This window comes from Thermobia domestica, chromosome 3 (genome assembly GCF_964235325.1).
Source record: "Thermobia domestica chromosome 3, izTheDome1.hap1.1, whole genome shotgun sequence".
Classification (NCBI taxonomy): domain Eukaryota; kingdom Metazoa; phylum Arthropoda; class Insecta; order Zygentoma; family Lepismatidae; genus Thermobia; species Thermobia domestica.
In genome coordinates, this window is record NC_137456.1 from 133652060 (window position 1) to 133724148 (window position 72089).

Consider the following 72089-nt stretch of genomic DNA (forward strand, 5'->3'; position numbering starts at 1 on the left):
GATACCACACGAGTGATCTTTTGAATATTTTCTATACATGTAGTAATACTTCACACTCCTTCAAAAGGTAATAGCACTTTAAACTCTTTTTCACTATTACAAAACCTTGAAACGGTTATCATTTCGTTGAAACTCACGGGTACTGTAGGAATTGCCCATTTTTATTCACTCATATTTTCCCATATACCCGGTTCCACCATAAGTGATACACCCGCTATTAATATTTCACTCTGAGTGACATCGAAGTCATCCAGAGGTGGCCAGTTGAAACCATAGTTCCAACATTCACCAGATATAGCGGTACTAAAAAGACAAAGCTGGTTGAATAAGAACCCAAAACTTTCTATATAATGACATCAGTACGGTACAGTGCAAACCACAATCACACTATTCTACTATGTACCAGTTCTTAGTTGCTCGTACGAGGGCAAGTCAAGAAAGACTTGGACTGATTTTTTTCCCGGCAGTTCTGTTAACGCTGGAGCTTCATAGTTTGGCATACAAGTAGGGTGGGTCTTGCTGTGCATATATATAAAACATTGTTAAGGAATCATTGCATGTTTGGTAACCACGACTTTTTATTGCAGGTGATGTTCTGCGCCGCCTCTAGAAGTCGCCTGTAGAAGAAATGGAGTCATTACGAGATGAACAATTTGCAGCTATACGGTTCTGCTATCGCCTGGGGAAAAGTGCAACAGAAACTCTAGGAATGTTGAGAGCAGCCTACAAAGATGACGCTCTGCCACGAAGTACCGTGTTCTGGTGGTTCAAAGAGTTTAAAGAGGGCCGAATGACAATCACGAAAGCTGGTGGACCAGGTGTATCAGCGTCAGCTGTTACTGAGGTGAACATTAACACGGCAGCAGTCATTGTTAGAGAAGATCGCCGCATCAGTATCGACGATCTGGCAGCCGCACTACGCATATCTCATGGCAGTGCCTTCAAAATTTTGCATGACCACCTCCACATGAACCGAGTGTGTGCGCGATGGATTCCGCGACTCCTGACACCAGAGCAGAAGGCCGTTCGAGTGGAGACTTGCAGGGAGCTGTTGCAAAGGTTTGAGGAGGGTGGAGACGCCTACCGCACCGTGCGACTTTTTTCTATTCCCTGCCCTAAAATCCAGACTGCGTGGACGCCGCTTCTCCGATAATTCCGAGGTTCTGAAGGCATCGGAGGCGGTTTTGAAGGACCTCTCAAAGAATGGCCTGCGACACGTGTTTGAGGACTGGAAGACTCGAATGAAAAAGTGCATTCAAATGGGCGGGGACTACTTTGAAAAGGATCATGTGCCTGTTGCTGAGTAATAATAAATTGCCTAGAAAAAAAAATCAGTCCAAGTCTTTCTTGACTAGCCCTCGTAGAATCAAGACACAACGACCAGTACAGCGCACACGCAATCAACCCTTTTACGGGGCACAAACGCAAGAGTAGAGCTGCCGCGCATAGTCTTCCGTAACAATGTGAGGAATGCTTTTTTCAAAATTCGATAGAGCGCAAATTTCGAGAAACGGAGGTGTATATATGGGATAGGTATGCTTTTTATGCTACCAATCGAGCTGTGAATTCTAATTGGCAAATCTCGATATGTGCCGTGTGTATATCACCAGCATACTAAACCATAAGCGCTTTGTCGTTTTGTGCTCTATCGAGTTTTGAAAAAACGCTCATATATTCAGTGAAATAAATACCGGGAATTGTTCAATAAAACACAAAATATTAGAGTAATCATCCTAATTAATTTTGTCACCTACAAAAAAAAAGTAAGATGTAAGGTTATACTGAACCTACGTTAATTTAAATTAAAATGCTTTTTGGGTAGTGTTATTCTCTAGTTATAAACACAATCATAGAAAAACGTACTGGTTGATTAACCTGTAATATAACGAAATTAAATAAGCTGTTGTTAGTTTAGTGCACTAAACTTTGTACCTAGATTTATAATCTTAAATGCTCGATGGAACAAATGATGCCTCCATGTTAACTGGGTCTGTAAATATTATCATATTGATACTATTTGTTATAATTTCAATTACTTCCACTGTCATTGCAACTAAGCATGTATTCTTGCAAATTGAGCGTGTTTGATTCTGACTATGATTACTTGAGTAAAGCGAAGAAATTTCGATGTTACAATCATATTTGTCTACACGGAATACATTTCTACATATATTTAATCAACTATTCTGTATAAAGTAGAATGAGAGAGATCATTAATGTACACTCATGTCCAAAATTATTGTCGCATGTCTATAAATATGTTGTTCTAGGAATATAATTTGGTAACGAATTCGCCGGTATTTCTTATAATGTTAGTATGTGTATAATCGGCAAAGAGATATATGTGGCAAATTTCATGTCAAAAGAGCAGTAAATAAGAACAATAAAACGAAAATAAACTTTTCTTGTCCATTTAGCAACATTTTATTTTGCTCGTTATAATTTTCGTATTTATAATCCTTTCCTATGAAATTTACCACAAATATACATTTCCCGATTATACACATAGTATCAGTAATAAAAGTACCCTGCAAAATCTTATCAAATTATATTCTTACAAGAAGACAGTTACAAATATACGACAATAATTTTGGACATGAGTGTACATATAATGTAAATTAACAGTTTAACAGAATATTGTGTGAAACGAATATGAACACTTCAAATGCGAATTAATTTGTATAGTAATACTATATATTAAATAAAACCCATTCGGAGCCCATATATCCACTATCACTAGATGTATTCTTGCATAATTTGCACAGGAAAAACATGCCTACATGACTGTGTCATGGTATTTGCAGAAGTCCTCGTAGGCATTCAGGCACTTGTTCCACTGTATCATCATCCGATGAATTATGTCCAGGTACAAATTAATCGGTTGTTGGGAGAACCACTTACTGACTGCTTCCTAAATCCCAGCGTCATTGTGGAACCGACAATCCTTTAGTGCCTTCTTCAAGTGGACCGAACACGCAAGACCCTTCAATGACTGGCCTAGATGTAAACGTTGTATGACTCTTGATTCAATAAGTGTGGAAAGAACCAAACTGGAGTATGAATGTGTATAAATTTTCCCGTCAGTTAAAAAAAAAAAAAAAAAAAAAAAAAAACCTAGTTATTGCCTTTAAAATGATCTCAAGAACATCGTTCTGGATATACTTTGATTGATATCAGGGTATACCACTCAAACTTCATTCATTTTATGATTGCAGAGCAGAAAATATAAATGGTAAAATCACAGAAAATGAAAACAAAAATCAGCATACAGTAATATACCTCAAGATCTGTATGTCTCTGGTGATAGGGCTACTGATTTGTAAATTGCATCTAAGTAAATAACTGAACTCAATTTATTACTAGCCCAAACGGAAGAGTAGTTGGTAAACGTGATTGTCACAAATTGGTTCACCACATTTAATACAAGAAATGGACTATCATATTGATAGATTACATTAGGTTACTTACGATCACATACTGTTCCAGCATATCAAGATACACTACTTTTTGTTAGTTGAAGTTTAATATCCCTTTTCACCAACGAGACTGGTATGAGACGTGGACCTACTGTTCAGGTTGAATCCGAGCCTCCGTAATGCGTTTAATGCTTTCCCACCAGGACCACGTGCCAGCCACTAGATCAGCAGAGAAGTTTATGAAGATACACAAAAAAATACTATAACCTCACCAAAGAAAAAATGCTGTCCTTCATTAGGCCGCATCAGATGTACAGTTTCTCTACAGTCATGTAGATTTTGCATCTCTCAAATCTTTACGTTATGACAAGTGGCAAATATTAAATGGATCAAAACATATGTCTTCAAAAACTGAGACTTAAAAGATTCCAATTCTCGAACAATTTATCCTTTTCCGCTGGTCTTGTGCCTAGCGCGCAGGCGAATTGGGTACATGGGAAGGCTAAATTGGATTCTCGATGGTAGGTCCAGGTCTTATATAGCCTCTGTGTTAAAAATTGCGCAAAATTCGAATCGAACAATTTGCACTTATCGATTACAGATGAAGCTGTTTATGCAAGAATCAATGCAACGTTGATCGCGAAAAGTTAAACTGCCTTGCTGCTTGGCAGATCATTTGCTAAAGTTTTTCTAAATCCCTGCTTAAATTTCTTCATTATTCTGATCCGGAACCGTTCGAAAAGCTTCATTCGACTGTTTTAGAACACTTATCGCTGGAGACTTTACAATTTCTTATGTTTTTCCTAACAACTCTATCACCATCACTCATCGGTATTTTTTTTTTCACTGCAACTATTAATCAATAGTTAATAGGTAGTTTCTGCCTACCACACTACAATTTACGCATGCTGCAATGCAATTCAATTTCAGCTATGAATAACAAGATTACTGAAACGAATCAATGACAAAATGATAGTAATTCAAACAATGCAAAATTAAATTGTGTAGTTGGACATAAAATTCTTTGTGTTATTCTTTCTTCTCGTGCTACATTACGCGTAAGTACCAAAGCTAATCGTAGAACATCTAACAAGACTAACGAACTCGAGAAGGTTTGAACGGTATAATTCAGTTATATTAACCTGAAAACTTTCAATTGGGTAGTGAACAGTCACCACATGAGCTCAGTGGGCCCGATTGCCACTCTTAAATCGAACTTTCAATTTATAGACCCTAAATTTAAATTTGAGTGTAGAGTCCTGTTCAGCAGCAAGGCTATACGAGACGTAGACCCACGGCTTAACAAGGATCTAAGCTTCTACCTGGGTAAGCTTCTACCGGGAATCGAACCCAGGTCTCCCACGCCAAAGGTGCGTACGGAATCCACACAGCCACGAGGGAGCTCAAGACCCTAAATGGTTATGCTGGTATGCTTATCATTAGAAACAATTGTTTCAGAGGGCCAGATGTTCATATACCTAGCTGTTGAAATTTAATCCAATTTAAGTATCGAATTTATGACATCGGAATATCGCTCAAAATACAAGTAAGCGCAGCTTTCAAGTGCGCTGCATTCCTTGTATTTGTATTTTTTTTTTCAAATGGAGTCAACGATTGAAACTGTGAATCAAGTGTAATAAAATTTTATTATTAAATTATTGGATCATGTATACTATATATATACAGATGGTGATCAGAAAAATGGAAACACCTGAACGAAATTGCAACTTACCAGATTAATATGGTGTCGGGCCACCTATCGCCTTCAGAACAGCCTTGATGAGACGTGGGATGGAGGCATAGAGGTCGTGAATGGTAGCAAGTGGAATTTTATAAGAATTCATCGTGCAGGGCATCGGCCAGTTCTGTGAGAGAGGATGGAGGTGGAAATCGTCGCCGGAGTCGTGTTTCCAAGACGGACCACAGATGTTCAATTATGTTGTGATCTGGGGATTGGGCGGGCCAGGGGAGGTGTTGAACTTCATCCCGATGTTCCTCAAACCACGCTGCAACAACGCCAGCTGTGTGAATGGGTGCATTATCATCCTGGAAGATAGCGTCATTGTCCGGGAACAACATCCGCACCATAGGATGCAAGTGGTCTCCTAAAATTGCGACATAATCGTTGGCAGTGATTCGTCCGCTAAGTGTGACCACAGGACCCAATGAAAATCATGATATGGCGGCCCACAGCATCACCGAGCCGCCGCCATGTTTCACATTTGGGCGGAGTCACTGCAGATCATAAGCTTCTTTGGGCGTTCTCCACGCATAAACACGGCCCGTGGTTGGGAATAGGGTGAAGGATGACGCATCCGACCATATCACACGTTTCCAGTCCTCAACGGTCCAAGTTGCATGGTCGCGGCACCATTTGCGGCGTGTGAAAGCGTTATGGTCCCTGATGAGCGGTTTGGCCCGTGCAACACGACCCCGTAAGTTCATGTCATGTAATTCGCGGCGGACTGTGATTGTCGAAACAGGGTGGGGGAGGTGCTGATTGAGTTCCTCCGTCATTTGCTCCGCAGTGGCACGACGGTTCTGCGTGACAATGCGCTTTAATACCCGGCGTGACCTGTCACTCATGATTTTCTTCCGCCCACTGTTCCGCTTCCCCGATGTGGTTTTCCCGTGTGTTGTGTAGTCCGTCATCACCTTCGACACTGTCCCACGAGACACCTAATACAGTAGCCACTGCCGTCACACTCACTCCACATAACCGCGCACCAACAATTTGCCCTCTTTGAAAATCTGAGGTGTCTCCCATTTTACACTACCTCCGTCTGCTGCAGCCACTGGACACTGCTGTTCCACTGCGCCTGACGTAGTATGGAGACCGACCTAACACACCACCACCAGCGGTCCGACGCTGCGGGCGCCAAGACACCACTGCCAACCCATACATCTGACGTGTTGCCAACTACAGGTGTTTCCATTTTTCTGATCACCATCTGTATATATCGTTTGCAGTTAAAATATACAAAAGGCAAAAGTCCCATGAGATCCCATTTTCAAACTTTTTTTTTCCGACTTTTAAAATCATGTTTCATTAATGTAAAGCAAAACGTAGGTACCCCACTTGCTCCGTTGTTTTATCTCCCCCCCCTTTTTTTTTTGATTCGACTTTAGGCGCTTTTAGTTTGATATAAAGTGAATAAAAACATTTAATAGAAAGTAAAACAAGTTATTTTTTTTCATTATATAATCAGCCATCAACTTTCCTTGAAATAGAATTGCTAATGTCATAATGAAGGGCTTCATGAGGCTATACTTCAGCACCAGTCTTATCTTTATAGGCTTCGTGGTTCTTATTCAGGGTCAAATTTTAAGTTTACAAAATAATTAGTTTCTCTCAAGTGTTCTCGAACACTACGTATGAGCTTTGACACTGACGGGTATCATTTTATTCTACTCAGTGAAATTATATCGATTGGCATGTGTGTCTCATATTTGGGCTTATTTTTCGGTAAGCATCAATATAGTAGAACTTTCTTTAACATGTCCATATTGGATCAGTCATTTTAGTTTTTCAAAAAATACGAAATCAGAGACCTTGGAATCACCTTGCTCCCAGCAATTACTTTTTTTTTTTTTTTTTTTGCAATAGAATTAATTTTCGTTTTAATTCCGCGGATTTTTTTAAAGCAAATAGTAATATCAAATTCGAAATCATCAATCTCAAAATCCCCTATGTACTGAGTTTTAGAACTTAACGTTACTGTTTTTTCCCAGTTGGAACCACTGTGCGTAGACTTTTCTGACTCCATAGGCTAAAGTTCGCCACATCTTAAAACTCAAGCTCTCCAGCTGTTTTACGATGCTGGGTTCACATCGAAAATACTGTGCCCTCACCAAGAATCAAATTCAGAACTACATGCACCAATAGCCAATGACTACATCGAGTCAATAGCCACGAGGGTGGTTGATATCGAAAAAAAAAATAATTTGACACTATTAATATAAAATAAAATTGACCAAAACACTAAATGTATACTAATAACACTTGTGTAACAATTTCGCCAATGTAACATGGCTTTAACAGACACGTCATGAAAGTTCAATCCACGAATAACAAACATACACAGAAAGTCAAAGGACACGCACGCTCTTTCCAGAGTCAATTAAATTTTCCTTTCACTTTTAACAAGTACGTAGTTAAAAAAAAAAAGTTTTGTACAGATGGATGTAAAAAGTTGATCTATGCCGCTCCAAACACATGTATGTTTCAAGAAAATACTTCCATTTCGCGTATATACAGGGTGTCTCAAAAGTCCCCTGACATAGGGTAAGTTATTAACAACAAAATTTATAAGGGGAAACTGTCTCCAAATAAGTTTTCAATCTAAAGTGAAGGTATTTTTTAAATCGAAAGAGCCATTTGTGCTGTATTCTTTATGCGCCCGATGTTAAAAAAATACGACGTTGTCATTTAGCTGAACCCACAATATAGGTGAATGAAGTTACTGTCTTTTATGCTAACGTGTCGATGACCAGCCCCCATTCACTTTGTTGTGGATCTAGGTAAATGACAACGTCGTATTTTCGTGTAACATTGGGCGCATAAAGAGTGTATAGTCCAAACGGCTCGTCCGATTAAAAAAAAAAAAAAAAAAATCCTTCACTTTAGATTGAAAACATATTTGGAGACGGTTTCCCCTCTTACATTTTGTTGTAACTCTCGGAGCTCAGTGGTAGAGCGTTCACCTCCGGTGCTTGGGGTTCTTGGTTCGATCCCAGCTCGCGCCGTGTGGACAAACACCGTGCTCGTGGGTTTTCTCGGGGTTCTCCTGTTTCCTCCCTTTCTTCAATCCACCATTTCATTCATTTCTCATCATCATCGTTTCCTTTAGCCTAACCGGCATAACCGTGGGATGTAAAACTTAAAGATTTCATTTTTCATTTTCTAATAATAACAGAGTTACACTGTCAGGGGATTTTGAGACACCCGGATGTGTTGAGCGGGTGTGCACGGAAATAGGTGGTGGGAAATAGCGTAAACTTCAAAACAAAGCAAAAAATAGCATATATACATAACATACACTAAAGATCCTATGCACAACAAAAGCCAATCACTCGGTAAATGTTAGTGTCCACCTCGAACCTTGTTCGTGTAGGTGTCAACACCGATCCCAGCGCTCACGGCGGCAGGACACAACTGACCAGGGCCTACACTAAGTGCTCCGAGTGGGTCCTGGACCTCAAACCGTTGCACTGAGGATCAGAACCATAGAAGTCAATTGTGGAAACTGAAATAACTAACTCCGCTTAGGATCAATAAGGAAATCAAAGTTTGCGCGATCGGAGAAAAGTGAATGGGTGTTGTAGTGTGCAGTGTGGTGATAGTGATATGTTCTTTTTATTACGGAAAAAGTTGTGTTTTCACATACAGGAGTGTGTAGTGCCTATTTAAGTGTGCAATAATGATGCTGAGTTCAGTGGTGCAAATATTAACATCCTCTATTAGAAGAATGTAGTAAAAATGTATTTAAAAAAAAAAAAAAATCACACAGGAGGAAACCTAATTTTAAAAATGTCAAAAAATAAAAAGAACAAAATAAAATAGGTGGAAAGCCTATCATAGAGGTGGAAGGCATCACAGGTGAAATCTAAATCTAATGATGATGATGATAATACAAAAAAAAGGTGGAAAGGATATTATATAGGTGGAAAGCCAATCATACAGGAGAAACCTAGACCAATGAAGATGATGATAAACATACGAGAAAGGCTAAACATGATAAAAGGAACGAGGATGAAACAATTGAAGACTAGAGTAAACTAAACTTGAGTCGAGAATAGAATAGAATAGGAAAATTAGATGAATTAATATTAGGTAGTTGAGTTTATATTTAAAAAATCTTTTCTTCTTTTTTTTTTCTTTCTTCTTTCTTTGTTGATTTTGTGTAAATTTATCTTTTGTTTCTTATGTTGTGGTTTCGTCCATTTTTCCTATCCCTTTTCCAAATGGAAAAACAAACGAATGATGAAAAATAAAGCAAAGAAGATTGCAATGATGATAGCCCTGTTTCGGTTAAACTTTCAGGTGCCGAAACTGAAAGACGCGATCTGAGGAAAAAAAAACTGTATATACGCAAAATAGAAGTATTTTCTTGAAACGTGCATGTGTTTGGAGTGGCATACATCAATTGTTTATTAACATAAAAGGATTATTTAGGTGTCAGATTATTGTTGAAGGATAAAGCTTTCACCTGGTATGAAGTTTATCATCATCGATCCCATTAGGGAGGTTGGGAATGATCATTGATTTCGGTCAAACACTGCGGAAATTATATGTTTTCAATTGCGCAATTTCCCCCATTCCCTGCCGCACTTTAACAATGGGCAACAAAATTATAGTTAGACCATTTGTGAGGCACACATGTCATAAGGTATTCGATTTACCGAAGGTGTCCTTGTTGTACAGTTAAAAAGTGGAAACTGATTGAGATTTTTATGTCGACTTTATACTGTAAATGTAGATCAAGGTCAGATGTGTTAATCGTGTAGTAAGCCCGTCAGTTTTTTTTTTTTTTTTTTTCGTTTAACGTGAAAAAACTAGCATAATGCCAAGAAAATGTTTGAATCATCCCTCGGACCATTTCTGCTACATTTGTGGTGAACTAACCTTTAAATCTTACGAGTGAAATTTTACGGCTCTCGTAAAAAAGTGTTACTAGCTTTACTTTGGCTCTAAAGCTGGTGATTTTGACAGTATGGGTTCCGAATATAGGTTGTGTGTCATGTATGTGACTTCTTACAGGATGGGGAAAAATGGCGCACACAATGCCTTTTGCAATTCCCATGATCTGGGGAGAACAAAAATACCATTCTAGTAATTGCTATTTTTGTTTAACAAACATACGGAAAAGGAATCACATCTAAAAGTAAACATATATATTCAAATTTGCCATCTGCAATGAAGCGTATATTGCATTGTGACGAGTGTCCTGTGTGAAAGTGTCCAGATTTCCTGACCTTGATTGATGACTTGACTCCCACCACGATTCATACTTTGGAAGAAAGACAAGAAAGGCAAGATAGATCCTACATTCGACGCTTCATCATCAGAACCCCACCTCACTCACTCAAGCAGATCTCCAATCTCTCGTTCGGGATTTACAGTTGTCTAAACAAGCCTGGTGATTTAAAGGGCATAAGCTTCACTGTTTGGCTGGATACGCCAATCTTGCTGTTCCTTATATAAATGGGGCAGTAGAAATAGAAGGCTCACTTCGTTAAGAAGCAATGGTCTAAACATGAAACACTTACTTCTGGGAGCAAAAATGTGTCACATTCCATTAGTAAATCTTAAACGAGTGTACTTACCATTCTGCGTATCAAATTGGGCCTTATAAAGAATTCTGTAAAAGCACTTGATTAAAAAAAAAAAAAAAAAAACCCTCTTGTAGTCATGCATTTGAAATCTAAATTTCCCAAAGTTAGCGATACAAAACTAAAGGAAGGGATATTTATTGGGCAACAAATCACATCATTATTGGATGATGATTATTTTCCAGAACTGTTGAAGACCTTGGAAGCAAAGCGTGCCAATCTTTCGTAGGTATCTGTCGTAGTTTTCTTGGGAAACAAAGCAGACAACTATCATGATACAGTGAGTCATCTGAATTCGTACCAAGCTACGGGATGCAGTATGTATGTCTTTAAAAATCCACTTCTTATACTCTCACATTTTTTACCAGAAAATTTTGGCTCGGTAAGCGATGAACATGGCGAGTTTCGATCAGCAAATTTCTACAATGGAAAAGAGGTACCTAGGCAAAAGAATTCCCAGAATGCTGGCCGACTACTGCTGGACATTGAAGAGAGACCCCAGAGGCTAAATACAGCTCAATCATCGTTTACAACCCCTTCGATATGTAGCGGTGGCTCAGTGATAGAGCGTTCATCTCTGGTGCATGGGGTCGTTGTTCGATCCCAGCTCGTGCCACGTGAACTTTGTGGTGGACAAACACTGTGTGCGTGGTTTTTCTCAGAGTTCTCCCGCTTTTATCATTCCACCATTTCATTTAGCCTTGCCAGCAAAACTGTGAAACGCAAAACTAAAATTTCATTTCATATTTTTAATTCGATACGTAATAATGACTTTTTTTGTCTTTACTGTACAACAAGGCACCTTCGGCAAATCGAATACCTATATGATATGAGTGTCTCATAAGCTATTTAACTTAATTTTGTCGCCCGTTGTTAAGGTGCAGTAAGGAGGGAGAAGGATTGTGCGATTGAAAATATATAGAATTTCCACAATATTTTACCGAAAGTCAATGGCCCTCTCCACCTCCCTATAGGATCCATGATGCCAAATTCGATACGAGGAAACTTCAATCTTCCACTATAATCTGGCACTTAAACAGTCCTTCTACGTTAATAAACAGCTGAGCTATGCCGCTCCGAACATGCATGTTTCAAGAGTAGATCCATTTTGCGTAAAAGGTTGAAAAAATAACTGTCACAATAAAATTGCTTGACTGGAAACTTCTGATTACAATTTTGAATTAAGAACGAAAAGGACATTTAGACTTAGTGGGCTTTATGCAGAGTCGTTCTGACGCGTGATTAGTGCCATTAGCCTAGCATCAAGAACACTCAATATGCAAGTTAGCTTTGAATTTGTACGTACCTGAGCCCTAATTTTTTTTCAATCGAAATATTACATGTAAGAATTCGTAGTGGCCATAGCGAAAATCACTCTACTTAATTAAGGATCTGTAATTTCACCTTACATATCACTGAGTAGAAGTTAGACCAATAAGTCTAGATTTATACTGCACATTTATTATTATTACTTTTATTTTGCAAGATTTTGTACATATATACATAAACAGGTAACATGTATTATGTACGGGTACTCAAAAATAAATCTTTTTTGTGTGAGGAATACAAATAGTAAAAATTAAACTAAGTTCTAAAGAAGAAGCATATGTAGTATACAAAAATTTTCTCACTAACAATAACAAATTACGTTTTACTAACAAAGAATACATGAACACAGTACAAAGTGAATGTACAAATGGGAAATTTTCACAACTAATAGAAAGGTCCATTCATATTTAGACTCGAATATATTGGTACCACAGATTAAGCTAAAACCTTTCTCAGTTGTGGAAATTCGGATTTCACATTTTGTAACTATATCTAGCAGAACATCTTCGCCGCCTGTTTCATCGAGAAATTAAGTGTGATACAAACACTTTTAATATAGCAAGGACACAACTGCCTGTCGTTACTGTCCACCTTCCGTTATGGCCGACTAGACGGCTTTTATTTGATAGTGTGTGATCAATGCTCCGTCGTTACTGTCCACCTTCCGTTATGGCCGACTAGACGGCTTTTATTTGATAGTGTGTGATCAATGCTCCCAGGTGCTCCTGGCTTTCCACACCCGATAAAAATTAGCATTACTCACACAAATATATATATCTACATACGTTTATTTTTTTCATTCTGCTATTAAATAATATAAAATAAAATAAAAACAATTTAATTAGCAATATCTCAAGATAGAAATGAATTGTAACAGAAAAAGATTACGACCAACCAATATACTCGAAATTCAACTTTTTTTTTTTTTTCCTGTTGAGAACAGTAAAACAAACAAAGCTTTGTACAAATTGTTGACCCTGACAGTCGCTTGACACTAGCAGTTATTCAGTTCTTAACTGACTACAGTAGCAGTAGCTGACTGATGAGCAATACGTTAATGTGGTCGTGACAATACATGATTCGTGAATAATAGGTTGGTTCGTGTGTAATACGCTGTAAGAAATGACTTTAAACCATAGGTCATTTGTAATTAAGTTTACAATGAATGCAAAGTTGTCAAAAGGATGAACGCGTGTTCGTACTTCGATTGTGCTAGTTACATGACCACAATTACCAAAATGTGATTGAATTATATGTACTGCGTTTCCTCTCAACAGTAAAGTTTTCTTATGGGGAAAAAAATCTAGAATGTATTACTTCTGAATGTGATACCTCATCACCTACCAAATTAATGATGTAATATGTTGTTCTGTGCTTACAAAGAAAGGCATTTTCCGCATTGAAAATTATGGAGGTCACATAATTTAACCTAACTTAATGTTTTGATAAGTAATTAATTTCAAATGTATTTCTGTCAGGTGACTTATAGTCCAACCCGTATACAATCAAGATCTCTGTCAGACCTAACAATTAATAGACATTGTTTTCCTATAAATTCTGGAAGAAATTTGAGTGGCAAGCTAATTTCGAAAATTATTACAGAGACAAGAGAATGGCTACTTCCTTTACGATTCGTACCTCGTACGATACATGTAGATTCAAGCCCGGAGCTTCACAAGGATAGTATTTGTAATTTTTCCAGGAAACTTGTACCCACTTTTCGCACACCCTTTATGGCTTTTTTTTTTTTTTTTTTCGTGGCTTTCGTATGGACACATATATTGGTATTTTGCTCTAATATGTTACGTGATAAGATATACCTGAAGTAAATGCATGAACTGAGAGGCATGATAGAGTCTGCTAAAGAACAAAGTGTTCTTCATTATTATATTTCCGCTACGATTTCTCGAAAGATTTCTGAAATTTTGAAGGAAACAATGTGCATTAATAGATTAATCATGTTATCAGATAGATATACTGTATAACTGTATTGATAATCTAAAACTTTGCAGAAAATTTTATTTGTTATCAATATGAATTATTGAACCTCGTGATAAAAAATACACTTTTCTGGAGCAGTTGTCTTTAACGTATTGCTACCTCTTAATAGCTACTGATAGAATACGTACATAAAATAACCATTATATGCTTTTGCTTCTCTTTCTTTCTAAAACTGACTGCTACGGAATATTTTCCCTTCATCCATTTATCTATTTAAGTATCATATGTATCTATAAAGTTTTATTTCTTCGAAGATTAACATAGCTTTTAACGCCTAGGTTATAAAAGACATGGACCTACAACTTAACAGGAGATGCGAACTACATGAACTCCCTTTGGGAATTAAACCCAGGTATACAGCTTCAAACCAGTTATTCATAATGAAGCCACATATATAGATTTTATTTCGAATTCCTTACAACAGATATATATATATATATATATGAATATATTCTCTTAGAGCTTTATAAAACTACATACTGCAACTTTATCCATACTGAAATTTAGAATCTGATTTGTTAACATTCTAGTTGTATATATAATGTTATAATCAATAAGTACATGAATAAAAGTTATTAAATATCAAAGTAATATACAAATAGATAAGTACTCTTTTCGCCCTGAAAACATCTTTCGCAAAATTGAACAGAAGCTTATAAATGATAATGTAATATTCTTTCAGATCTGGAAGACGTACTTTTGTACATAGAAAAAACATTAAAAATTGTAATGACTATTCAACTCCTCCAAATTTGTACTTAAAGTAAAAATTATAAATTATTATAAAAGGAAATGTGAATGGGAGAAAAAAAGTATAGCTGAAAATAATTTGCATCTCTAATTACAGGTCTGGAAATTCCACTGAAAAGTGAAGCATTGGGATATGTAACATCTACATACACTAAAAATGCTGTTTGAAAAATACCTAACACTGAAATTATAGGTTTAAAAAAAAAAGCTACAAATGTGTCTAGTATAAAATGCTTTCGTTCAAATGAATTGAATATTTATTCATTGCAATTTATAACACCTAACGGAAGGAAAGTGTAAAATATACATAAAATTTCTACCCAGCATGCTGTGTAGATTTTACGAACGTTATTACTCAGTGTATAATGATAAGTATGATTATATAGTAAGTATACTGTAACGAACAAACACCGTGAACAAAGGCGTCTCTGAAAACTGAATTGTATATAGTTACTGTAACTGTACAATAATTGATTAACATATAAATATACGCCTTATGAATGAAATCATGGACATTAAACATGAATAATTATTACTCATTAACCTGATATACATCCTTATTCTTCATTGCCTATTCGTTTAGAACACAACAATCACAACCATAGACAACTCTCATGATATTCACAGTTGTTTGTACTGCCAGTTCATTAATTTTATTCTCCACATACAACAGTTTCAAAGGTTACACAAAATTCCTAATACTGTAACAAATACACTGAAAACTATCTACAGCATCACCTTATATTTAATAACTATGAAGCGAAATTATAAATACGTAGTTCAAATTTAATCAGTCTTACTTCCTTATTAGTACTTGAACAACATGGAAATTTCTGTACTTTTATGAATTCCTTTTCGCATATTATTATTTTCATACACATTTCATATAAACAAACGTAATGCAGTATTGGTTGCATTGTTTCAATGTGCAATTAAGAATTCTAATACATGAATATAAGTAAGAGGTATCTTGCTTGGTTGTATTTAGCTCTTCAAGTTGAAGTTAATTGTAAATCCTGCAATAACTGTTCGACTGTTTCTAAACGTGTCTCAGCCTGCGTACTGTTGACTGGGGACTCTGTACTGCTAGCCTCATTTGTTTTAAGGGACAGTTGTTGCATTTGTAGTTGCAAGCCCTGAGCCTCATTTTGTTCATTTAGCTTCAACCTAACAACAACTTTCAACAACTGTGGGTCCTTTCGCAGTTGATCCAGTGCTTGAACCCGATCGGACGATGAGCCTTTCAGTGCGAAAATAATCTGGCGTGCCTGCGACTCCAACACATCGTCCCTTACTTCAGGTGCAGCTTGTATTGGTGAACTTTGTACTGGTTGCTGCTGTTTGGCAGAAACAATGTGGGCTAATTCCGCCTGTTTCACTTTGAACTGTAGTACAACATTCTTCTTTATCAACTGGAGAAGAGCGTTCTTCCCTTCCAACGAACCACCTGGGGACTTTGATAACTTCAGAAGATAACGAAATCTCACATAGTCTGTTTTGCCGAAATTTCCGATATACACATTACTCAACTTTCTCACTGATGAGGTACATGCTGATGTAAAACGTATTCCTGGTGCTGGAACATGACCAAAAGTTCCAGGAGACCTGAAAGCATGTTACATTATTATATCTCAGCATATAATTTACATGAGTAAAAGGTCAAATAAGCCGAAAAAGAAAATCAGTAATCAAAAGGTTGATTTAGGATACCGACATTAGAAAATATTTCGAAATAAACCTGGACATTAAGTAATGTGTTGTACAGTTAGACCATACGTTTATATATATATATATATATATATATATATATATATATATATATAGCTATTAAAATTATCCGAATATTCGAATTTTAACAGTTCGATGATGTACTAATGCAACACCAGTGTTGTGCAGAATAGAACCTACAATAATACTGAAGTAAAATCCCAACTGTGAACACACTCAACGAAAGCGAACATTTCAGCCATGAGGCTACGGAGGAACTCAAGTTAGAAGTTGTGCTACCGTAAAACATGTGATCACTGTATCAAACTACGTTCACTATTTCGGATTTTCTAGATCCGAGTTACTAATCCTTGACCCTCTAATTCAGGTAATCTCCAATTCCTCTCAGAGCACTGAATCAATGTCGACAGTTCTGTGAATCTACCGACAATCGAACGACACATTAACTTTTCGGATCATGAAGAACCATGAGAATCACGAACAAAGGTAAATTTGAAGATAAAGTACCTTCGTATCTTTGAGGGGAAAAGAAAAATGCTAACACAGTACACCTACCACTTTAAAGTGAGAACAAAACGGAACGTGTGCTAAATACATTTGAAACGCACTATTTTTGCAAACTACCGAATATATATGTAAACTACTATCATATTATTATATTCTCAAGAGTCGTCGCCTAGATTTATTCTTCCTTAGCAAACTTACCCCTTGGAAAATACTCTGCAGACTTCATGATTACATGTAGCTGCATTTATGATTAATGCAATATTTTTTTAAATATAAGGTCTTTCCATCATAGAGACTACATAAGACGAAGGCCTACGATAATAAAATTCTGATAAATATAGTTGGTTAAAGAAACCGACTGGTAAGTTCAGGTGAATGATGGTTTAAGATTTGATAGAATTAATATTATGGAAGGAAACGGGAATGCTTCGAGAAAATTACGGATCTTATCCACAAGATTAAATGTCTTATCCTTTCCCAGTAGAGATGAGGCCTAACATTGATCCGCTGAGTTCTCAGGGAGCTCAAAAACACTGAAGGGAATTGTCACTGAGGACCATACATCGAACACAGAAAAAAGTAACTGCGAAATTCAATCGGCACTGGAACAATCTATTGTGACAACCACAATCCAATACGAGTTCTATACTTTGAACATTCGCGATCAATTTGCAACTTTCTCCAAACCACGGCCAACGCAAAGAAAGCGGCACCAACAACATACAAAGTAAAAGCGCCGATGATTGAAAATTCAGAGAGGAGACCTCTTTCACCTTATTTTCAACAAAAGATCGTGTTTATGTATGGCGGATACCTACAGAAGCTTATGTTCTGAACCAGGGGTTTTCAAACTTTTTGCGGTTTAGGCTCTCAACAAATAAGATCTGAACGCACCTCCCCTGTCCAAAAACGAAATATGTCAACAACATAAATACATGTGTCCCTAAAAAAAAAAAAATACTATCACTGTGATAAACTATATTTCATTTATTAATCACTAATGAAAATATCTCATTAACACAAGTGATCTACGTTGTACACACTGACTACACCTTTTAATGTTATTAGCCTTTTAGTGTAATAATTATGAGTTGTGATAAGTCAAATATTTATGTTAAAATTGAAAAATACGAGCAGCGAAGGAATTTAAATAGTAAAAACCAGCACATTTAAATGTTGAGCTTCTTTTGATTCACACGATTTATTAAATCCCGGCACACGTTTTGAAATGGAAGTCGTATCTCTGTCCTGAGATTTATTTTTCACCTATATTTGGATTGGATCACCACCATGGCTGAAAATCCGGTTTCGCAGAGATAGGAAGTTGCAAAAGGAAGGATCACTCGCAAGGCCTTCTTACTTAATTCCGGATATTCATTCTTCACTGAACTCCAAAATTCAGTCAACGATGCAGAGGGTAACTTGGTCTTCAATGTGCTATCTGAAGAAAGATCAATAAACTGTTCTTTTCGGATGGTGAAATTTGGTGGATTTTCTGCGTTAAATGAATTGACGACCCGGTTGTGCTGTGTCCTCTGAAAAGTACTTCTCGAATTGGACATAAGGTTATATTAAGTGTTCCTTAAACATTGATTTGATTTCTTCATTTAGGTGGTCCCCGGTTTCTTCTAACAATTTGTTTAGTGTAGGAAAGCAGTCACTAATGTTCCCGTCTTCAATGCTTCTCTTCCAAAGCAGCAACTTCCTTTTGAAGCCTGACGCCTTGTCTCACAACTGCAAAATGTGTTTCATTCCCTTGTAAACACACACTCAAAACATTTAGTTTCTCAGAAATATCACAAAGGCATGCCAGCTTCTGAAGAAAGGCAGAATCGATTAAATTTTCAGCACTGGGATGATTTTCATCCACAAGATACGAGTACGGTTCCTGTTTCAGTTCAAAAACACGGAAAATTACATTGCCGAGGGACCACCAACCAGAAGTTGCAACAATACAGGAGAGAATGTGTGCTCAGTTCCCATATCAGCACATATTTATTTATTTATTATTATTTTTTTTTCTTTTGACGTAGTTCACAACTTCTGTTACTAATGACTGTGTGTCGTTTAAGTTACTACTGAGATTCTTGGAAGCAAGGGATTCCCTGTGTATAATGCAGAGAATCCAGTGTGTATTAGAGGCCTTCATACGTATGAGAGCTTGTAATCCTTGATAACGTCCTCACATGGAGCGAACACTATTTGTGCATATTCCTGTACATTTCCTCCAGTTCAGTTTGTTTCTTTCTATGAACTTGTCCACAATTTCTAACTACTTGTTCTTCTGTTGTTTCAAGTGCGATATTCTCACAAAACAAAAGATCTTAGAAGAATTTTATGAGATTCGGCTATGAATCTCACATAGCAGATCAAGTTCGCATCGCTGTTAATATCAGTTGCCTCATCGATTTGAATCGCGAATTCTTCCCCCTTAGTTGTTGGATTAATTATTGATTGATATCGTTGGCAAGGTCATTATTCGACGACTAACTGTGCTGTCAGACAAAGATACACTTTTCAGTTTTTTAACAGCAGATTCACCAACCATAATCGAGACCATATCAATTGCTGCCGGCAAAATCAGTTCCTCAGCTATAGTGTGGGATTTCTTGCATTGTGCCACACGATATGCTATTTTGTACGAAGCTAGAAGGGCTTTGCAGAGAAAATGGCCTTTCCTTTCGTTCCACTTCTGTTATTTTACGGGGAAAATATTCCCGGTTCTTACGTTGTAAATTGATGTACGCAGTTTCTAAATGCCGATTCAACTTATTGGGTACCATGCTATCTGCAGCCAACACTTTCAAACAAATCATGCACTGAGGCCTTCTTCATTACTAACAGTAGTATTGATAAAACTGAAGTTCAAATAACGTTCATCATATTTCCTAAAGACAAACTATGGCAACGAAAGGAGGAAGAACCAAGTCGAACTGAAACATCTGAAAAAATGAAAATAAAACAAATAACACTATTCGTGAATGGCGGTAGCACTTTAGAAAAGATTAAAACTCAAGTATCGTCTCAAAAATAATAACAGAAAATTAAGATAAAGAAAAATTCAGCTACCATGACGTCGCGCGTTATTCCAAAGATCTTTTAAGAAGACATACTATTCTACAGAGATAAAGTATACGATCGTTAGTTGTCATCTAACAAGCATTATACACGTTTAACCCAAAGGTGAGTCATCGCTGATCGTATGTGGAACAGAGGTGATACAATGGCTCAGTCCACTATGTATTACTAAGGAAAAAGGGTGCAGAATTAAGTATGCGTGTTGCATTATAAATATGTTCCTTTGTAGGATTCTTTTAGGTCATCGCGCCTCCCCATGGTGACGTGCCGCAAGTTTGAAAACTACTGTTTTGAACTGTTTTCTCCTTACCGTGAAACATGGCGGTGATTTTGTGATGCTAGGGGGGGGGGGGGATTTCCTGGTATTCTGAGGGTCCTATGATTAAGTTCACAGAGCGCATTAGTCAGTGATTAAGTGACCACATGCATTTTATGGTTCACTGGGCTCACTGGAGCTGTCGAGGTGTGGTTCGATAAATATAGGGATCAAATACAACACCTTCCCTGGTCCGTAAAATCCTCACACATCAACAGTATAGAGTACCTGAAGTCAATTCTGGAGCTCGGAATCCAAAGCAGATATATTTATTCATTCCTGCCTCACTCACACACACATTCTTTATTTTATATATATTATATATATATATAATATATATATATATACGTTTATATATATAAGTATATATACACGACGAATCAGAGCACCTGATATCCTACGCCGTATTAATCAGATAAGTTACTTTTTTGGTATTTTCAATATTTTGATCAATATCTGTGCATTATTTTTGTATTACTTGAGAAGTTTATTCTGTATAAATACCATAAACGACATATTCATTATAAATTTTGTGCTCAAAGTGCTGCGAATTGGTAAGAAAACCGAATTTATGTAATGCACAATCAGAAGGATTTATTTAACCAGCTATTTTATTGAGATACCATTAGAAGTAAACCTGTGAATATGGTACCCACAAACAGAGTTTAAGAGGAAACATTTCCTCTTAACTACGGATATATAACTATAATTTCCACTGAATTTAGATGTATCTAAAAATTTAGTAGGGAACCATATAACCATATTTTAAAGTTATTAAAAACACACACACACACACACAAAAAAAAAGCAATATTGTTTGTCCATTACAGTATGGAAATAGAATTTTACAATATCATTATACACTGAGTGCTCATTGAGTTGCGACCACCTATATAATACTTTGAAGCTCCACCTTTCGCTTAGGAGACGGCCTGGACACGACGTGGCATAGCTTCTGGTAGTTCCTGATATGTTTCCATGGGGATTTGACACCATATATTCCTGTTGGCAGCCCACAATGAGCTCAAAGATGTTGGTGCAGGAGTCATGGTGCGAAGAACTCGTTCCACAACATCCCATAAATGTTCCACAACATAGGATTAAGATCCGGTGAGTTATGGGGTCAATTCATATGCTACAGTTCCGTGAAATATTTCTTACCCCAAGCAAGTACAGTCCTGGTTTGGTGGCACCGTGCACTGTCATCCTGGAAAATATACCGTTTTCATGTGAGTAGAAACGTTGCATTGTAGGGTTTACGTGATCTTGTAACTCATGCAGGTACACAGCGGATGTCTCGCTGTGATCCATGCACACCAACGGTCCCAGTCTTTATCAATAGAAGCATTCCCAAACCATACAGCCGCCCCCATCTGCCTGTACAGTACGCACCATGCACGAGGGGTCCATAGCTTCGTGCTGTTGGCATCACACATGCACACGCCTGTCCAAGAGGAGTAGCACAAACCGTGATTTATCGGAACACACTCTTTTCCAATCATCTGCGGTCTAATTAGCATGTTCTGTGCCCAAGCGCTACGAAGTCGGCGGTTATGAGTCATAAGGAGTGGGTAGTTTGTTGTGAATGTCATGCGTGCCAGTATATGCTGTATAGTTGCATGGAATATGGGTGTTGTGCATCCACCGTTGTATTGGTCACGTAATTCCCGGCCAGTGATAGTTCGTTTTGCTGTCACGAGTTGTTTGACGCTACACTCACCCCACGTTTTGAACTTCCGTACCCCCTGCAGTTCTATCTCTTGGAGACCGTTACCCCATTTTCTTTCCATTCCTTGTACACCTTCACTACACAGGAACGGGCGCATACGACAAGTATTGCTGTGTGGGTTATTGACGCACCTATTGCTCGGGTACCCCAATCATGCCCTATTGCAATGCAGATAAATCCTGTCCACCTCCTATTATAACAGTGTGCTGTCTGCCAGCATGTAGCCTCAAGTGTGTTCTTTCTCTGTAATACTACCAGTCAGGTGATTATGTAATCAGCTCGGCTGCTGGCCACACTTCCTTATATGGTGGGGTGATCGCAATTCAGTATGCACTCAGTATACAAACATCTCTGAAGTAAAGCATTTCCTCACTTTAACCAACATGTTGTAAATCCAAAGTTGCCCAAGAAATTCCTTAAAGAGCAATCGAACAATACACTCTACAAAAAGTGACGAACAAACGAGTGAATTTAGAAGCTTACACAATGAGGACGTCACAACAATGCAGATCAACCAATATCTCACTGATAATACACGAGATGTTTAAGATGGAAGGAACATATTGCGAGCAACGGAAATACACGTATAATGTGCAGAATTGTAATGAAAGTCTGAGGAGTAGACCAAAAAGTTAGGAGAATAACACTGTACAGAAGATGTGAGAGGTGTGTAGTAATCCAAAGTGATTTTTGTTTGTACAAATGATAGCATCCAATGGAGAGATTCTCTCTCTCTTACGATAAGGCTTGAAGCTCCTTACGCTATAAAGGTAGTTCGTTACTTATTAAAAGAAAGGAACGATACTGTATTTCACCAAGTATTATGAATTGTTCCATATACTGACACAAATGTGGCCTAGAACCCACAGAGAACACAAAGCACGATATAAAATATGCAGTATTTTATAAATGTTGTTGTATATAACATTGATATAATACTGTAGTGGTGAATTATTTTGTTACATAACTCATGTTGCGCAAAATACTTTGAGTACTTTTCTGAGTCTACAAGATGAGCATCTTTCTTTATTGCTTTCTGTTCAAGGTTATGCATTACAACAATGTACCTGCCTTTCTCTCTTAGTGATCTTGTGTCCCTACAGGCCGAAATCATGTATCACTTAATATGTGTAACTTCTTTTCTGTCAATTCTTATGACCGTTCCCTACATGTCAATCACATATTTCTTTGGTGGCAACTACTAGATGGTCTACTGTTGTATCTATGTATGTTACTTTCTGTAACAGTGTGTAGGGAACATGCATTTCCGTGTGTGCAGACCTGTGAGAATTGGGAAGGAAAAAGGCTTACATTTTCACAATTAACAACCTGGCAACCACAAGAAACAATACAGGAAAGTGGCATCAACTTCACAGAGGGAACACACAAATTTGTGCACATTGGATTTGAATACTATCAGGGGAAAGGAACTCGTTTTTTAACCTCTTGTTTAAATTAGCAATTTAATCTGGGAATGTAACATACAACTTCCAGCTACTAATTAATTCAAAACATAAAAATGTTATGAAGTATTTTAACTTTTCAAATCACTTAAAACTTATTTTCTGCGCGATACTTACTCCAGAGTATTAGCATGAAATGGGTCGAAAAACTACACACAAAGAGTGAATTAAGAATGTCATGTATTTTATCTTGTCTACACATGAACAGGCCTGCAGTCAGGCACGAAAGTTTGAAGGAGTACTCAGACAATGTGGTAACCACAATTCTCATTATATATCTTTACTCTAGCTCTCTATTCTAATAATAGTACTAATATATAAAAATATTATTAACCCATATTACATATAAAATGTACAAAAACTAACACTCCTATTGGATGCTTGAGAGGCTTCCTATAATGAAATTCTATTAATTGAACTTTGTTTTCAGTAGTTCGTAATGTAATGGAATGGAACTATTAATTTTCTTTGAAAACCTTTTACCTTTGCCACAGTTTCTTTCGCACCAAATATTAAACTGTCTTATCCTTAACTTGAGCAAAGTAAGAGTGGGAAATTCTTTATACTATTCTTACTATTTAGTGATTGTATGTACAATGAAGAAAGATTAGATTAGAATAAGTATGCATGATACTCTTTACTATTTAATAATAATAATATCCAAGAAATCTATTACAATGTATATTTAAAAATTTATAAAATAAAATATACGGATCACCGCATCAAACTTTTTCGCTCCCATTTATTAATTTAAGTCATACTGTAGTTATTACCAACACATTCTATTTATTTACGAAATATACAATAAACTTATTCGCAGAACTTCGACGAATGCTTTTGTTACAGATTGTTTTTAAGTAACTTCTATTCCAGTGAATGTATTCAATAACATGTTTTCTCCTTACCTAATTCCCTGACGAAAAAGAACGAAGAAAATGTAACATTTTGTTTATAAATTCGAAAGATTATTTATACACGTAATAGTCATAATTTATAATATTATTATCTGAAATATTTAGTTATTCAAAATTGTTAAATACTCTCAATATCGTCAAATTTAAGTATAAAATAAATTTATTGTCGTATTTCTGTCAAAACCGCGATAATGCTAACCAAATTTATATTAATTTCGAACTGATCATAAACTATAAAATAATCTAAAGCAAATACATTTAATGAAACTTTTTTTTAACTAGAAGAAGAGGAAGAACTTGTTCATGCTCTGCACTTCTGTCGTGTAATGTTCTTTTTATCAGTAATACAATTAATCAACGATTAGTATTTTTGGATTTTATGAGCGAAAAAATAATAATTACGCTTCGAAATATAAATTAAACTGGACTGTTGTTTTACTGCGTTTTGATATTTCCAATTCTATCATTTTCACTGTCCCATACTTACTCGAAAGTAAAAATACACAGAAAAAGAACAGCATATCAAAGGATATCGGATGTACAAAGGATGTGTAAAAACTCCACTGCTATTCACTTTACAAAAAACTATGGGAAACATAATATTGCATTGATTAAGTAGCAAATTTCTTCCAAAATTTTGCATATTTGTGGGCATGTGTTCGACGACAGTAGCGATTAAATTTAAAATTCAACTATATCCATTCTTTTTATTCTCTGCTCTAACAAATTACAAAATAAGAAAACTTACTCCAATCTGCCTTGGGGAAAAAAAAATCTTCCCTGTCGGTTCTCATTTTCACTTGCTAGTCAATGGATGTCTCCCAGACACACACAAAACGTCCCAACTTTAGTGAGAATTCGCGAGTTTTTCCACTTCTTTTGTATCCTTCCTAACTTCAACCTTTTCTAAATCCGTATGTTTCGCGCCATTCCGCTTACTACGATTATCGTCATTCAACTCCACTCGTTAATTTTATCCATGAAGTTGCTGAGGCATTACCAGCAAATTTGTTTATAAAATAAATAAATAAATAAATAAATAAAAACTTAAATAGACTGTATTCTTCCTATCCATCACTGTTTTCTACACTTAATCACGTGTATTTTTAAACAGCTTGAAATAAATTTAAAATGAAGCATCTCTTACATATACCTAAACGATATTTTAAAATTAATATAGCACATCATGACGCACTGCAGTCTGGGGTAAAGGGCAAGGAAAATTTAAGAGGAAGCTAGCCCTCCTCAAGGCCCGGTGTTGCGGGCCTGGTCATGAAACTTCAGATACTGGAGTACGCAAGTGTCTCTGAACATGACTATATACAAATGTCGCGGCAACCATTTACAAAATATTTAGTAATTGACATGATAGTGTTTTAAAATGAATTCGTTCTTTAAAAAATAAAATAAAAATTAGGACAATTAAAACTATTATGAAATTTTAGTTTTGTTACATCAGAAATTCAAAAAGATATTCCACGCGGCATCCACACACATGAATCTTCTATAAAATCTTTTAGGAGATGCCTAATAAACAAGATGATGCTACGGAAGTAATTGATACAGGATTTAACGAACATTAGCTTACAAATTATCAAACCAGCTACAATGTTGTAAGTAATATGCTTCTGCGTATTTCGTGGAAAGACAAGAATATATTTGCTCAATATTCCCCAAAAAATGGGTTTCCAATACATGAAATGTTAGGTCAATTCCATACCTATTTTAAATTATACGTTACAATACATGTAATACTTTTATTATACAAGCTTGTGTGACGAGTCATGACAAATCCTGAAAGACACCCTAATTAGTTAATACTGTAGAATGGATCAGTAACACCGAGGATTTCGAGAAGAAATATTGTAAAATGAAATAAACACACATCAAATTCATGTTCATTACTTTTTTCAAAATTCTAAACAGTGATGTACTATTACTCATACCTTGGTCTGAATTGATAAGCTCCAGGAAATGAAGGACACATTACTGCATTGGGTGCTGTATTTGAAAAGAATACTCTTCCATGTGGTTGGAAATTGTTCAGCATCATAGCGCCATTACTTTGATTCTGAAGCAAGAAAAAGAAATTAATAAAATTAATTTCATTTCAGCCTTTGGGGAAGTGCTTCTTCACAGGCTCGGACATTGGATCCTGGTAAACTTTCTCCTTACTTTCTTTGTGAGCGAATGTTACCCGATGCTAAACAAACCAGTAATAATCCATTAATTTTTATTATTTCACCGGCGTTACTTTCCTGCATGTTAAAATATAAACTTGTTATAATTACTATTAACTTCATATTTTGGTATTTAAAGAAATAAGTTTTATTTATTTGAATCTGAAGCTAAATTAAAGTTTTTAGACACTTATTAACACGTATTTCAAAGCTTATTACCATGGATGTATCACTCACTTCAAATGCATCAAGCAACAAAATATTTTATATTTTTAATTCCAAGAAAGATTTGTTCATTTTCACATACACTTACCACTACCTTTTTTTATTTTATTTTATATAAAGATCAATAGAATTGTAAAATTGCATTGACTATTAACATGTATTAACAATGTAATTGTATGATATTGTTACATATTACAAATTTAAAAATTTTATATATATATATATATATATATATATATATATATATATATATATTTTTTTTTTTTTTTTTTTTTTTTTGCATATGTAAAGTACATATTACTTGCTGGTTGCTACATATACTTTACAAAATAAATAATAAGGATAATGACAGTAACAATGATGGAAAATGCAACTAGTACTTTGTGTGTGTGTGTGTATAGAACAAATTAACTTCATAACTAAAAATAGCGAATAAGTCCATCCTCCACATGTTTGGAAGTAACAGGAGAAAATATCACGGAGTTGACAAAATTTAGTTTATAAACTTTTCAGTCAAAAGTGTTCATAAATTCAGGTTCATCTCAAATAAAAAACTTCTTCCATTTTTGAAGAAGGGAAGGAACTTAAAATGCTGACCGCATTACCTCTCTGTATTGCTAAACTAATTCGCTGAAGTAAAAATTGTGCACTTCTCGTATCTCCCGTCTTGAGGTTTAAGTTCGACCCAATTTCCTTTAGGAACTCCCTAGCTTCCCGGCTAAAAACTCCCATAGTTTCTGTAGCAAAGGCGATGAACATATGATCTTTTAATTTTGAATATTTGGTGTGTTTTCGTTTACAGGCTGTCTCAGCAGCATTTCCTGCCTCTTTACATGTTGAAGGTAAATGGGAAGGTGCAAAAGTGTCAACACATGTAACGTCCCATACCAGTCATTGCCCCATTTTCCAAGGGGTTAATGTTACTCCATCTGGTCGTTTCCCATCATCTCGAGACATTCCAGATGGTTCTAAAATACTTGGGACATCAATGCTGGCAAGAGCTCGTCTTATTATATTATTCAGTTCTCCATGACGAGAAATTCGACCTCCACTCCTAGAACAGCTTAACGCATGTAAACCTTTTTCATCAACCTGTTCTTGACATGTACATTTGAAACTATGGCAGATATTTAAACCGAGACGTAGAGCGACACAAATTTGAAACGTGCTGTTGTCCAAGAAAGTTCCAATATTTTTTGACGGTGTTGCCTGTAGCCATGCACCAGATTCTTTTCTTTGTAAGGATTTAAAACGGGCTATATCATATGTATTTTCAGGGACCAATTCTTTATCAATTATTGCTGTTAATATAATTTTATCCCAATTCTGTTGTGAGTCCAACACGGCAGGAGTCTCATTATTGTATATACCATTCTATATCTCCAATCCCTCCGTCAGGTGATGAATTTCCACTTTGTCAACTGGTATATTTAGTATGTTGGAGACAAGTGGCTTCGCTCCAAAAGATGAGGACAGGAAAGCTGGAAGGCTTAAATCAGAGACTTTTCTTACGCTTAAACCTCCTCAGCGAATTGGTAAGCTTGCTTGAGTCCATTGATTTTCATTCAAAGAATAATTGATGATAGACTGAAGTGCATATTTCAGGCAATTATCAAGCTGAAGTACTTTGGAAGGCATGGACCATGTGGGAGTGGTGCGTAAAAAGTAGATAAGTTTCGGTATTCCCAGGCAATTCTTAAGTAGAAAAAAGGCAATATGCGCTGGTAAAGTCTTCAGACGCTGAGCTATTGTTTTTAATCTATTTAAATGCTCATCAAAATTTTCCTCATATCCATCATCAAGGAGAGGTGATCCCAAGAGAGTTAATTCACTTTTGAGTACCGTCCGTATCCCAGGTAGCAATTCTTGAAACTGGGATTCGACTTCTTTGTCTGGATTCCCAGATGTGAAAAAAAGTTCGCATTTAGACGGGTTAACTTCAAGACCAAGTTTCTTTGATTCTTCTATCACAGTCTTCATGTCTTGGTAAACTGACTGTGGAGAACCACCTAAGCTACCGTCATCCAAGTAGAAGATATTTAGTTCAGACGATAAAGTGCGAACTATTGGGTGGATGGCCAGACTAAAAAGCACTGGACCAGCTGGATCACCTTGTTGACAGCCAACTTGTGATAAAATTGTTCGTTCACCAAAAAATAGGATTGAAGGTTGAGCATAACTTTGCCAAAAAAATGAAAATTGTACTTACCACTACCTATTTAAATTTGAAGAAAATATATAAATAAATATGTGAAGCGTACATGTACATGTAAGTACAATTGTCATCAAGACTGTGTTGGTACAGTAATGTACGAAATACATAACCCAGAAAATACATAAACTAAAAGCAAAGAAAAGTAAAATTACTCTCATCTCTAATGCTTTCCACTCCAGCTACTAACAAAACACACTCAGGGAATATATTTTGTGTAAACATTATTCATCATCAAAGATTAAAATTTAACAAGAAAATAGTTCAAGACGTACAAGTAATCTTTATATATATATATATATATATATATATACAGAGTGAGTCAAAGTTTTTGGAAACCCCTTATATTGAAACCAGAGAAGCCGCAACTTATAGGGTACACGACGACTAGGACGCCATCTTGAATGCAAGTTCGAAATTTCAAACGAGAAGGGGGAGGCGGACACTGAATACCTAGTAATACCGGCGTGAGCTCAGGAATCCAAAAGTGTTCCTTCCATATCTTGTGTAGTTGGCACGTTACGAATACTGAAAATTCGAAAAGTCTCAATGTTATTGACAGAATCTCATTGCTGCAGGTGATCTAAGATGCCTCTAACAAAGACATAGAAGATAGAAATCATCCTAGTATCTGGTGAACGCACTTCCAGACATTGAAAAGAACTACAATAGATGCCACCCAGACATTCGGTATCGCACACGGTCACGTACGTGATTCTCAAATTCCGATATATTGGCACTGTGGAAGGTAGGGCATGTAGTAGGCGACCTAAGAACGCCACCAATGAGGACATGGCAACAACGGTTCTAGCATCGTTTGTGAAAAATCCCAAACGCAGTACTCGTCGTGCCTCACTTGAAAGTGTATCAACCAGTCCTCCATTGTCCGGATATTTCATACCAATGCTGGCATCCTTGTAAGTTGAATATGCAACGTAATTTATTGAGGATGACAACGGGTAGTTCTGCACGTAGCCTTTAAAAATAATAATAATAATAAAATGAATTGGATTACTCTGTTTACACCTGGCACACTGTTCAACGACGAGAGCTATTTCTGTTTGAATCAGGGAAGTCTATCGGCATTATTGTTAGTACTAGTGTGACAGTAATTCGAACTAGATTGATCAGCGTGAGGGACAATGTCCTACAAAACTAATGGTGTGGCATATAATGCACCTGCATCATTGGTACATTTTCCATAGACACAACATCACCTTAGTGGCACAACAGCATCTGACTTCCCTACAGGAACATGTGTTTCTTTCCTTCTGAGCTCAGACGCCAACTTACTTTCTTATTTTCAACATGAGATTCCTCCCATTATGTAGTTGTTGTGATCCCGCGGAATGGACACCCTGTTACCCTTTGAATTTTACCTACGGGGTCCATCTGAAGCAGACCATGTATGCTGAGAAACCCCGTAGATTTAGGATTTAGATTTTTGGGCTTTTGGCATCTATGACCATGTTAGCCCGTCATATTTGAGCGATGACGTCCCTCGGAGAGCACACTATCCGGGAAAAGGGAAGGAAGAAAGGAAGCGGCCTGGGACCTATGCTAGGTAACACCCCACCATTTGCCTGACGTGAATAAGGAAAACCCAAGAAAACCACTCAAGATGGGTGGCCTGAAAAAAACTTTTTACACATTTGCGACCAAGTGCCCCCACCGGGAATCGAACCCAGAAATGAGAAACTAAATGATATAAGGCATCTACAAGAACGCATTCAGCACATGTGTGACCACAGTTCACCGAACATTTTCCTACATGTACACAGTAAATACAGCGACTACGGTTTTGCATTAGACGACATGAAAACTACATACAGCATATGCTGTAGAGTGTCGCTGTAGGTGATTTTCAACATTTCAGTATTCATAACACAAACCATACAAGATATGAAAGAAACAATTACACTTTTAGAGTCCTGAGCTCACGTCGATGGTACTTGCTAACGACATGCCTCCCTTTCCCATTTGAAATTTCAAACTTACACTTAAGATTGCGGCCAATCATTAAGTACCCTACAAATTGCGGCCCCTTCTCTACTACCATCTCCCATTAATAGATTTCACATTTTCCAGTCAGGTTTCAAAATAAAAGTGTATCCAAAGATTTTTGACTCACCCTATATATACTTATCTGTAACTAGTTTTCCTGTACTTAAATCACATACATACATACATACATACATACATATATATATATATATATATATATATATATATATATATATATATATATATATATATATATATATATATATATATATATATATATATATATATATATATATATATGTAATATTGTATAATAAAAAAAACTCTCCGAAAGCAACTGTCAGTGGCGCTCGCAATTCCGAACAACTCCAAGAGGAGACCTAATAACGATGTAACTATGTAGTTCAACTCGCTGCGTAACAATAATAACGCGCCGAATATGTTTTGTTCACTAGTCTACACTTACCAGCCGTGCGAAGAAGGTCTTTTGATTTTTACACTCTAGGTTCTCTAAGTTGTGAGGATGGATATAAAAAGGCTGTGCGATTCGATTGCGTTCGAAGCAGTTTATCGGCCTCAGTGACTGAAGAAGAGATTAAAGAGTGCTGAAGTTCAAGTTGCGGTGCAGTCTTTCTTCAAAATGTTCCCGAAGAATAATTTAGGAATACTATTCATACCAAATAGCAAGAAATGATCCGCTTGTGTGTCAAGAATGCAGGCCATTACTTCGAGAATATGCAGATATATGACAACGATAGAGAATAACAGAGGTAAACTTATTTAAAAAAAAAAAAAGTGCTGCAGAAATTTAACCGTACGTACTTATTCATAAAATAAAGTACGTACGGTTAAATTTCTGCAGCACTTTTTTTTTTTCTTTTTTTTTAAACCTAACCTACTCTAAACTATCTTGTAGCCCGCTTTACTACTAGCTATTGAGCTGAACTACATGTCTACATGGTTGTGAGGTCGTTTCGTGGAGTTACGGAAACAAGCGCCACTGACAGTAGTTTTAGGACAGTCTTCATACATACTTGGTCCAAACACAAAAGAACAGCAAATAAACAAGTCTTTGGAAATATTTACTTCTCATTTAGACATTTAATTATTTCCAGAATTTAATTACAGATTTTAACTTTTCGTTACACGTTTATAAATACTGAAGAAACCAATCAATTAATCAGAATTTTACGATTTAACCTTCCTAAACTTACAAATAACTATTACATAACACGTACCTGATTTTCCACTCTGGGCCTTGCAGATTCGTTTCCCGCTTGCGCTGTAGGGGAAACATACATTTTCGAAGAAGAGCGTCGTAGCATCCGTTGTTTTATTTTATTCTTAATTCTCGAGCACAGTGGGACAGGACATTTTACTTCCTGTAAAAGATCAATAACCATAACTGACTCAACTACCAAGTAAGAGGGTCACTATATTTAAAGTTCCTGTTGCTTGAAAGTTGCTATGATTATTGAAGCACCATTGAAGGATGTATATTGGTTTAAAGGTTACAAAAAGTACTGTAAAACAAAAGAAAACCGCTCAACCGTAAATCAGAAGATTAAATGCTTGGTAATATATATAGTTGCTACTTAAAAATGTAGACATTAGTCTTTTCTTATTATTTGTTACCAGAACTTGTAATCAAACTACTACTACTACTTCTTCTAAACCTTTTTCTCAGGTAAACTTTCTTCTAAACCTTTTAGTTGGGGTCGGCTTTTCGGATCGCTGTCCCCCATCTGTTTCTATCCTGTGTCATATTCACTGTGATACCACACTGCACCATATCGTTCTTTACACAATCTCCCCACTTCTTTTTTGGTCGGTCTCGCACGCGTTTCCCATTCAGTTCTATAGCATCCATTCTGTGAACTATGTGTTTCGAAGGACTTCTTCTTACATGTCCAAACCCTCTTTCTTTAGCTTTTCTACTACCAGTTCCATCTTTACTCTTTCTCGGATCACCACTTCTTACTTTTATCCTTCCGCGTACCTTCACACATCCACCGCAGCATCTTCATCTCCGCAACCTCTGTTCCTCTCTCTTCTTTGTCGTCCATTGGGGGCGCGGTGGCTCAGTGGTAGAGCGTTTACCTCCGGTGCTTGGAGTCCCTGGTTCGATTCCAGCTCGCGCCGTGTGGACTTTGTGGTGGACAAACACCGTGCTCGTGGGTTTTCTCGGGGTTCTACCGTTTCCTCCCTTTCTTCATTCCATCATTTCATTTATTTCTCATCATCACCGTCTCTTTTAGCCTAACCGGCATAACCGTGGGACGTAAAACTAAATATTTCATTTCATTTTCTTTGTTGTCCATCATTCTGCTCCGTATGATGAGTCTCTCTACTGTTTTCTAAACTTTTACTTTACGGTGTAGTGGTACTACGCTTACACAATACTCCTGCCGCTTCTCTCCATTTTGTCCAACTGCTTCTAATTCTGCTGTTTAGATCTGCTTCTATTCCTGCATTTTCTTGCAGTATTAATCCCAAGTACATAGGTTTCTTCATTACCATCTCTTCTTCATCCACTCGTATTTTTGTATTTTCGATTACATTCTTACTGAATGGGCAAAGTACATATTATGTCTTGGTTTCACTAATTCTAAGCCCTTTGCTCTCCAATGATCCTCTCCAGGTATCTAGTTTTTCTTGCAGTGCTGCCTTGTTTCACTTACCAGCAGGATATCATCCGTAAATAGTATATTCCAAGGTGCTCTCTTGGATATCCTTTGTAAGACCGTCTATCACTACTGCAAAAACGTATAGCCTCAGATTAGATCCTTTATGAAGTCCCCCTTTCACTTATAACTTCTGTTATTCCACACGCGCTTCTCACTCCTGTCCTGCATCCATCATATATATTCTGAATTATACAGATGTATGTGTTGGGAACACATTTTTCTTCAGTGTTCACCAAAAAAGATCTCGTGGCACACTATCATACGGTTTCTCTACGTCAATGAAAATCATCTGTAGGTCTTTCTGGTATTCTCTGTAGTTTTCTATTAGGATCGTAAGTACAAATATTGCATTCGTTGTCAACCGCCCTGGCACGAAACGGAATTCGTTCTACGTTATTTCGATCTCTTCCCTGAATCTTGCTCCTATCTAAATAGGCTTATGTTAATTACTGTACAGCACATTTTATCACTCTACTGTAAGTTGAAAAGTAAAAAAGCACAGAAAATTTAAAAAGTAAAAAAAACTCATGGTTTACTTTTCAAAATTACTTCATAAAATAGTCTTGTCGTTTCGTCTGCTTGACGAAACTCGCTCGCTTCTTTACCGCAATTTCAAGCAATTGTCGCGGAATTGTACAAGAACCCGAGAAGGTATAACCAGATTTTCCGAATACGACAGCGTGCAGCGGCTCGATAGCCGTGCCTGTCAAAGCTTTATGCTAGTAATCCCGGGGTCGGGCGTTGCAATCTTCTCGATTACTTTTGATTTTTTCTCCTTTTTTAAAATATATATATCAATTGCCGCGCTGCCTCGGCTTCTGCTCGTACACTACACTACATCGCGCGCCTATTCAGAACGCGAGCCGTTCGCCACAGCATTTTTCTTACGATCACCTCGGTTAACCCGGAACTCGGTTAATCAGGAGTCGAATAATCGTGGCTCTACCATATCTTTAGCTAAGTTAACACAGTTCAAATCTGTGTGCTGGCTGATTGATATAGTTTTCCTGTAGCTTGCTAAAGCGTAAAAGAAAGCAAGTCGGAATTATAATGAAAAAGTGCGCAGGAGATATTGCAAAGGCTTCTAGCAACACAAATATAGCATATCATTTTGAATCTATATCGCTTTTTCGTTAGACTATAAAGAGAAAGTTAAAAATGGGTGACCAATTGAGAAAAAGAAGTTAACAAAATCGATGTGCAGTTCCTTCTCTTTGTGTTTTGATGAAAGCACAGATCAATCAGATATGCGAGCAGAATTTGTTTTCAACGTTGGTAAGCCACGAAACAAGCACGTAAAATGAAACGAGGATAATATAAAATTGTCCAATGGACATCGCTCATCCCCAACATCGATACGCAGACTCTCTCATTCAACCACTGTGGAGCAGAGACTGACCTTGTCATGTGACGATGAATTGCTATATTATGCCCTTCAGTCTGAACAAAAACCATTATATCACTCGGGCGCTTCGATTCCACTCGATATGTTTTCACGCTCGCTACTCCACAATGATCGAATGGTAGAGTCTATCTATTGGTGTGGGGAATGAGTATCGTCCAATGAGCAACTCTTATTCCCATTTCATCATCTCACGTGATTCTCCTCTGGAACTTAACTGAGGATAAAAAACATCCTCGTAAGTCAGCTTCCGATATTTATATGAACGACGCAGAAAAGAAGGCCTATTCAACGTATGTCCTTTTCACAGTACCACGATACAAGAAGCATTTATGAAGTAGTGAAAATTGATAAATTTCAAGGTTTTCAGAAATGTTTATCAATTGTATTAGATGTGCACCGGCGATGGTACAAGAGAAGTCTAGACTAATAAGTCTTTTGGAAAAAAAAATCGTATAAATTGCCCTGCATTTCGCTCTTTGTGGTAAATCATTAAAGCAGGATCAAACCTCAAAAAGACTGTCAAAACTATCAACATAAGGTGTGACAATACAGCTCTTTTACATCGCTAATTTCATGGATTTTCAGAGCACACGAGATCAGGCGTCTTCAGATATTTTATTGAGAAAAGGAATCTCTGATTTTATTTATAAATTTGTTCCATCAAACACTACATGCCTAGAAGAGGAGGTTCAAAGTACTGATTTTCTTCCACATTTAGCATTTCTGACAGATATTACAGGGTATCTAAATGAGCACAACATAAAAAATACAGGGAGGAGGCTAATTAGTTTCCGGTCTTATTGGACATGTCACGGATTCCTCAATGGATTCCGAAGCAAACGGAAGCTTTTCCATTCTATTCTAGGGAAAAATAATTTAGCACACTTTTGAACATTGTAGTCGTCTGACATTAGACTTTGAAGAAAAAACATTGGACTTTTCTGATTTCTGTATACATACAGGGATTTTAATGAATGAATTTAGTTCAAGATTCTCAGGCTTCGATAAGTAAAAAGTATTGCAATCTTCACACAAAATAAATAAATAAATAAAATAAAATAAAATAAAAAATAAAAACTGACAACCACTTAAGAATTAACATATTTTCTAACTCGAACTGTGACCTTCATGCTAACCTATTCTTTCTGACGAGGATGGAGAAAGACGCACATTTCTTCAGGCTAATTTCTAACCAACGTTGCCCTCACTTCTGTTATTTTGGTGGGGAATAATGACAATCTTTGAATCTTTGGTAGTACCTATTTGTGTGAAAGTGAATTTTCCAGTATAGGATTGTTAACAACGTACAAAAGATACATGGAGATTCTTCTTTTTTTCATCTGCAACTTGCAACAACAGAAATTGATGTGGATATCCCAGATCCTGTAACTTTTGCTGGTCATCCTGAAACTGAATAGTTATGTCATTTTTCAAACATGTTTTATGTACATTGCTTTAAAGGGACAAGTTTTGCCGATAGATGCCACTGCACTCTTCGTATCTCTCTCATGTATTTTTTGCCGTTTACGAAAATTCACGATTTCTCTTTCAAATTTCAACCTAGAGACTTCAAATTTTTAGAGAAGGAACTTCATAACATATCGAAGGCAACAATCCGTGCCGATTTTTTATTTAGAATTTTCTTCATTGTTGAAATGGCTTGATTGTTGAAATGAATATTCAAACCTTTAACAATACAACGGTTTCAACAATGGAGAAAATTCTAAATAAAAAATCGGCATGGATTGTTGCCTTCGATATGTTATGAAGTTCCTTCTCTAAAAATATGAAGTCTCTAGGCTGAAATTTGTAAGAAAAGTCGTGAATTTACGTGAAAGGTAAAAAAATACATAAGAGAGATACGAAGACTGTAGTGACATCTATCGGCAAAGCTTGTTCCTTTACACCAACCTTAAAGCTTTATATGATCTAAATTCTAAAACCAGCATTGATACCACCTAAGAACGCAGAAAAGTTAATAACAGGCATTAAAGATTATTTAAATACAAATAAACGTTACCAAGAGTATAAAGCATCGTGTATATGAAGTCGTCACATATACAGGAACTAGGAGAAACCACTGGCGCCTGACGGTTTCTTGTCCCCGTGTGTTATCAGTATGGACAAGTACCTGGAATCCCACTGCCGAGTTGTCGCTCTCTTGGACGGTTCGCATTAGTACTAACTATTTAAGTTAAGGAACGTGATATATCAGGTCTTTCAAAACAGTACACATAATCAAAGATGAGAAAGTGAGACTGTCACTGAATTTCAAATAGAATGGAATTCTTATGGATCATTTCTAAACACTACAAAATAATAAACTGAATAAAGATGAAGGTAACCTAAGCAAATCACGAGAGAGAGGGAGATAAAGGAAACATCAATAATATTACTTACTATAGAGGAGCCAGCAAAAGAAGGTCTCTGATAGCTCACAGTGGCGTTGCCACTACTCGCATGTCAAGGCTTTTTTCGGTGCATCTATAATGGCATATTAATTAATGATGTGGGACAGATTGGCCGCGGTTGGTATCACTAGCACCAACGTAGGAGCTGCATTTTCCCTCCACATGTGGTAAGAAATGTCAGAGGCCATCTCTTGTTGGCCCTGCTATAGTTACCAATAATCTTTATCACAAACGCAAGAAAATGTTTATACAAACATAAAGCAGATGCCAATAAAAACGGCAAAAATAAACTGTACCAAAAACGCTGTCCTCATTAAGTGTTCCTTTTCAACTATATTTCGTTCCTCACTGTGACCTTGATCTCGCGCATATGCGATCAGTAATTTTAATTTTTGTCCCTTTTTCCTGTAAAAGCAAAAATCCACCAAGTATTCCAGAAACACAGGTATGAAGCGTGATCCGGCTTTTTCAAGCACAAGGAAAGTGTCCATCGGAGATCCAACGACAAATAGTGTCTATCTATGGGAATGTAACGGATAGGCGAAGTGGTGCTGTGCCTTCGCAGAAGATCAGTGTAATATTCCCGATGAAGAGAGGAGCAGGAGCTAGTACATGATAACTGACGACTTTCGCAATCGCGTTGATGCAGAGATGCGTGCGAATAGGCGGGTAACAATTAGAGAATTGTACGTAATGTTTCATGAATACAACCTGTTCCTGTATCTAAAGAAATATCTTCGTGGAAACACTTTGGCGACGGCGATGAGGTCAGGGAACAAGTCACAACGTGATTCCAGATACAGGCGCAGAATTTTTACGATTCTCGGATACAAAGACACTTGTTCTGCTTTTGAACAAACGTGACATTTCTGTGGGGAAACTGCCTCTATACCAGTGTATCAAGTGTAGCTTTCTTTGCATCCAATACATTTCTTACAATCTCACTTTTCGTCTGTATCTTTAATATACTGAAAAGGTTCGTATTTACTTGTAGCAGAAAAAAAAAATACTGCATCCATAAGCCTACCAGTTCAATAACTTCTTCGTTTATTTTAAATACTCAAAGAGTAGACATTTAAAACCTTCAGAAGGTTTTTAAAGTCCCACACTTGAGAAGCCAGTCAACTTGTTCAAACAGATGGGGATACAAAAATTTCGAAAGTAGGTGTTTACTGACCTTAAAAGAACAAGTAAATAAAATGAATTAAAAAATAAAACCATGAGAAAAATAACTTACCTGGCAAACACGTGCGTGAAGCAATAACAAACCGGCCAGCTGTTTTTTTGATGATCCACTTCCTCCAGGAGTTACATTATTGTATAACTTTAAAAGCTGCAATGTACGCTTCATTGGTTGGCATTCACTTTGTTTACACATAGCATCATGACATTTACTCGACTCATGTGTAGATAAGCAGTGAAATTTTTCTGCAAGAGGCTGGATAATGAAACAATATATTTATTTCAAAATATCAGCACGCAAAGATAAATGCTTTATGATGTAACAATTTTAATATAATACGAACGGAAACATGTAACACTCTTAATTTTAAATTACAAAATCACTAGAATTATAGATACATATCTAAAATTCAACTTGTGTTCACAGACTACATACAAGTACCAGTACTATAAACCAGGGTTTGCTAAGTGGGTTACGTAAAGACCCACCTGGATTTTTGAGTGTTTTCTTCATGTATTATTGATACATTCATGGAATTAACTGGCTTACCTCCCTGATGAGTGCCTTGATGAAAAATGAAATGAATCTTTCAGTATAACGTCCCACGATTATATCCCTTAGACTATGGTTGGCTGGTGATTACGCCAAGTAAATGATGATGGAATGGGAATGGAAACAGGCGTAAACCCACGGACACGATGGTGTCCACCACAAACTTACATGGCCGGGGATCGAACCAGAGACCCACACACCAGAAGTAAGCAATCTACCACTGAGCCCCATGACCCCAGAGCGTCTTGAGACTGCAACATTGTACCTGCTAAGTTTGGCAAAAGTGTACCAGGTCTTGGTATCCTGATATAATTAACCCTGCAATAGGCACGTGCATTTCTGTGACATGGATAGTCGCGCGGGCTACCACTGTAGCCCACTTGTTTTTATTTTATTATATTGGCTAGTTTGCTGATATTTTTATCTTTCTTGTAGAGAAATGTATTTATAAACTGTTTTAAGGGTCTTATACACAATTTGAGAAATATGTTTATTTTGACAGCTATGCATACACAAAGAAGATCAACGTCATTCATTTTTCAAAAGTAATACACGAATAGGATTGTAAAAGTTATTTGTATTTAATAATAAATGCACCAATCTGGCGCATCTCAAACTTTTTTCATGGTAAATATATATGTCGGAATTCTTTAAAAAATACGCATTCTTTTACAAACATTTTACAAACAAATCTTAAAGATAAATGTATTATCGACAACAGCGAAATATTTTTTATGATTTCTTGCTATCAAAAGTTTGATTACGATTTTGCATAATTATACATATGCTATTTACTCTCATATATATATTTCTTTTTCTGTTTTCCTATTCAAGTTCCTCGAAGCATGTTCTGGACACAAGTAATTGAGTGGTCAATACACACTTTCCTTCAAGCACTGACCACTCATCAAAAGCATCAAAATGCCAAGAAGGGCACGTATTTCAGTCTCGTCTGTAAGTTTTGCATCACGGTCGGGTACAAATCTCTTTCTAACACTGTCAATGTAAATATTGCTACAATCAACTATAAGTCTGAAAATGTTTGCATCTAAAAGCAGTTCTAGACATTCAAATTACGACAACGCAGACCTGGGCTCACCTTTAAGTCCAGGAAAACGAAGCAAAATATTATGAACACGAGTACAAATATTACGAGTAGGAGTTTTTATTTTTATTTTTATTTTTTTTTTTTTTCCATCTGAAATTGTCTTTTGCTACATAATACTTTACAACTGTTTTACTATCACTATCATCAACAGGTATCAGTGATTCCTGCTACACGGAATTCTCAGTAACATCTTTGAAATTTTCACTATTTCTGTGTCCGAAAAATGCAGTTCTTCAGTCTCAAAATATTCTTCACCATCACTATCGCAATCTAGAAAACATTCCTCATCAGAACTGGCATTTTGCAAACTCATTGATCATCTGATCAACACTCGAACTATGATGAAAAAACTTTCGACGGTTTGGAACACCTATGACAGCAATAGTCGCGCGGGCTACAGATTTAGCTCATGAAACTTTCAATCAGAATAACAATGGGATCGTTTCGATATTACATTCGACCACACATAAAACACGCAGAATGATAGCAGATAGAACGGTACACAGACACCCCTTGTGTTAGCATCTCAAACTACTTTGCGGTAAGGAAAACAAAAACGCTGGGCTACAATAGTAGCCCGCGCGCTTATTGCAGGGTTAATGCATGTAACGAAGGATATACGTCTCATTTGGGTTTATTCTTAAATATGTTGGTGATATAGTTATTGTACCGGTATTGATATTTATAAGTTCACTTACTAAGTGGCAAATCCCGACCACAAAAGGTGATAAGAAAATTGGGGTAGAAGTTCTACCACAACCATAAAACTGAAACTGACACTAGCTTGCTTGAGAACCCGCAATGATACAATATATGCCTCCGTACCATAGTGATTTAAGTGTCGGATCTGTAATACACACTTCGTGTTCGATTCCAAGCCGTGTTACTTTCTAACCACTTGGAGAAAGCTGGCTAAAAAACAAGCTCGACGTTTAAGGTCATATGATCTGACTCAAAAATATTTACTCGAATCGAATTTCTATCTGTGAATCTCTACTAAAGCATAGCGAATTCGAACTTTTTCTGAAGCGGTTGATCACGAGTAATGAGAAGTGGTTGGAACGAATGAGATCGTAATCGAAACGAGAAGCAGCTCCACAGTCTGTGGCAAAGCCTACACTGACGACCAGGCACTGAATATCACAAGCTGCTGTCGCCGGACAAAAGGATAGACTGTTGACAATTAGCGCGAATGCACCTAGCAATTCAAAAGAGACGGTCGGAACTGAACAACAGGAATGCTGTCGTATTCAATGCTGACCACGCCAGACCACAAACATCATTAACGACCCGTAGAAATTAACAGAACTTGGCTGGGAGGTTCCAATGCACCCACCGTATAGTCTGGACCTTGCATCATTAGACTATCATTTGTTCTGATCTCTGCAGAGCTCTGTGAATGGTGTTAAGGCCTGTGAAAACCATGTGTCACAATTTTTTTTTACCAGAATCTACAGAAGTTACACGGCGACGGAATTATGAAGTTGCCGGACAAATGGCAAAGTATAACTTACAGTATAATTAAAACAAAACAGACCAAAGCATCAAATATACATTAATAATACTTTGTAATAGTTTCGGCAATGTATCATTCCCTTCATCAGACACGTTATCACGTCCACCTTCCTTTTTAGGATTGGAGGTATTTCAACTTGTATTTTGTTTTGTTCATTGTGGCTTTGGAAATATTCTACAATATTACGAGGGTAGTTCCAAAAGTACCCGATCTAAGAAAGAAAACAAGAAAAAAATTGGGGAAAATATCTGTTTCTCAACATAGTCTACTTTTAGCTCGATACAATTTTTCCAGCGATGTTCAATAGCTTCAATATCTGTTTATAGTGAAACCATCAAGCTCCTCTAAGCAGCCATTAACTGCAGACTCCAAATTCCATCTCTTCATTATTGGCAAATTTTTTTACCACCGAGCCATTTTTTTCAAGTTTGAAAAGAGAAAATATAACGGATGTGTGAACTGGTAAATAGTCTTCATACAACATTTTTTTTTTTCGTCAAACGCGGTTGCTTTTTGATTTCATCATTCAAACGTTGCAGTAAGTTTGCATAATACTCGCCGTTGACTGTTTTTCCTTTTTAAAGATAATCAATTAAAATTATCCCACGCTCATCCCAAAAAACTGACGCCATGACCTTGCCCGCAGATAGAATTGTCTTCGCCTTCTTTGGAGACCATTCTCCCCTTTCAGGTCATTCTTTTCATTTTTCCTTCGTCTCAGGTGTGAAATGATGAATCCATGTTTCATCCATGGTAATGAATCGACGCAAAAACTCCTCTTTATTGCTATGAAACATCGCCAAACACTCGACTGAAACTTCCTCACGACGTTGTTTTTGTTCCATTGTGAGCGAACTCTGCATCCATCTCACGCACAGCTTTCTCATGTCCAAATTTTCAGACAATATGCGATGTACAGCTTTTTAATTGCTTACCATATTTCCTAGTTCGTGCACTTTTAGTTGACGGTCATCCAATACCATTTCTTGGAATTTCTACACCATATTTGGCGTAGTCACCTGCTTTGGTTGAACACTGCGATGTTAGTCTTCGCAGCTCGTACAGCCTCGTTTAAACTCTGCCACCAAATATTTCACTGTTGCAAACGAAGGAGCAGACACTCCCAGAGTAGAATCTAGCAGTGGCTAAGGGAAGGGGTGGGCCCAGAAGCCCCCCTCCCCTCCAACGGGTTTCGACAATGTACTTTGATGATCGTAACTTTTTCTCGGAAGAAACAATTGCCTTTCATGTACTCTATTTGAAAACAAAATATGTTATTAAACAGTTCCTACCTAGACAAGCACTGTTCACCAACGTCGTCTTTATTTTTTAAATTGTTTGCGTTTTGGGGATATGGAAATCGAGTTTTCCAAGAATCCTTGCTGTTTAGAGGGAAGAAAGGAAAGAGAATGAGGGCCTACATGCATATGATGACCATGAAATTATTGTTCTACTGTTTGACATAGCAATGAGCACATTTTCACGTGTCTTCTTTGACTTTTTAGCTTTTGCAGACTGAGCCAGACAATACTGAAAAGAATCAGTTCCTTTCTGATCATAAAACAGGTTCCGAAAAAACCTTAGCAGAAGTGTTAAGAGGGAATGGACATATTTGAACCCAAGAAATCATTGACCTCGACAAAAAAGACATATCATCACCTATTTTGAATAATTCACCGCCGTTCCCAATACGATTAACTACAAGAAACCTCGGTTGAATACCATTCACTTCTAGCCGCAATTGACATCAAAGAAAGTAAGTATCAAAGTAAGCATCAAATAAGTTACGTTTCGATTTTTCTCCGCTGCAGCGCTACGATCGCAGTTCCGCTCATGCGCACTAGTTACTCTGATCCAAGCAGAACGAAATGACGCCATTTTGAGATCGCTCTGTGTTGTGTCGTTCGTAGTGATTGTTTATAATGGCAGCGTTGATCAAAAATCCCGCCGCTTGTGAAATTAGATCTGTGATTCGTTTTCTGAATGCGAAGAACGTAAAGCCAAGTGAAATTCATCGATAAATCTGTGAGGTTTACGGAGGAAATGCAATGAGTGATTCAATGGTAAGAAGATGGGTCCGACAATTTAAGGAAGGGCGTGATCAAGTGCACGACGAAGAAAGGATTAAGAACAACTGTAGGTTTACGATTAATGCTCTTAGTCTTGAATTTCCACAAATTTCACGGACACTACTTTACGAGATTGTTACTGACAACCTGGGTTTTCGTAAACTTTGCGCACGTTGGGTGCCTAAACTTCTTACTGAGGAAGACAAAAAACAACAGGTGGGCAGCGCACTTTATTTTCTAACACGTTATCATGATGATGGCGAGAACTTCTTATCGTAGTCACGGGGGATGAAACTTGGGTTGCTTATGACACCCCTGATGCGAAACGGCAATCCATGGAATGGAGGCACACTTCGTCCCCAACAAAGGTTAAGCCAAAGCAATTCTTGAGACCTCGAAAAGTCACATGCACAGTGTTTTGGGACAGACAATGACTGAATTTTTACCACGACGTGCAACAATCAATAAAGATGTTTAAATTGCGAGACGCTCAAGAAAAGCTGCGCCGTGCAGTACAGAACAAGCGCAGAGGACTGCTCTCGAAAGGTGTCATTTTCATTCACAAAAACGCCCGACCACACACTGTGAATGTGACCAAACAACTCCTTGAAAGCTTTGGCTGGGATGTTTCTGGCCATCCTCCGTAGTCTCCACCTCGCTCCTAGGGACTTCCATCTCTTTCTGAATCTCAAGTCTTTCCTTGGTGGTAAGTGCTTCAACAACGATGAAAGTTAAAAGAACATGTTACCACATGGTTGAAAACACAGGCATCAACATTTTATGACCCAAGAACACAAACTTATACCATGCTATGAAAAATGCCTGGAAAATTACGGGAGCTATGTGGAAAAGTAGTATAAGTAATGGCGTATTTAGGGGGGTGGCTTCCGAGCTTAAGCCCCCCCCCCTTCCGAAATCTTACTTAGTATAGTAAAGTAAATGAAATACATTGCAGAATTTTCACATTTCTAGGCAAAGTCCCCCCCCGAAAGTTAGCAAAGCCCCTCCCGAAACAAAATCGTAAATACGCCACTGAGTATAAGTATTATTGATTTTTGTACAACACATTGCTTTCTTTATCTGTACTCGACTTCTTTTTTATTACCAAACGGAACTTACTTTCCGAAAGAACTTCGTAGTTTCCTTAATCTACAAGAAAAGAAAGAAAGAAAGAAAGAAAAAAATGAAATGAAATCTTTAGTTTTACGTCCCACGGTTATGCCGGTTAGGCTAAAGAAGACGGTGATTGTAAGAAATGAATGAAACGGTGGAATGAAGAAAGTGGGAAGAAACGGGAGAACCCCGAGAAAACCCACGAGCACGGTGTTTGTCCACCACAAAGTCCACACGGCGCGAGCTGGGATCGAACCAGGGACCCCAAGCACCGGAGGTGAACGCTCTACCACTGAGCCACGCTCTACCACTCTCCCAAAGGATCAATGAAAACATGATAATTAGCACAGGTCCAAGGAGAGAATGTCTTGAGTCAAGTAATTCGTCAGTTCCAGTAGAGTGGTCTAAGGCATTAGGGTGACAATGTCTAGACCTCCGCTCGTATCAAGCGACCAGCGGTCTAGAAATGATCAGGATAGTGGACTTGATGATTTAGAACCACCGGTTGCTTTCATTCTTTCGGGTTGAACGAAATCTAATAACCACGTGTTCTGCTTCCCGACTATATGCAGCAATTCATTGTCTCGTGTAGCATTTACGCAACGATGGATAATAATAATAATAATAAATTTAATGTATCATATTAAATTTGTTATTATTAATCGGGAGTGCCATTCCGGCTGATATTTAGTATCCCCCCCAATCTTGCACCTGTAAGATTTACAGTGTTACTTACTTTACAAAATATAGCTGAGCTAGAGACAGCTAACGAAGGGAGTTAGAAGCCCCCAGGGCCCTTGTACTTCTACCTTTATCACAATTTAGACAAAAACAAGGTACTCGGTTCCGGAACCGTGAACCGATTTGGGGGAGATACTACATGCCATCCTGCCATTCCATTTTATAAGAGCATAAATTTGTAAAATCCACTTAAGAAAATCGTTATTTGATTTCATAATAGGATTATACAAGTAGTAACCAAAACATATCGGGATTTTACTTCTTACATGTATAATATGAAATACCAAATGGAAAATGCGTTCTTTACCACGAAATACTCCAGAAGAAAGACATGATGAAGTGAAGTGCCACGTGAAGGCAGTGTACAAAGTGATTACAGAAATGTCGCAAAGCAGTGACATACACAAGGTTTTCCTATTATCCTCATTTACGCGTATACTCACTGTCATTGATGAGCCTCCTCCCTACGGACACATCTCCTCACTTCCCCTTGCGCCCATCCAGCTAAGCTCCTGCCTGACTCTGTCAGACAGCATTCGTGCTTTTTAGTGGCCACCTAGCACAAGTTGGTTTGTGTTCTTAAGTTGATTTGTTTCATGCGCTGTAGTTTTTAAGTCTTATGTGCACACACAGTAACTATATTCAGCCGTCTTAAAGTCAATTTGTACTCACTAATGCAACTTTTCCCTTAAGAAACGGTTTCTAAGGCAGTAAGAGTGCATTTCCTGCTAAGAAAATTTCAAATTTCATGAATATAAGTATCCCCTTGTGTGGCAACGGAGTACAGGAAAGGATTTTTGTATTACTTTTGTAATATTTGATGTCCCAGGCACAGGCATTTGATAGGGATCACCGCAGTGGCGTAACTAATGGGTCCGCAGGGTTTGCAGTGCGGGGGGCCCACCGCGAAGAAAATTCCAAAAACTATATGCTAGAATGGGAAGTGAATGTACATGGGAAGGGCCCAAAAGTAATCCTGCGGGAGGACCCGACATTTTTAAGTTACGCTACTGGATCACCGCAACTAACCTTCCCTCTAAAAGCTTATTTACATAATACTGTAGTGGAGTGTTGTTTATACTGGTTGTTGGAAACGTGGAAAGGTAAGGATTCATTGTTTTCGTAATTTCTGAATAGTACACACGTAACAGTTTGAAGGTATTAATTTTTCGCAGTTATACAATTTAGGTCATTACGTATGTACTGAAAAGCAAAGAAAGAATGAAAATAAGAAATATTTGTGATTAACAGTTAGAAGAACGGAAATGAAAGAGGGCTAATTCTAGGTAAAGTATAATAAAATAACAACTAAATATCAATACAACGTTGAAAACAAGTTTGTGTGTATATAATTTGGGGACGTCATCTGCGGAACATTAGCCAATTTTATTAGTATTATTTGAACCTTATGTGCGCCTAAACGGAATCAGGTCACTGTGACCATTTCTTTCTAAACATTGCAAAATGTTGCGTAACCACGCTACTTTTATAGCATTATAAAAAAAATGTCACCGAATTCACTCAGTAAAAATACTTACACTGATTCCTACACCTTTCTCATCACCAGATTACTTTTTAAGATCCAATTTTACTGCATAACAATGTCATCTATTCCTGAATTCACAGAACAATAGTTTAAATGCGCATTAAATTGCACGATTTACTAGTAAAAAGGCCGTATTTTACAAGAAAAGGATAAAAGCTCATTTCATGTAAATGAACTGACAACTATACCATATTCTATGACTACCCTTGACTAAATAATCCTTAATACTTATTTACTAATTGCATTTCAACATAAAAAGTAAACTAGGTTACGAACGTCAAACCATTCTGTTATGATACCTGTAGCGGCAATAGATTACTCTTGAAAGGAATTACAATTCAACATGACTCAGTTACATATTATGAAGTACTTACGACTATACTGCACAGAATACCTTTCAACTAAAATCATAGTGAACTGTCACAAATAATTATAACTTTATATTCACATTACCTCTGTATCCTCCATTATCACCAAGTATACAATACCACGACGACAATGTAGAGATGGGCAGAATCGAGTCCAAGAATCGATTTTACTCGATTCCTTAATGTACTCGATTCTCTGTGCTCGGTTTCTTTGGAATCGATTCTGAATTCGGTTTTATTATTCTCACTCAGTGGCTTGCGTTGATGATCCTACGTTCACAACTTCATGTATGCGCTTTCTGAATTCGATTCTGGATCGGTTCTGTATTCGGCTTTATTATGCTCAATCACTGGCTCACTTCCCTGGCAGTGCATTCTTCTTCAGAAACAGATGAAATGAGATGAATCTTTAGAGATGCTTATAAGATGCTAAATAACGTAGATCTTTGTAAATAAAGATAATAGGCAGTAAGAACAGGTGAGGATAAGGTGAAAATTAACGAATCTACATTAAATGGACCAGAACCGTAAACTTTATGAAGAATAGAGAGAAATGGCTGGCGATATTGTTGGTAGAGAGGACAAGAGAAAATGAGGTGATCGATGGAGCCTGTATGGAGACCACAGTTACAAAGTGGAGTAGTGCGGTTTCGGAGAAGATATAAGCGTTGGGGAGTATAGAGAATGTGAAGTCTGTTACGGAGCAGAATATGGAGGTAGGAGGGAGAGAAAGGATGTTGAATAAACCAAGATGGACAGCGGAGAGAACAAGGATAGTGCCAGTACCAACGTGTCTTTGTACATGAGGCATTATAAGCAGTCCAGCGTTAATAATGAAGTGTAATAAGTCGTGGGAAAAGGTCAATAGGCGAGACTGAAAGATCTATGGGAGTGTCATGCAGGGCTCCGAAACGGGCTGCGGCATCAGTTAGAGAGTTCCCGAGGATGCCTACATGAGCTTTGGACCAAATTAAGCAAGTAGAATAGTTGAGAGAAGTCCGACGGTATAGAAGAAGACGAATTTCATAAATAATCCAGGAGGATTTCGAAGTCCAGGGGGAAAATTGTAGAGATTGTAGGAGAGATTTAGAATCAGTGGCGATACAGATAGATGTATACTGATACTGAAGAAAATGAAGAAGAGTCGCAAACAAGGCATAACCTTCAGTGAAAAAGGTAGAGACATAATGAGGCAGTTTAAAGCTGAAACATTGCTGAAGAGAGGAATCGTAAAAGGCTGGTCCCAAATGCAAGCCCTGGCCAGAACCGTCGCAGTACAAATGCACAGTGTGCTGAGGGAGAGGAGGAATGGATGAGGAGAAACAATGTTGGTAAGAGACGGGAGTGAAAAGGTGGGCGGGAGGGTATCGGGGAAAAATGATAGAAAAGGATTGGGGAAAAAACTGGATAGTCATGCAAGTAGCAAGGGAGTGTGTACGTGCGCTGGATGTGTAACAGATGTGCTACAGCATCTAGGTAGCTGGTGTATATGAAAGGGAGAGATGCGAGATATGGAGAACGTTTGCGGCCTGTATCAAGGTGTCGGAGCAGAGTGAGTTTAGGGAGGAGAGAGGATCACCGAGTATATTGGAAACGTTGAAGACAGAATTTGTCTGAAAGGTGTTTCAACTGAATTGCTAAAGGTGGAACTCTGGTCTCAGAATAAAGCGCAGTAGCAGCAGTGATGAAAGGAAGGCTAAGAGTACGGCAGAGAGTAGTATATTGAAGCGATTGGAATTTTTGAAAGACCCTAGAAGGAAAAGGAGATAGAAAAAAACGATCATACGTTAAAGGAGCAGTTCGAGTTAAAAACAAGTTTGGTGCAATAGAAAGAGTAACAAAAAATCTTAGCCGTAGAGAGACCCGTATTTTTTATATCTTAATAGGCCGTCTCGTTCAGCTTCTACAGGCATTTGTTTTTGATGAATCGTAAATGCTGACGTCACCGAGAAACTCAATGTGAGTCAGCAACCACTCCCTTGTACGCAGCTGATAAACCTTTAATAGTGCACTGGATTTAATAGATTGTGTTTTGGATTTGTTAGCAGTCTTGCTCTGTGTTGAATTCTTGAGGGACGTTTTTGTTAGTTGTTTTTTCCTACAGCATTAGTATAAAAAAGAGTAGAGAGAGAACAGTAATTACGTTTGTTGTGCGAAACAGTGTTTCTTCCAGACATGTTTTTAGGGTAGCACTGTCTCCCGGACCTCTGAGAGATTTCTCCGGAGGAGACCAAAATAATACGTCTATAATATATTAAATATAATAGTACTGTGTAAAAATAATGTGCCTCTCCGTATACTAAGTGTTCCCCCCTCCCGGATTTGTTTCTGGAAGAAACACTAGTGTGAAGTAGAAAACACATGTTAGTACAGCGCGTGTTGTGTCTGTGAAGTGAGGTAGAAATGCCTAACACCTGCTGTGTTTCGGTTGTAATTCTTGTGCAATTAAAGCTGAGGACATAAAGTATCTTTCCTTACGTTTCTAAGTCGTGAGAAATCACCAGATCGATATAAAATATGGCTCAAGAAAATCAATGGGAAAAAATGTACCAAATAAAATCACTCGTGTTCCAAACATCTTGAAGGGCCTGCCTTCGAGAAGTCAAGTTTACTGAAAGAAAAGTTAATGCCAGTGGCGGTTCTAGGCTGGGGCCGGGGGCCTAGGCCCCCCCAGTTTTTGAGTGACAAAATTGATTTAAGCTATTATTTAGATATTTTTGAAAGTTTTTAGTAAACATGATATACATATCATAGTCTGGGTTCTGACTCCCCCCTGAGTTTTTACCGTCTAGATCCACTTGTGGCTAATGCCAGGAGAATTATTTACACGCAAACTGAGAGAGATTGCTGTTCCAAGTATATTATTGAAAGGTTTAAAATCTGAGCCATTGGACAAGCACCGATCTATGTCCAGTTACCAACGTACAAATATCGCACAAGACGCAATTGACGGTTGTAGTCAAGACGAGGCATTAGAGGGTAATAGAGACGATGTCATTCATGATTCTGAAGATACTGCTTTAGAAATAAGCTATACGATGTGAATTAGGGAGTGAAATATACCGGCTTGTAAAAGGTATCAGTGACGATGACTGTTCCTCAAAACATTGATTCATCGTTTAATTTATCTGTATCATGTGACAATGATGATGAAACGGGTGATGAGAGTTGTTCCGCGGACAGCTATGCGAATAAAAGAAATTTAACCGGTGAAGTGTTTTTCGTATTCTGGCAAACTTTACAGATGTTATTTCATTTTTGCCTCATATGTTGCGCTCCTGTACATACCTTGAAGCACAAAAATTATAGGGTCAGCGTTAAAAATTGCAACAAAACGTGAAAACGAACATACTTATGTTTGGGAATCGGAAGAATGATTAAAGAAAAGGTACTTAGGTGTTGCAGCAATCTCGTCCGCCATCTATTTACATATTGGTTTCGATTTTTTTTTAACGCTGAACTCATGCCTTATAGGATTATAAAAACGTTTGTACAGCCCACCATCAGATATCATTTTCTACATGCAGATGATATTTGTAAGTTTTTGCAATCAGCTCTGGAAAAGGAAACCGCACTTAGAACGTGCCACCGCACCTCTCATAAACAAAATACTTGGCACTGTGTAGTATGTAAGCCTGCTCTCGCTCCTTGACCACCTATGACGTGATCACAAAATCTTTCTTCCTCTGTTACTCGCTAACGACTTAACGTATCGCGATCAAACAAACACCATTCCTTTTAGAATGTTCAACTCTACAAATGGAAATAAATTGTAAAAAATGCATTTCTAAGTCGAACTGCTCCTTTAAAATAGGTAAGTAAACCTGTTTATATAACAGGAGGAGGACACGGAAATCTGTAGACCAAGTACGAAGTGGAAATAGAGCGAATTAAACGTAAGAAGGATGATGTTTTTTGATGAGAAATTGATAATAGGGGGTCCAACGTAAAGAAGAGTCCGAGATATTTAACAGAGGGACGGCGAGAAAGGGTAATACCAGTAAAAGTAAGGGAGGGTAGGGCGGAAGTGCGTTAGCGGGTGAAAACGAGAAAGGAAGTTTTGTTCCAGTTTATTCTTAAGCCATGTTTGGAACACCAGGTGGAGAATGTGGTGAGAGCTGAAATGAGTTGGGGTATAGCAAGTTGAGGGGAAGTAGAAGAAATATAGAAGGCTAACCCATCACAATAGGAAAGAACCCGTACAGTGTTTCTGGTTTGGCGAAGAATAGAGGCCAGGAAAAGATTGAACAAAAGAAGATAATACAGAACTTTGAGGAAGGCCTTGGGAAGTGGTGCGACCTTCAGAGAGTTGGAAACCGAGGCGAAGACACAAGGTACGTTGTACCAGAAGGTTGTAAGTAATACGGAGATATTTCGAAGGGATGCCTTGTTGCCAAAGTATATCTATGAGTTCATAAAGGGGAACAGAGTCATAAGCCTGAGAAAGGTCAATGAATACGGCAAAAACAAACTGGGTACGGGAAAAAGCAAGCCAAATATCAGAGATGAGAACAGACAGGCAGTCAGTAACGCTGGAACCAAGTCGACAAGCGTATTGTTATATGTAAAATAAAAGATGGTGTTCAGAGAAACACTGGAGACGTTGTTTTAGGAGATGTTCGAAGACCTTAAAGTGACATAAGGAGAGGGCAATAGGGCGGTAATGTTCAGCGATACCAGGTTGTTTTGTGGGTTTGAGGATGGGAATAATAAGGCAGTCTTTCCACGGACGGGGAATTTGTTCAGAAGACCATACAGTGTTATATAAGGTGAGTAAGAATTGCTGATACAGTGGAGGAAGATGTTGTAGGTGTCGGTAATGGATGCCGTCTTTGCTAGATGAAGAGTTGGGTAGACGGGATAAGATGAGAGAGAGTTCAGACATAGTGAAAGGAAGATGGATATGGGTGGATGGTTCTGGAGAATAAAGAGGAGAGAGCCAGAGAGGAGGGAAGAGGCACGTGGATGGGGTTAATTGGGAATGGAATTGATGGAGCCAGAGAGAGGAAATAGATTCACCAGAAGGAGGAAGACACGTCTTGTTACGAAGGGACACATCTCCATGTGGATGATAAAGAGGAACCATAACTTAGGGTTGAACAAAATTGTCGCCAGGCATTACGACGGGTTTGTTGAAGAATACGGATCGTGGTGGCTTGGGTTTATTGATATACCAGGAAATTGGAATAGGAGCGAGTGGCAAGGTATGTTTTAAGGGTTTGACGCCGTCGGAAAATCCATTGCTGGCATTCCCTAGTCCACCATTTAGGATAAGGAGAATGGACAATGGAGGAATGAATTGAGGGAGAAGGATCAGGGTGGGAATGTGATACTGCTTGGAAAAGACGAGAACAGAAATTAGTGTAAAGATGTAATGGATCGCGGGACGAGAGAGGGGAGGGAACAATCGAGGTTAGTAGAATATGGGCGACCTATACGGGATAAGAAAGGAAACACTCTCTCACCCTGATCCTTCTCCCTCAAATCGTTCCTCCATTGTCCATTCTCCTTGTCCAAATAGTGGACTAGGAGTAGTATTGGCCCCACCTGATCGAAGTTTGGACTTTGACCCCGTTATTTGTGACGTCATAAGTCAAAGGTCAATAACCTAGGGGTACTTAGGACCATCCCTCTAGATTTTGGCAGGGGTACCTAAGACCACCTCCCTTAAATTTTGGAAATTGACAAATCTAAAAATTGGGTATGGTAGCCTAGGACCATAGTATGTACCTCTATTAGTATTGGGGGTCTATCTATTCCCTTTCAAGGGTAAAAAATTGCCAAAAAGTTAAATTTCGGGGGTTTTTGACCTAATTTATCGCCTTTGATGAGGTGTTATTACCTTATATGGTTATATGGGAGTATACAGGGGTCTATTCCCTTTCATAAGACATGGGTACATTGATGCACCCCTGAAAAATTTGGGAAGGGTACTTTGGCCCACACCTTTAATTTTGGAAATTGTTAAATTTAAAAATTTGGTATCATAGTGTAGGATTCTAGTATGTATCACTATAAATTTGGGTGGCCCACCTCGTTCCCTTCTAGGGGCACAAAATTGCCAAAAATATAATCTTAAGCAATACGTTGCAACACGTGTTTGGTTTCTGACCCTATTTATCCCCTTTGATGAGGTCCTATTACCTTATATGGTTATATGGTTATGTATAGAGGTCCAATCCCTATCATAAGACATAGGTACATTGGTGCACTCCTTTAAATTTTTGAGAGGGGTACCTTGGCCCACCCCTTAAATATTGGAAATTGTCCAATCTAAACATTTGGTATTATAGTATAGAACGCTAATATTGATCACTATAAATTTGGGTAGTCCATCTTGTTCCCTTTTAGGGGTACAAAATTGCCAAATTTTAGTACAACCACGTGTTTGGTTTTTGGCCCCAATTTATCCCCTTTGATGAGGTCCTATTACCATATATAGAGTTGTATGGTCATGTATAGGGGTCCATTCCTTATCATAAGACATAGGTACATTTGTGCACCCCTTTAAATTTTTGGGAGGGGTACCTTGTCCCACCCCTTTAATTTTGGAAATTGCCAATTTTAAACATTTGGTATTATAGTATAGAACCTATTATAGATCACTATAAATTTGGATGGTCCACCTCGTTCCCTTTTAGGGGTACAAAATTGCCAAAATATAAACGTAAGCAATACGTTGTACCACGTGTTTGGCTTTGGCCCAATTTATCCCCTTGGATGAGGTCCTATTACCTTAAATGATTATATGATCATGTATGGGGGTACATTCCCTATCATAAAATATAGGTACATTCATGCACCCCTTTAAATTTCTGGGAGGGGTACCATGACCAGCCCCTTAAATTTTGGAAATTTTCCAAATTAACATTCGGTATCATAGTACAGGACCTCAACATGTATCATGATAAATTTGGGTGGTCCACCTTGTTCCCTTTCATGGGTAGAAAATTGCCAAAATATAAACATAAGCAATATGTTGTACCACGTGTTTTGTTTTTGGCCCAATTTATCCCCTTTGATGAGGTCTTATTACGCTATATTGTGATATGGCCATGTATATGGGTTCATTTCCTATCATAAGACATGAGTACATTGATGCACCCTTTAAAAATTTGGGAGGGGTATCTTGGCTCATCCACTCGGTTTTAGAAATTGTTTAATATAAGTATTTGTTATCATAGTACAGGACTTCCATATTTACCACTATAAATTTGGATGGTCCACCTCGTTCCCTTTCATGGGTAAAGAACTACCAAAAATCAAATTTCGGAGGTTATTGACCCCCTTTGATAAAAATTTAGCACGTTATATGGGTATGTACAGAGGTTTTTTACCTTTATATGTTTAGGTTCCCTTTTAAATTTGGGAATTATCAAATAACAAAATTCGGTAAACGTTTTCTAGGACCTATTGTAAATGTTGGTGTCCCTCTTGTGGCCAACTATTCAAATTTTAAAGGTTATTGACCTATTTTATCTTTTTTGATACGGCTTTATTATTGAATGAGTACAGGATTTATTACTTTTCGTAAGACACAGGTGTATTTATGTACCAATCTTAAATTTTGGGAGGGGTACATTTCTTATTGTTAAATTAATAATTGGTAATTGTTCTTAGAATTAGGTGGTATCTCTGTCTTTCGGTAAATCATTGTCAAATATGAGTATGGTCACGTGATCTGTTATTGAACTATGATGGGATTAGGTATCCAGGACATTGGTACATTTAAACTTTGCAGGATAATTTGAGAATTGTTCAAATGAAATTACGTCATTGGTTTTGATTATTCCCACCTATGGGCCAAACATAAACGTAAGCAACACGATGTACCATGTGACTGATCTTGATAAGGTAGTGTACAGGAATTCATTTCCTTTTCAATATTCGTGGAAGTTATCAAATAACACGTTTCTAGATAACAGTTGGTTCTGCTAAGATAAACAATTGACTTAATTGAGACCTAACTACAACATGTAATTATATGATTAATTCTAAGACTTAGGTATATCGAGAGAGGTACATAGGACCATCCCTTAAGTTTGGGAATTGTGATAAACAAAATTTTAGTATGAGGCGCGAAATTTGAAACAATAATTTGAACTTTAGTTAAGCTCATAATCTAAGATCATTGGTGGTGATTGAAATAACCTTGAGTTTTCAGAAATCTGATAGGTAACCTTATTGAATCATGACTCATAGACGAAAGGCAATATATGCTACAACACTTTGAAATTTAATCACAAGGTGATGTAATCTGACACTGGCAAAGTTATTGTTGATGCAATTTGATTGGCTGATCACTATCTTTCATGCAATCTGATTGGTTGATCACTATCTTTCGTGCAATCTGATTGGCTGATGATTTTCAAATCTTTGCTGCATTCAGTTTTAAGTTTTGTTTAACATTTAAAAATCTTGGTTTCGTTCAACATTTTATACTCACTGATAAATATGATCAAACACGTTTATTTGTTAATCGAATAGTAAAAAACCGGATAATATTTCACGGTTAACCGTGAAACGTAAAATTATTTTAGTTGAAATTTTTTGTTTGAAATTCTTTTTCGTTTGAAAATTTTTGTTTGAAAATTTTGTTTCGAATTTTTGTTTGAATTTTTTGTTTCAAAATTTTGTTTGAAATTTTTTGACCATTTTTTCAAAATTTTGTTTGAAAATTGTTCCAAAATTTTTGTTTGAAATTTTTGTTTGAAAATTTTTCGTTTGAAATTTTTATTTGTAAATTTTTTGTTTCAAAATTTTGTTTGAAATTTTTGTTTGTAAAATTTTTTTGTTTCAAAATCGTTTGAAATTTTTTCGTTTGAAATTTACATGACCATATAACCATATGTAATAGGACCTCATCAAAGGGGATGAATTGGTCCTAAAGCCAAACACATGGTACAACGTATTGCTTACGTTTGTATTTTGGCAATTTTGTACCCCTAAAAGGAAACGAGGTGGACCATCCAAATTTTTTAGTAATCTATATTAGGGTCCTATACTACAATACCAAATGCTTAAAATGGGCAATTTCCAAAATTAAAGGGGTGGGACAAGGTACCCCTCCCAAAAATTTAAAGGGGTGCACAAACGTACCTATGTCTTATGATAAGGAATGGACCCCTATATATGATCATATAACCATATAGGGTAATAGAACCTCATCAAAGGGGATAAATTGGGGTCATAAACCAAACACGTGGTTGTACTAAAATTTGGCAATTTTGTACCCCTAAAAGGGAACAAGGTGGACCACCCATATTTATAGTGATCTATATTAGAGTCCTACACTACAATACCAAATATTTAGATTGGGCAATTTCCAAAATTTAAGGGGTGGGCCAAGGTACCCCTTCCAAATTTTTCAGGGGGTGCATCAATGTACCCATGTCTTATGAAAGGGAATAGACCCTGTATACGCCCATATAACTATATAAGGTAATAATACCTCATCAAAGGAGGTAAATTAGGTCTAAAAACCCCGAAATTTAACTTTTGGCAATTTTTACCCTTGAAAGGGAACGAGATAGACCTCCAATACTAATAGAGGTCCTAGGCTACCATACCCAATTTTTTATGACGTCACAAATGTCGAGGTCAAAGTCCAAACTTCGATCAGGTGGGGCCAATACTACTTCTAGTCCACCATTTAGGATAAGGAGAATGGACAATGGAGGAACGAATTGAGGGAGAAGGATCAGGGTGGGAGTGTGATACTGCCTGGGAAAGACGAGAACAGAAATCAGTGTAAAGATGTAATGGATTGCGGGACGAGAGAGGGGGAGAGAAATGTTAAAAGCAGGAAGTATAAAGGGACCAATCGAGGTTAGTAGAATATGGGCGACCTATAGGGGATAAGGAAGGAAAGGTAGGAGAAGTAGAGTTATGTAGAATGATGGGGAAGTGATCACTACCGTAGGGGTCGAAAGAAACAGTCCATGTGAGGTGGCTAGAGTAAGCAGGAGAACAAAAGGTAAGATCAGGAGCAGTAGGAAGTTCGCGGGGACGGGGAAAACGTGTAGGAGTGCCGCTATTCATAGGAGTACACGGTAAGGTGGGAAGTAGGCTATAGAGGGCAGAGCCAGCTGGGTTGGAAAAGGGAGCCCCCAGAACAGGTGGTTACAATTTACGTCACCGCCTACAATCCAGGGAAGGGAAAGAAAATTAAAAAGATAGAGCCAGAGATGATCAGGAAGGTAAACGTGAGGGGGTATATAAAGGTTAACCAGGATGAGAGAGTGAACGGTGACCATTTGGCATTGAACTTCTGGGTATTGGATGGAAGGAGGGTGTAGAACGTAAGGTAAAGTATTATGAACGCCGAGAGAGAGTCCCCCTCGACCGTCTGGGCGAACATCATGAAGCCAATGGTAGGAAGGGATTTTAAAGCAGTAGGAATCTGTAAGCCAGGTTTCTTGGAGTTGGAGAAAAAACGGATGGAATAAAGATATGAGGTGATGTAAGGCATACATTTTACTGCGAGAACTCCTCATGTTCCATTGTAAGAGATTAGAAAAGAGTGAACCAGATGATGTTATAGTGAATGTGATTGTAATAGCTTGAGTATGGTGATGCAAGATTTATATTCGGGAGGAGAAAATTTATGTTGAGATTTTTCTAAAATAGAAAGGACAGAAGAAACAGCGGAGGAAAGAGAAAGTATAGGACCTGCCGCATGCGACGGTTTCTGAAAAGCTGTGATGGATCTGGGAAGGGGAGAAAATGCGAAAGGGGATCGTTCAGTTGGAAGAGATGGGGGCCGGGCAGAAAGAGAAGGCAAAGAGTGAGGACTAAAGGAGCGCTTTTTTCTAACACGGGAAGAAGAGGAAGGAGAATGAGAGGTGGAAGGCCGGGGGATAGCAGCTGAATATGAAAAGGAAGCAGAGGTAGGGATAGATGACGGAGTAAAGCTAGAAGTGGCAAGAGAGGACAAAGTAGAATGGGGAGGTATATCTCTCTTTAAGGAGCGTTGTGTAGGGATTGTGGTCAAATAGCGTCGTTTAGCATCGGTATAGAATAGATGTTCTATAGCCATCAGGGTATTAATTTGAATTTGTATGAGGTGTGCAGGACACTGAGAGAAGGTAGCCACATGGTCACCAGTACAGTGCTTGCACTTGGGAGGTGCAGAGCAGGAGGAAGAAGGGTGGCCGAGTAGGCCGCACGTGACGTACCACGGCAGGTCTGCTTAAAATAGCCGTAAAATAGGCAGTTAGTACATTGCTTTAGTTGAGGGATATATGTTTCAACAGGAAGGTGAAAATAGAAAAGGGTGCAACGGGAGGGGAAAATGTTGGCATCGAAAGTAACTACGATTATTCCGGTGGGGATGGAAGAGGATGTAGAATCCGTAACAGAAGGGTCAGAACGGGAGGTTGGAGGTAAAGAAGAGTCAGATGTAGGGGAAACTGAGGAATCATCAGAGGAAGAACGTCTATGAAACATGCGACGAACATGTAAAATTGGAGCGCTACATCGCAACGCAGTGATGAGTTCATCTTCCGTTAAGGACGGATCGACTCCTCGTAATATACCCTGACAAGAAACGGCATAGTTCGGAATGTAAGCACGCCAATTATGTGCCATCAATAAAGGAAGTTGAAGGAAATCGTTGACGGCTTTGCCAGTACGAAAAAAGACCTTTAAGCCCTGAGGGCCAAGAGTATAAATATCAGTTACATCTGTTAGATTATCATTGTATAAGAGTCTACCTAGTTTCATAGAATGCTGTTTGCTCAAAGCAGAAGTGGAGGAAACGTGGACGACATAAGATCCTAGATGATGATTTTAATAACTGTTATTGTTAGTATGTGCATAGGGCACATTTGATACATGAGAATTTGAAGAATTAGTAGGCGGAGAAGTATCCATATTAGTGGATCGAAGCACGTGTCCGTCTGATGAGGCTGCCATGTTAGGCAGCGACGAAAGAGAAAAAAATTAAAAAAGAACCTTGCACTAATACACAACACATGGAGAAAATAAAAGGTGAAGAACACTACACAAGGCAAGTACACTATAAATCCACAGAAGTATCACTTGAAATCACTCAGAATCTGCTGTCCTATTACAGGTGTACATCCATTCGAAGCGAAATCGAAAGTCTGACCCAGAGCATTCAACAAGCCCCACTGCACACTGACGATGTACTAAAGCAAAAAGAAACGAAGGGTCCGATTTTAGTCTCCTTCTTCGCACAAAAGACTCTTGAAAAACGAATTCGTGCAAGTGAATCATAGTTTAGAGAGCGCAGAATAAGTTTAGAGAAAAAGCATTTTACGAACTTTACAGGTAAAAGAAAATACTTGCCATAAAAAGATATTTTTATATAGAACAAACTTTAGCAGGCGACGAAAGCAAAATTTAAATAATAAGGAATAAAAAGTTGCAAATTAAACATTCGAGGACAACCCCATGCCGTAAACGCCACCAACACCTAGTGGCCCACTTGCTGGTAAATGTCGTTCGTCGCTACAGCGACGCGTCGAAGGACTGCCGCTAGTGTGCCACTACCGGCAGAATTTCGTAGAGTCGAAAGAGATAACTAGAGTCGGAGTGTTGAAGTTACCACCGCGTAGAAGCGAGAACTTCATTTTGGTCCGCGCTTCTTCGATTTGTCGCGGAGAATCGCGAAGGGACCAACACGAACTATCGCCAGTCATGTGAATGCGGTTATTTTTATATATTATTTTTCCTGACAAATTGTTCCTAAAGTGAGCTACGTGGGTCAAGAATAACCCCTGCCTCTACATCATGAAGTGAAAAATCTTAAGATGAGCGCGTATAATTGTATAGATGACAACTGTAGTTGATCATTTGAAAGTGAATATGGGAGAACCATGAAATAAAGTAAATAGACGCGCGTCATTTTGTTATAAAAAATCATTGCGAATGGATTTTATCTAATCTCAAACGGTTATCGTCGAATATACACGGTTACAGGAGCACTCTGATTAGCTAAATTAGAAATACCTCAAGGATTTATGCCTCTACAAGCGACGTTTTCCCCATCGACTCCGTGGCCATGTCGGAAGAGCACGCTCCTAGTAATCCAAAGGTGGATGGTTCGCGCCTAAAGTAGGGCACGTATTTTTATACTTTTTCAAAAGTGTTTTTTAAATTCTCCTTAATGTAACAAATTACGCATATAGGCGATTTAACATATTTTGGGGAAGTAAATTTGTTGTTCATTGGCGTTTCGTCGCGTCTCTGCCGCTGGTGGTATAATTTTCAAAACGGAAGTGGGGCCACCGCTGATAGTTCCTGCGGGACCACCAATTTTTGGCGAGATATCTCTAGTTGCCCATAAGTGGTCCTCCGACGCCTACGGCATGGGAAACTTTCTGAAAAAAAAAGAAAGAAATATCCCCTATGTTGTATTATAGAGAATTATACATGCAAATACTCAAAAACTGAATGAGGATATTAACAATTTCCTGTGGGAAAACTCCGGGGTTCCCCACTTGACAGGGGGTATTCCAAACCCCCGGAAGATCTGCCCCCCACAGCCCCTAAATCTGCTCATGCCACGGCATTTATATGCATTAAGGCAATAAGATATACACATATACATAACAAAGAAACAATTGAATATGATACATCAAGATATAAACTAGGTAGACTTCTTTGAAGACACCTAATTTTAAAAACGAAAGATATGGAAAAGATAACAAAAATGTCGGTGTTGTCAACTTATTCCTACATACGAAATAATATAATTTTACGTGCACAGTTGTTCGTCAATTACTGTATACAAAAATAGATTTATTAAATGTATCTAGCATCTACTTTCCAATGACGGTATGTTTTAGTCATTGAAAAAACAGACACGGTATGATTTCATCACTCAAAAACCAGAGGCAGTATGGCATACCACCACATACTGTCTCACTTCGACCAGTGTCTATAATAATCAACGTTAAAACATAAATGGTTGATTTCTATCATTTCAGTTTGAATAGAAGGTTAAGAGAGAACAGCTAAATCGATTCCATAAAACCTCTTCTTCTCGCTTTCCCTTAGCGTTTTTGCTCTATGTAGATAATATTGAAACCAGAATTCCCACTGGATTTCTATCATTTCCGGTTTTAGTAGAGAGCAGTGGTGCCCACCCTCCTCATGTCCATGACGCACCCCCCTCAATTGCCTATCCGTAGGTGTTCTTTCACGAAAAAAAAATCTTTTCGATTAATTTTTACACCCTCTCAAACATATTTATATAGATTTTAACCCCCCAAATATTTCAATGACGCAGTTTGCGTCATAGCCCCCCCCTTGTGGGCACCCCTGACTTAAGCACGAAAATAAAATGATAGAATATATTGCTGAGACACTTAATCGATTGCAGGAAACCACTTATCTCTATCTATTACTGTTTCTACTCTATAGTTATCTACGTTAAAACCGGAATTAGTCATTTTTCTGTCACTTCCGGTTTAAGCGAAAGGTTAGAGTGGAGATGGAATATATTCGTAACGTTTAATCGATTGAAAAAAAAACAGCTTCTTGCTATCTGTTACCGTTTTCACTCTTTGACGATCAAAGTTGATTTCTGCCACTTCCTGTTGTAATAGAGAGATTAGAGTGGAGATGGAATAGATATATTCCTAGGATGCTTAATCGATTGCAGAGAACCGATTCATTCTATAATCAAACCGTTTTCACTCTATTGCAATCAAAGTTAAAACCGAAAGTGGTATTTCTACCACTTCCGGTTTGAATAAAGTTTAAGACACAAGATCTGACTTATTTTTAGAACTCTAAATCGAGTCTATAAAACAGCTTTTTGCTATCTCTTAGCGTTTTCGCTCTATGTAGTTCAACATTAAAGCCGGATGTCGTAGTGGACTTCTATCATTTCCGGTTTTAATACAGAAGTAAGAATGGAATTGAGATGTATTGTTGGGACACTTAATCGAGTGCAGGAATCCGCTTCTCTCCATCTATTACCATTACTACTCTACAGTGATCTACGTTAAAACCAGAGGTTGTTGTTGATTTCTACCACTTGCGTTTTTAATAGAAAGATTAGATTTGAAATGGAATATATCCTTGAGGCACTGAATCGATTACTGAAAATTACTTCTCGCTATCCGTTATCGATTACACTTTATAACGATCAAAGTTAAAACCGGAAGTGGGTGATTTCTGCTGTGGCTTGAATAGAGAGTTAAAACGTAATATAATCCTATTTTTAGAACGCTTAATCGATTTCAAGAAACTGCTTTTCGCTATCTATTATTGTTTTTACTCTATCTAAATTAATATTGAAATCGTAAGTTGTAGTGAATTTCTACAACTTTCGGTTTTAGTGGAGAGTTAAGGATGAACATATTAGTTATTTTGGGGATGCATAACCGATTGCAGAAAACCATGCCTCTCTATTTATTACAGTTTTTGCTCTGTAGCGATCAACGTTAAAACCGGAAATGATTACCGGTTTTAGTATCTGCTCTAAAAGGAACTCCGTTCCTAACTTTTGACCTTGTACCCCCTATGATGTAAATGTCGCCAACACTTAGTGGTCCACTTGTCGGTAAATGTCGATCGTCGCTATAGCGACGCGTCGAAGGATTGCCGCTAGTGTGCCACTGGCGGTAGGGTTTCGTCGAGTCGAAAGAGATATCTAGAGTCGGGGTGTTGAAGTTACCACTACGTAGCAGCGAGGACTTCATTTTGGTCCGCGCTGCTTCGATTCGTCGCGCAGTATCGCGAAAGCACCAACACGAACTATCGCCAGTCATGTGCATGCGGTTATTATTATATTTTTTTCCGACGAATTATTCCTAAAGTGAGCCCCAGGGGTCAAGAGTAACTCCTGCCTCTACATCATGAAGTGAAAAATCCTGAGATAAGTAATTATTAGGGCCCGAATTTTTATGTGCTAAAAACTGTAAAATATGCTAAAAATGAAAAATATTTGCTAAAAATTAAAAATATTTAACAACAAATAACAAGGAAAATTTGGGAAAGCATCCAACATAAAAAGATATAAATACTGGTACTCACCAATAGCTCCTATTCATCAGATGTCGAAATTCCATGGTCATTGAAGTGAATAACTAACGTCTTTTCTGAAGTGTCCATCGTAAAGCCATGGCTATTGTCATGGAATAATGCCTTATATTGAGAAAAGGAACGTTCTACATCACACAATTTCAAAAGGCGTATTTGAAAAGGGCCCGTAGAGTATTTGAAAAGGGGCATATCACGAATATTCACATCAACAACTTAACTTGTATTTTCACCTTCCCATACATCAGGAATTATACATGGGATTTTATAGCCAATGTTTTTCTCAAACAAATCCTTAAATTTCAATTTTCTTAGGACTTCAGATTTGGAAACAGAAAGAACATTCAGCTTTCTTTCAACGCACTCTACTTTACTCGAAGTATTCAATAAATCTCCCGTAGTTTCTAGTTTCTTTATAGAGTGAGTCAAGAAACCGAAATTGGCCGATATGAAAGCTTTGTCACATTTCAAGCTTCTGTCACTTACTAAAAGGATGAAGCATCGTCTGGGTTTAGTTTAGTTACTACAGATACTAATGCTTCAAAATGATCCGTATAATTTAGTACTGTATTAGGCCAGGTATCCCACCGCGTGATTACGGGTGTTGGAGGAAGTGAAAGATCGGGATTTGTTTCTTTGAAAAGTTCAATTCTAGTTTGCGGTTTTACGAAAATGTTTCCCCATTTGACATTAACTTGTCCACTTTAGAATAAAGGGTTCAGATTTTTTCACACACTCGATGTAGGGCGTGTACGATACATGTCACATGAATCATGTTATAGTAGCATATGGAAAGAGTTTTACCAGCTTTCCTCATATAAGGAGCACCATCAGTCAGAAAAAGCAAAACATTGTCATACCACACTATTCGGCCACAAAATGTGCAAAGATTCATCGAGCAGGCTGGTAACTGTCAAGTGATTCGTAACTGAAAGTTCTTTAAAGGGTAGCAGTGCTGTGCCTATACAATTACTACCCCTTCACCTACGGTCACTCGTCCTCCTCTCAGCTTTGGCTTCAAAGTACAAAGCACTCCTAAGCTCTTTGTTTGGCGCAAGTTACCCCAGCGCTGATAGGTATAAGCAGAATTTATAACGACGCTGTTTCCACAGGTGGAAAATGGCTTGAAAATACGATGGATAGATTTACGTAGCGTATTCTTTTCCCTATGCTAATTTATTTTGGGCGAAAGAAAAAAATGTGAATTTAGGATTAAAAACGGAAAATTATTAAAAATATGTATTTATAACTAAAATGTCCAAAATATTTATTTACATAACTTTTTCAGAAAATATGTATTTTTATGTGAAATAAAATCTGTAATTTACACTTGCAGACCCTTAATTGGCATAATAAACTTTGTTTTGGGCATGTACGTGTTTATATAGGGTGTCACGCCAGAAAACGGCCATATTTTGAGGAATGATAGTATGAGTCATGACAAGCAATCGATTGAGATTGAGATATCGATGGAAAGACCATTATATTTCGTACGCATTGCTTCGAAGGCACATATCTTCCGGAACGAATGAAGATATCGGAGTCATTAAAAAACAGGGAGGTAACACACGTAATAGGCATTAGATAGTATCACATTCGTTACACTCACAGATCCTAGTGTCCCGGAAAAAATCGCAGAGTTCATATTCAAATTTCTATCTGCTCATTCAAATTTCTGTATGCCCATTGAATTGAAACATCTCGAAGTTGTTTATTTTTACAACAATGCAAGCGAGCAGAAAAAGTACACAGGTGTTTTCACAAATTTGTTTGGCTTCTTTCTCTCACTCATGACTAGATCACACATATGCGTATATTGTGTTTATGTGTGGATATAACAAACGATTCAGTGAACTCGAAATATTTTAATAACCGGTTCTAGTGAACCGGCTGAATAGCACCACTGCCTTCACTAGCATAATAGATTATTGTTTAAAGAAAAAAACAGACACAACGAGATTGTATTTGTTGTGTTTAGGCCTTTCTGAGTGCGAATGCGCTTTTCCTCCCGTTCCTTGTTCATGATGGGGTAGCAGACTTAAAATAGTAGCTTTTAAAATTTTTTGAGGTAAGGGGGCGGCAAATGACGCCATTTCACGGGGCAGCAAATTGTCTATAGGGCCTGATGTGCATTTAAATTATTCTATCAAAGCCAGAAATGTAATTGTGCGTATACGGTGTATGTATATACATCTAATATGTTTAATTTGTTTTGCTTTCAAGTTTAGCGCCCCTTTCAGCATCGAGGCTATATGAGACGTTGACCTACAGCTTAACGTGGGATCCGAACCACATAAGCTTCCGCCGGGAATTGAATCTAATATTTTTATCGTTCAGCGTATACACACATTAAAGTTACGAAAGAAGAGCGTATATAGAGTGATTATTTTTGAAAACGGTCAAGCGTATACCTGTACCTACCAAAAATTCTAGCATTACACCCCTGATAATATAGCACAATACTTGGACAAGAATGTGACGGAAAGAAGTAAGGCAATGATGTTGAAAGGAGTGGAGCCATCTATGCTGATTATATGAAGCATTCAGAGCACAAGGGAACCAAGTCCAATTCCCGAAGTTGTGATGAAAAGGTACTTGCACGGTAGACCCAACACTTAAGTACATGGAAAAGTTAAGACTGTTTCCTAAATTATAAGTAATGTCCGGATTTGTGTGTAATTAGTCATATGTAGGTTCGTCAAATAATTAAATGTTTTTGATTCACACCTGTAGGGTGCTTCAACTTAAGTTTCATATTACATATTTTCACATATTTTGACTAATATTACATATTTGTATGGTTTCTGCACATTTTTTTTTTTACATAAAACTGTCTTAAAATAGTAGCCTTGGTGGAATATGTAAACATTCCAAACAGCGTGATACCTTTGTTAAATCAATAGGAACCTTTTGTATACGTAATTGAGAAGCTCTTATGGAACTGTCACGTAATTTCATCATTCTGTCATTTAAAGAAAGAAGATACTGTCATTTAAAAGTGACATATGAGTGTATGAGAATAGTCTAACAGCAGGAAGTTAGACAGACATGTCAAATAACTTAGTTTCAAAATGTAAGCTAAGAATGGTGGGAGGGAGAGAACCCTTTGATGCGTAGTAAAGAAAGGAACATAGACGCAGCTGTGTTGTAATTTTGGGTGGTCCAGGTTGTTGGAGGGGGCGAAGTGTGCTCTCCTGGGGAGTAAAAGACCTTGTTTAATTTGGGCTGTGACTTCTACCTTATGGAGAATGAAAATATGTGAAAAAAAGAAATAGCAGTCATTATTCTGAGGACAGAGATTTTAAGAAACAGATAGTTAAATGTTACGTATCACTTTGTAAAAAGTTAATGTATTGCCCCCATATTGAGGGACCGCACATAAGATTGGAGGGAACTGTGTTTTTATTTTGAGCAAAGGGTTGCTTTTAATTGGCGTGTGACTTGTTACGCATTTTGTTAAGACCTTGCCACATAGAAGGAGAGAAAGACTGACCCTTGTTACCTGAGTTTGAAAGGGGAAAAAGAGTGAATGAATTTTTTACGCAAGGGAACTTTCCTTTTTTTTTGCTTTTGGAAGAAGTCTTCAAACAAGATTTCTTTAAGGTATTTCCGCATAAATGATTTTATCCTTTTAAAAACTAGAGTATTGAATTAATTATTTATGAATATTAATGAGATGATAATGAATATTAATGAGGTGGTAAAGAAAGGGTTACAAAGAATGATGTTTTGTGTTTTTCGTATATTTAGAGGTATATTGCGGATATATATGTAATATAGAGCACTACACATTGTACATAAATGTATGAGATAATGTGAGAGGAAATGGGCGCAACTCTAAGAAACGTATTTTATGTATTGATATTGTATTTTCAATAGCTGATATGGGATTTTAGCATAGAATATCATCTTTTGGATACTGTATGGGTCTAATGGTGTACGAAGCTTAGACGAATGACAAATTATATGTATATATGAATATATGATTAGTTTGTAAGTGGGTACATGTATGTGTAGCTGATATGTGATTTTAACATAGAATACCATCTTTTGGATACTGTAGGGGTCTAATTGTGTACGAAGCTTAGACGAATGACAAATTGCATGTATATATGATTAGTTTGTAAGTGGGTACATGTATGTATGTATGTATATTGGTTTTTGATATCGGGACAGGAATATATGTATCATATTGTAGACATATTATTTTTCGTTTGCATGTAAGTGTTTTAAGCATGTGTTGTCGGGTTGCGTAGCTTTAGGGGCTATACTAGGCTGGGTAGCTTGTACCTCTTGGTTGTATTGTATTAATATTGGATTGTAGCCTTATTTTATCGTATTGTAGAGCTGTATATCTTGTTGTGGTGATATGCTAGGTGAACACATGAACTGATTGTATTATATTAATATTGGATTATATTGTAGGCTTATATTCTAACTCCATATGTATATAAGTGTTTTAGATTACCTTGAATAGCATGTTAGGATGTATATATTATGATTTTTACGTACGTAGATGCTTGTTAGACATGTTGTACTCATATTTTAAGCACAAAGGATATTACTATGGTATAAACCATTTACATATAGATATGTTTTTACTACAGTATTCTAATGTCATATATTGATACCTTTACTTACTTCTAAGATGCTTGTTCACCTTGTAGAAGCCATTATAGCGGCAACATGGTTTTCCAACGGAGGATGATTTATTGTAGGAACACAAAATATGATAAATACGTATAAATAACCTTATATGAAGCATACGTATTCTTCCTTTATCTTATATAGAATACAGATACTTCGTATTATATCAATATTTGTTTGGATATAGTCATAGGAATAAAACATATTATTGTAAATTGTAACGCTTTATTGTATTTATATAGTCTACAATATTCTATTTTCCAATATTGGCATATTTATATACATATATAGATAAGATATTTACTATACTTAGAATACTGTTAATAACTTATTGACATATTTACATTATATATACGTAGAAGTACCAACTGATAGGTCTTGTGAAAACTTATGGACATATTTGATAATATTATGGCTATGTTATGACATTATGGTACCTTTAGACAGTCTACTATTTACATATTTACTTACATATATACAGAATACCATTCATTTAAGACACTTAATACTTTGATAACCATATGGCAATGTTCTATAGTCAGTAATACTGTTATGATTTAATCGTCGTCTTTTATTTCGAACTTTCTGATGTGTTTTAGTTTCAGACTTGGATACGATGACAAACCCGGGTTTACGAACAATTTTTCCTGGATTGTGTAACTGTTTTTTCTCAGCTTTATCCCGAACTAGTTGATAAAAATGATCACAGTTAATTTTTTGTCGTATACGATGATTTAAAGTTATTCCTCTAATTTTAAATACATAATCTACTTTCCCTGTTTGAACTTCTTTCATTCTATAGGCATAATTTTTTGGCCCTAAGCCTATAAATGCATCAATTTCCCAGCCATCAGGAACTTCATTAGTTAGTTAACCTAAATAGGAACCCAAAGAATGTGGAGGCTTTTTATTACGTGGTTGTACAAACATAATACTATCAGTGTCGCAGTACAATACACGATCAGGATTTATAGCTGTTACTAACTCGTAAAGTTTTAGACGCGCCCACGAGGTGATGAAGGCTGCAAGGACAACATTGGAAAATTTCCATGGTTTGTTTTTGTTCTCAATGCTTTTATATGATAGAATGAGATGTTGCTCTCCAATAGGCAATACAGTTTGTACCTCATATTGTGGTGCCCATAGATAACTTAAAATTTTTTCTGGAGTATCTACAATTACAGATTGAGATAAATCTGTTCGCTGTTCTCATTTGCCGTATAAGGAATTGAGAAATATTTTGGAAATATATCTTAGACCCGGATTTGATTCAATGTTATTTTCCGTTAACTGAATGCATTCATGAACATAATAGTCTGCAATATATTTCTCTTGATCTTGTTTAGTTTTGCACCAAATAGGAAATCCTGAAGACTCCTGTTTCATTTTTAAGAAGGAATTGACATAATCTTTAAACAGATTATCTTCTGATCCGGATAATTTGAATTCCCAAATTTCGATAATTTGTAGAATTTTGTATCCGAGATCTAAAGCCACATGAAGTTCAGGAGTACAGTATGTACCAGTAAGGACACGCTCAGTATCATTATGTATGCAATTGTTGACACTTTGTTCCATACACGTACGGCATAACCCAAACAAAAGGCGATCATTACATGTATATGGTAAAATTGGAAAATATAAGTCTTTGGGAGGTAAGATACTACATTTAACTAATCCATGAATACTTTGCACTTGTGGAAAGTCAGGCCCCTTGTATATTATAGGTTTACCTATAGGCAATGGCTTACGTGCCATCACCCTGGGGTAAAGACTGGTAACATCATAATATGCTACAAACTCTTCGCTGGTACATTCGTACAAGGCATTAAAACATTCTGTACGCCCACCATGAAAACTATCTTTAGGTACCAGATGATCAACAAGATCATGACACTGTGTTTGAATAAACTGTTGTAATTTTTTATAATTTTTTACCATGTGGTCCCATTCACATTCCCTCATTTCAATGACATTAAGATTTATTTTTTTAAGAAATGCTATTTTTGTGGTGGTGTTTTCATACCGATCTTGTAGTGATGTACCTTGCTTAGAGGTAGAATCTAGGGACATGTGTCGTAGTGTAGGATAACAGTTTAAACACCCGTGATAGTAACATCCATGAAATTCGTAAACTGTATTTGTTTTACTTTGAAATCCATCAACTTTATACTTCCCAAATTGTTTTTCCAAGCCATTCCCAGAATGTAGAATTTCACTACCAGTAGTACGTTCTAAGTATCGTAGCCAATACATTGCCTTTAGACTTTGACGATCATGATGGTCAAACCCATAAGGTGGAATAATTGGAATAATTTCTTTGGGTAAATATAAGGTATGATATGTTAGTATTGCCAAACTAGCAATAGTTGACGCGACGATAAAACATTGAATACCATTTGTTTTGTCTTCAATTAAGTTTGAAAATTTAATGACAGCCTCTGCTAAAATTTTAACATCATTCCGACAATATTCAATCATTTCCTTTTGGAGATTATACTCCTCATTACTTGCAACACGTTCTTTGTGCCATATGATAAGTTGCTCTCGATCTTCAGTGCTCCTTGAATCAGGATCAAAATATTTTAGATCAGGAATTTTGCCTATATAATTTTGGTTTTCTAATGTATTAAACAAGTACGGGAAATCTCCCTTTCGTAAATTTGCAGAAAGACCTAACGTCTTAGGTAATTTAGATAATTTAACTCCCATATACAAATATGTGTCACGGAAGTAAATCTTTTGTCCTAAGCGCATTTCAATAATTTTTTGCCCTGACATTATTACTTCAGGTGTAAAATGATGGTTTATGATCAAAGTTTTAGCACAGAATTGCATATTATAATTACTGCCATTATGGGAAAGCACAATGATTTTTTTAAACATTGGTCCAGTTATTAATACATGATTAACAAATTCTTCAATGTTGTTGAAATCAAACGAACGGAATCCATTTTTATCACCGCATACAAAGCATGTATCATCAAGTTTCATGTCCTTACACTTGTAACAAGCATGAATACAATTTACAAAATTTACGCAATGTTCTTGTTCTCCTTGTTCATTTTTAGGAAGCAACATTGTTTCTACATCAAAGATAATGTACAGAAAGGTATCTACATGCTGCATCATAGCCGTTTGAACAAAACAAATATGGTCATCGCTTACATATGTGTAACATGTTTTACAATAACGTTCACCACAGTCATGTTCAGACTTGCGTGAACGCATGTCAATCATAGTACCACAATAGACACAAATTTTCTTTGTTTCGCATAAACTATTTCCGGAAACATTTATCGTTTTATGATTGTCAAAACATTCATCCTTAGAAAACAGTCTATGACAATCAATGCACTCGAGTTTAATATTATTATCATTATTACAAACATTGTTATACTTTTCGCACATTGAACATTTGAAGTTACACTTATGATTTTCTGTACGATGATAACCTTCCAAACAATACTGACAATAATTTTTCTTGTTTAATAGCGTTGTAATACTAGTAATTAATTCATAGTGTCCCTCAGTATGCAAAA

The 72089-nt window shown here is 37.3% G+C and overlaps 1 protein-coding gene across 3 annotated transcripts; it reads right to left on the reverse strand.

Annotated features, from left to right (window-relative positions):
* Window positions 1-12207: 12207 nt before the first annotated feature.
* Window positions 12208-48123, reverse strand: LOC145680751 (uncharacterized). 3 transcript variants are annotated; one of them, XR_014130667.1, is made up of 6 exons: window positions 47969-48123; window positions 38925-39125; window positions 32423-32566; window positions 26510-26634; window positions 12739-16433; window positions 12208-12668 (listed from the first exon to the last, which is right to left on the reverse strand). XR_014130667.1 is itself a non-coding variant. In XM_081751721.1 (5 exons), the coding sequence occupies exons 1-5, from the start codon at window positions 47981-47983 to the stop codon at window positions 15821-15823; spliced, it is 1098 nt and encodes a 365-aa protein (XP_081607847.1). In that variant the 5' UTR covers window positions 47984-48123; the 3' UTR covers window positions 12208-15820. The 3 variants fall into 3 exon arrangements, 1 of the variants encoding a protein (XP_081607847.1); XR_014130668.1 differs by lacking the exon at window positions 47969-48123 and adding an exon at window positions 47890-47967; XM_081751721.1 differs by having other exon boundaries at window positions 12208-16433.
* Window positions 48124-72089: the final 23966 nt, after the last annotated feature.

Coding starts and splice junctions, on each gene's coding strand:
- LOC145680751 (XM_081751721.1), bottom strand. Junction 26,635..32,422: donor GGCCCAGAGTGGAAAATCAG/GTACGTGTTATG, acceptor TTCTTGCTTCAG/AATCAAAGTAATGGCGCTAT. Junction 16,434..26,509: donor GCTTATCAATTCAGACCAAG/GTATGAGTAATA, acceptor ACATGCTTTCAG/GTCTCCTGGAACTTTTGGTC.